At 46.9% G+C, this 69,627-nt stretch overlaps 5 protein-coding genes across 7 annotated transcripts in view; 2 read left to right on the plus strand and 3 right to left on the minus strand.

Moving 5' to 3' along the window:
* Positions 1 to 1,347: 1,347 nt before the first annotated feature.
* Positions 1,348 to 16,927, plus strand: LOC130871391 (paired immunoglobulin-like type 2 receptor alpha). Its single transcript, XM_057764729.1, has 7 exons — positions 1,348 to 1,562; positions 1,872 to 2,273; positions 9,482 to 9,688; positions 13,632 to 13,662; positions 16,091 to 16,137; positions 16,405 to 16,436; positions 16,596 to 16,927. Exons 1-7 carry the CDS (start codon positions 1,475 to 1,477, stop codon positions 16,719 to 16,721), a joined length of 933 nt encoding a protein of 310 aa, XP_057620712.1. The 5' UTR covers positions 1,348 to 1,474; the 3' UTR covers positions 16,722 to 16,927.
* A 498-nt stretch (positions 16,928 to 17,425) lies between these two features.
* Zcwpw1 (zinc finger CW-type and PWWP domain containing 1) lies at positions 17,426 to 48,821 on the minus strand. 3 transcript variants are annotated; one of them, XM_057764491.1, is made up of 17 exons: positions 48,701 to 48,821; positions 41,549 to 41,605; positions 40,357 to 40,580; positions 39,777 to 39,855; positions 38,564 to 38,654; positions 38,023 to 38,180; positions 37,388 to 37,507; positions 26,733 to 26,849; positions 25,989 to 26,109; positions 25,297 to 25,372; positions 24,821 to 24,925; positions 23,062 to 23,145; positions 22,513 to 22,579; positions 22,146 to 22,237; positions 20,976 to 21,036; positions 19,914 to 20,048; positions 17,426 to 17,795 (listed from the first exon to the last, which is right to left on the minus strand). In XM_057764491.1, exons 2-17 carry the CDS (start codon positions 41,574 to 41,576, stop codon positions 17,482 to 17,484), a joined length of 1,872 nt encoding a protein of 623 aa, XP_057620474.1. In that variant the 5' UTR covers positions 41,577 to 41,605; positions 48,701 to 48,821; the 3' UTR covers positions 17,426 to 17,481. The 3 variants fall into 3 exon arrangements, with proteins under 3 accessions (XP_057620474.1, XP_057620476.1, XP_057620475.1); XM_057764493.1 differs by lacking the exon at positions 24,821 to 24,925; XM_057764492.1 differs by lacking the exon at positions 23,062 to 23,145.
* Positions 48,822 to 50,073: 1,252 nt separating this feature from the next.
* On the plus strand, positions 50,074 to 56,049 carry Mepce (methylphosphate capping enzyme). The gene is made up of 4 exons (XM_057765755.1): positions 50,074 to 52,060; positions 53,178 to 53,396; positions 53,877 to 54,003; positions 54,095 to 56,049. Exons 1-4 carry the CDS (start codon positions 50,474 to 50,476, stop codon positions 54,145 to 54,147), a joined length of 1,986 nt encoding a protein of 661 aa, XP_057621738.1. The 5' UTR covers positions 50,074 to 50,473; the 3' UTR covers positions 54,148 to 56,049.
* A 400-nt stretch (positions 56,050 to 56,449) lies between these two features.
* On the minus strand, positions 56,450 to 57,845 carry Ppp1r35 (protein phosphatase 1 regulatory subunit 35). Its single transcript, XM_057765365.1, has 4 exons — positions 57,474 to 57,845; positions 57,138 to 57,393; positions 56,919 to 57,055; positions 56,450 to 56,840 (listed from the first exon to the last, which is right to left on the minus strand). The coding sequence occupies exons 1-4, from the start codon at positions 57,699 to 57,701 to the stop codon at positions 56,667 to 56,669; spliced, it is 795 nt and encodes a 264-aa protein (XP_057621348.1). The 5' UTR covers positions 57,702 to 57,845; the 3' UTR covers positions 56,450 to 56,666.
* Positions 57,846 to 69,328: 11,483 nt separating this feature from the next.
* Positions 69,329 to 69,627, minus strand: part of Spacdr (sperm acrosome developmental regulator) — a 6,725-nt gene continuing 6,426 nt past the window's right edge. Inside the window, exon 3 of the mRNA XM_057765043.1 lies at positions 69,329 to 69,571. Coding sequence (XP_057621026.1) covers positions 69,329 to 69,571 — 243 coding nt within the window. The remainder of the gene's footprint in view (positions 69,572 to 69,627) is intronic.

Below are 69,627 nucleotides of genomic sequence, written 5' to 3' on the forward strand. Positions count from 1 at the left end.
CCCGACTGATGGACTGTTTGGGCCTAAATCATCCCAAAGGTTGTGTGCTCGGTGTCTCCAGTGATGGATGGATACAGAAGTGCGTCCACGTGCAGCTGGCAGTGAGGCCGAGAGAGTTGGTGCCTGTATCAGAGGACCATGGGGACTGTGAGGAAGGCAGAGAAAGCAGACATGTCAGAGGCGGCTGCATAGCCACCTGAGGGAGCATGGAGTAGGCAATCAATGTCAGGAATCTAAGAGAACGGGAAGTCACCTCAGCACATGTCACACCGGGAGAATGATGCCACTTCCTCTGGTCCAATCACATCTTCCTGCCCTTCAGGAAACTGATGACACCTTGTCATGAGAAAGGGTGGGATGACCTCCCACACAACCAGCCCTGAGGAAACCACAGCCTCTGCCCCCACCTCTCACACATACACCCCAGCCACGGTCCAACTGTGTCGACTCTCAGAGATGTCCCAGGAAATATATCAATAATGACACACTGCTGCTCTGAACCTTCTTTCCCACTTCATGCAAAGAAGGTTCTAGAACAGCCATAGCTAGAGGGAATCACTCAAATGTTTTGTGGGAACAGCCCTGTGGGAGCCCAGCAGCAGATCTGTGGCCTTGACAGGAGTTCAGAGGCTGCACTGAGCAGGCAGCCGGAAGTCAGTGTGGAATGGAGGAAAACAAGAACTTTCTCTGATCCTTGGTTTCCTCTTCTGAGTGTGTGTTAAGGGTGGTGGGAGGCAGAAAGGCTCATTCAGAAGCTGGAGTAGTGTGGCAGTCACTGTCGAGGCGAGGGAGAAGATCGCCCAGGAAGCCCAGGGAAGAAACAGACTCGGCAGCAGCAAGCAGTCAGGGTTAGAGCGTCCATGGGGCATTGCATTTCCTGGGGCGCTGTGAAGAGTCCCTGAAAGGGAACAAGAGGGCAAAGAGTAGATGAAGGTGGGGTCACCATACTGGGGTTGGCACTGAATGTGTTTCCTCATCACCTCCTTTCTCACTGTGTCTGAAGTGAGCAGAAACTGACCACTTATTACCACGATCACTAGAGAGAGAAACACAGACAGCACGAGGGGAGACATAGTGAGAAACAGACTGAGGGGAGGGCAGGAGTGGAGGAAATGGGAGCTGAGGAAACAGTGATTGCAGGCTGCATAGGGAATGGGAAAGACTGGATGAGACAGGAGGTCAAGGTGGAAGAGAGGAGAGCCCGGCATGCAGAGGTCAAGGCAAAAATTAGGAGCTGGGTTCAAGGGCACAGTCATCTTCTCAGTGACCACAAGGGCGGATCTTCTGCAATAAGGGAAAGAAGAAGCCGGAATGATAAAGGAAGTTGCTGGCCACGAGGAGGTGGAGATGAGGAGGTTCTGCCCCCACTCAGTCCTCCACATACGGCTCAGGGGATGGGGATCTTTTCTGCTCTGATTTTCTCCTGACTCCTGACCACCCCAGGGACCCTCCAGAGGATCTGTTCTCCCTCCTGATGGCTCTGCTGGTCTCACTTCCTGGACGGATTCCGGACATGGCTTGGGTCCTGCTTCTGCTGCTGCCAACAGCCTGCCTGCAAGCTGGTGAGTGGTGGGAACCTCACTACTGGGGACTTAACCACAGGAGGGGTGAGTAGGGCTGGGAAGAGTGGGCTGGCATGTGGGAGGTGACTGCTCTACGAGCCAGCCTGTCCTCTGTGCCCCAAGAGAAAGCTCATCCTCAGATTTGGTTCAGCCCAACCTTTCCCCGTCTGTCCTGTCCCACATGGGACAGTGGGACATAGGGACAGTCCTACCCTGTGTCCCTCACCTGCCTGTGGATGTTGGCTCGGGAAGCTCTGGGTTGTCCATTCCATCCCTGAAGTGGCTTCAGATTCTCCTCATCCTTCTCAGGGAACCCAGCAGGATCCAACAGAGAATATCTGTATAGAGTCAATCAACCAACACACGTCACTGGTGTTCTGGGCGGCTCCATCGAGATCCCCTTCTCCTTCTACTTCCCCTGGAAATTGGCACCGGATCCACAGATGTGGATTCTCTGGAGATGGAAGAACTTCCATGGAGAATTTATCTACAACTCTTCCTCGGGTTTCAAACATAAGCATTTCAAGAACCGGTTCATCCTGAACTGGACACAGCCTCAGACATCCGGAGTCCTCACAATCCTGGGCTTGAAGAAGAAGGACCAGACAGTGTACTTCTGCCGAGTTCATCTGAAAACGACAAATCGTATAGAGGATTTTCAGTCAATTGATGGGACCGACCTCACCATCACTCAAGGAAAGCACATTCCAGGTCAGGCTTTGGTGGCCCTGGCTTCCTTGTACCATAGATGTCATTAGCGATCTTATATGTCTGATCCTTCCCACAGATTCCTCTCGTGTGTTTTGTCCCCTCCCCAGAGCTCTGCCATCTTTCTCTTCCCTCTTCCCCACAACCATCCACAAGCCTTAGCTGCTCTCTCTGAGCTGCCCCCTTCCTGTGCCCTCAGATCCCACCCCACTCCCGGGCCTCAGCTCTTCCCAGATGCCCAGTCTCCTGCTCCTTTCTCCCAACTGCACTACTGCCCTGCCCACCCCTGCCCTTGTTGCCAGAAATCCATGTGTGTGCGGCCTCTCCAGGATGGAGCAGCCTTCACTTGGTGGTGTGTCAGGGTCTCCATTAGTTCCCAGTTTACACCATGTCTTGTGTCTTCCACAGAGGGTGCCTTCGGGTCCCCGAGTATGACACTCCTCCTCCAGGTAATTTTACTTCACCTCTCTCTAAGACACAGCCCTCACCTCTCCTGCCCCAGTTTCAATTTCCCTCCCTCAGTTCCCTCTTCTCACTCACGTTCTCACCGTGATCAGGTCTTCTGGTGGCTTCACCTCCTCCGTGGCAGCTGTGACTTCAGCTCCCACACAGAGTGCACTCAGGCCCAGCCTAGTCACTGTGTGGGCATTGCCCCAGCCACCTGTCACCACTGCTGGGCACTCTCATGGTCATTATACAGAGAGAGACATGGAGACCAGCAGAATTCAACCCCTGCCCCAGGTCATGCTGGTGACCAACAGACCCCACAAGGACCTTTTACCTCCAAGCATCTCTCAACTATAGACACATGGCCTCTGCTGGAGCTCACTCTATTGTTTGCCTCCTTCTATCTTGATGTTGTGGAGCATGGAAATATGGCGTAAGTGTACATGTGTGGTGTTTGTGCGCGCGTGTGTGTGTGTATACGTATACCCCATTTTGTGCTTGTAAAGTCCAGAATGAGGCACTGGGAATCCTCCTCTAGTAAGACCGACTTTATTCCGTTGAGGTACGGTCTCTCACTGAACCTGGAGCTCATGGTTCTGGGCTAGGCTGAAGGGCTACAAAACTGCATTGATCCTCTTCTCCCCATCTCCCATGGTGTTGCGGTTACAGAGCCTCATATGGCCTGAATTACAAATAAGATGTATGATATCTGAGGAAGGAACAACTAAGGTTAATCTCTGACACACACACACAAACACACACACACATGCACCATTATATGTGTGTTAAAATTTAATAAAAAGCCGGGCGGTGGTGGCGCACACCTTTAATCCCAGCACTCGGGAGGCAGAGGCAGGCGGATCTCTGGGAGTTCGAGGCCAGCCTGGTCTACAAGAGCTAGTTCCAGGACAGGCACCAAAGCTACAGAGAAACCCTGTCTTGAAAAACAAAACAAAAAAAATTTTAATAAAAAATAAATATCTAAAAAATAAAATATAAAATTAACAGCCAAATGATAATTATCTCTGATTGCATTGCCAGTTCTCAGGGTACAGTGATAAATGGGGTTGTTCCTTCCAGGTTAGACCCACCTGCCTCTCCCTTGGCCAACCATTCCTCATCTTAACCCCTGTGCTGGCTCAGGACAAAGTCCACAGCCAGAGCTGGTCAGGCCGCCTTACGTCTGTGTTTCCTGTGCCTCCTTCATGTTTCCCTAAACGGCCTTTTCTGCGATCTCTGTTCTTCTCAGCCTCCTCCCTCTTCCTCCTTTTCTAATTTCTCCTGGCCCTCGACATAATCTATCAGTGCTTGGTAGAAATCTCAATTTAAGGCAGCCATGCCTGTCTCTGCTTCAGTCAGACACACCATGGTTTCTTCTTTAGCATGGTTTCTTCAGATGGTCCCTGAGGCCACTTGCATGCTAAACCAGGGCTCTGCCATTGAGTTACACTTCATGGCCACCATGGGTTCTTCATCAGTATTTTTAAAACTAATTCATTAACTGAATATTTCTGCCCATTGTTTTTAAAATGTTAAAATTAATGATTAAAAAGACATTTTTTCTTTCCATTTGTTAAGACAGAGTCTCATATAGCCCAGGCTGGCCTCAAACTAGCTATATAGCTAAGGATGACCTTGAACTCCTGGCCCTCCAGCCTCCACTTCCCAAGTACTGGGATCACTAGGGTGTGTCACTACTCCTGTGTGCAGTGCCTGAGATGGGATTCAGGGCTTCGCACACGCTAGGCAAGCCCTCTACCAACTGAGCTACATCCACAGACCCCAAAAGAAATGCCTTTATCCAACCAAAATTTCCTCATTTAGTGCAAAGAAATCACAATCAGAGAAATAATTGCAACAAGTATTGAGAAAGAACCCTGTGGTTGGTTTATTATCTTTTCACATAATTTCATTTTTATAGTCAAATTCAATGATGCTTTCTTTTGCAATTTTTCTCTTTCATGACTAAGCAAAAAGACTCCTGGTGATCTCTCTCTCTCTCTCTCTCTCTCTCTCTCTCTCTCTCTCTCTGTGTGTGTGTGTGTGTGAAAATAGATACGATACATCTGAGCCACAGTTTTCTTGCCTCCCTTTACTCCTTCCATCCCCCACACCTTCCCTCTCCCCCACATTTACCCCCTCTCTGTTTCATCTTCAGAAAAGAGCAGACCTCCAAGAGACAGGAGGCAAACAGGGCAAAACAAGACACAACAAGACAAGGAAAAGCCCTCCTATTGTGATAGGCTGGACAAGACAACCCAATAGGAGGAAAAGAGTCCTAAGAGCAGGCAAAAGAGTCAGAGACACACCCACTCCCACTGTTAGGAGTCCCCAAAAACTCCAAACAGCCATAACGTATACTCAGAGGACCTGGTGCAAACGCAGACCTGGTTTTTAGATTCTCTTGTAGAACAGCATGCGTTTCTGACCTGTCTATCCCATCCTGTTCTGCTGTATCTTCATTTTTAGTTGTACTTCCTGTTTGTGTGTTCACAGGCACGTGGGTGTCTCAGTGGCAGGGTCAGAGGACTTGTGGGAGTCAGTTCTCTCCTTCCAACTTGTTTTGAGGCAGGGTCTAAGAGATCAGGAGTCTAAGGTCATTAGCTACACAGCAAGTTCAAGGTCAGTCTGGCTACGTGGACTCCATCTTTAAATATATGTTAAAAGCAGTGGCTTTGTGATTGTGAGGACCAAAGTTCAAATTCCATCACCCAGGGAGGAAGCTGGGTGTCCCTGCATATGCTGTGACACCAAGGAGATGGAGGCAGGAGGATTGCAGAGTTTGTCGGCTTTCAGTCTATCAGATACTTGAGCCCCCATTTCACAGAGAGATGCTGCCCCTGAGGAATAGATGGAGAATGTTGTAAGAGGACATAGAAGCCTCTTCTGCCCCCACATGCATATTCAGGTGCACAGCTCTATCCTCCGTGTGTGTGTGTGTGTGTGTGTGTGTGTGTGTGTGCATCCATGTGCATGCATGTGAGTAGGTGAGTGTATGTACACTCACACAGACACATGCTATATACATATGTAAAAATGGCAAAGATTTTTATTAGTATTTGATTAAATGTTTCATACAATTTACAATGTATTTTCAAATCTACATTGAAAGCAAGCAGCGTCTTCAGCAATAGGTTCTTACCATCTAGCTGGGGTGAGCAACCAAGAGCAATGCCAATAGTCTGTGTAGGATCGGGCGATTCTGAACCTCGCTCACCGATAATGCATAGGGGGCAAGCTGTGCCTGGAACTGAGAATTTGTTCAATAACTCACGTCTAAGGAGCAGCCTTGTCCACACTGGCAGGCTACTTCTGTTCTAACAAGGACTGTTACTAGAAAATGACCGTTTAGATCTGTGTGACTTAGAGATTGCTCTTTGTAAGGGATGACATGAGCATCTGAGGACGTTCCTACCAGAAAGCAGAGCTGTCATTGCTCACCCAATCTCAGCCTTAGCATTTGTTCCCTTCTTCCTGTGTGAGCTTCTAGGATCTGTTCCCCATCCCGCGTCCCCCAAAGGAGACGGAATACACATGTCTGTCTGTCCATCCCACCATCCTAGAAGGACCTACTTGTTACTTGAGTGTAGGGTTTGAGCCTGGGCCCTGGCAGCTCTAACAAGCCAGGCTTGGCCCCCTGTCCTCAACAGGACAATTAGAGAGACAGGTCACAGTGAAAAGCAGAGGGAAAAAGCGTTCTCAGCTTATAGGAGCCTTAAAGTTCTTGCCTGTAAGACTTCCCCATTCAGGGTTCAATTAAAGATGCCTGGATGAGCTAAGGGGGAGCTAAACATCTGAGGGGAAAGAAGTCTACTCCCAACAGCTTCCATCTATCCGTGATTCTTTATTCTCTCTTCAGTCCATCATTTCTCATTGTTCCTCTTGTTCTCCATGTTCCTTGTTCTACACTGTTCTCAGTTCTACCCCTTACAAATGTTCCCAGTCATATATACCCTTAAAACCAGCAATTTCCGAGCCATGGCAGGTTCCAGGGCCAGAATTCTTTTGCCCCATAGAAAGTCAGATAAGGGTTTTCACACATATGCAAACACAGATCCATCAATGAACTCCTTAATGTAGAAAGTTAGTTAAGAAAGAAATTATGCCAGCACCATTTGTTAAAGATGCTTTCTTTCTTCCACTATATAATTTTAGCTCCTTTGTCTAAAATCAGGTGTTCATAGGTTTGTGGATTAATACCTGGGTCTTCGATTCGATTCCATTGGTCATCGTCTCTGTTTTTATGCCAACACCAAGCTGTTTTCATTACTGTAGCTCTGTAATAGAGTTTGAAGTCAGGGATGGTAATGCCTTCGGAAGTACTTTTATTGTATAGGATTGTTTTGGCTATCCTGGGTTTTTTTGTTTTTCCATATAAAGTTGATTATTGTTCTCTCAAGGTCTGTGAAGAATTTTGTTGGGATTTTGATGGGGATTGCATTGAATCTATAGATTGCTTTTGGTAGAATTGCCATTTTTACTATGTTGATCCTCCCAATACAAGAGCATGGGAGAGCCTTCCATTTTCTGGTATGCTCTTCAATTTCTTTCTTCAGAGACTTAAAGTTCTTGTCAAATACATCTTTCACTTCCTTGGTTAGAGTTACCTCAAGATATTTTATGCTATTTGTGGCTATCTTGAAAGGTGATGTTTCTCTGATTTCCCTCTCTGCTTCCTTATCCTTTGTGTATAGGAGGGCAACTGATTTTTTGGAGTTGATCTTGTATCCTACCACTTCACTGAAGGTGTTTATCAGCTGTAGGAGTTCTTTGGTAGAGTTTTGGGGTCACTTATGTACACTATCATATCATCTGCAAATAACGAAAGTTTGACTTCTTCCTTTCCAATTCGAATCCCCTTGATCCCTTTATGTTGTCTTATTGCTATTGCTAGAACTTCAAGCACTATATTGAAGAAGTATGGAGAGAGTGGACAGCTTTGTCTTGTTCCTGATTTTAGTGGGATGGCTTTGAGTTTCTTTCCATTTAATTTGATGTTAGCTGGCAACTTGCTGTAAATAGCTTTTATTATATTTAGGTATGACGCTTGTATTCCTAATCTCTCCAACACCTTTATCATAAAGGGGTATTGAAATTTGTCAAATGCTCTTTCAGCATCTAATGAAATGATCATATGGTTTTTTTCTTTCAGTTTATTTATATGATGGATTACGTTGACAGATTTCCGTGTGTTGAACCAGCCCTGCATCTCTGGGATGAGGCCTTCTTGATCATAATGGATAATTTTTTTTGATGTGTTCTTGGATTTGGTTTGTCAGTATTTTATTGAGAATTTTTGTGTCAATCTTCATGAGTGAGATTGATCTGTAATTCTCTTTCTTGGTTGAAAACGGAAAAATTAAAGTATCAGAGGATTTTAGAGGGGAAGGTTAGTGCCCTACACTACATTTTAGAGCTAAAAGGTTTATTTCAGTAAAATTATGAACAGGGCAGGAATTGTTTAAATCAGCACGCCACTACTTTTCGCCCAGCAGGCATAGAGGCTTCCAAAGAACCTAAGTAAACAGTCAGGGAGTAACTGATGGCTCTTGATCAGATAGCACACACACCAGATGTAGCAGTTTCTATGATCTAGGTCTGGAGTTAGACTCACAGAAGAAGACAACCAGGCCTCTAAATTATCGCTTCTGGGCTATGCTGTTATCAGTCGTTCTGATCCTGGTGTTGTGGGTCTTTCTCTGGGTTGCAGTTAATTATTTCTTCTGCTGCCCTTGAGAGTCCTGAACTAAAGTCATCAGTGAACCGAGGTGAAGGTGAGCATAGGAGTTAAGAATCTTTTATGTGGGGTAAAACCAGAGCAGCAGCTTGGGCAGGTGATGCTCTATGCCTGGACCCTAAGCCCTGACCAAATGCCTGCTGATAAAGATAATTGCAGGAAGGCAGATCTCTGCGCTTACCTAGGAGAGAGGAACAAGGTCTGGCAGTGGGAAACTATTCTGAACTAGGGAATTAATTCCCAAATATGTAACAGAAGGGAAGCCAGCTACAGTGAAAAAATCTACAGCAAAGGACAGTCACTTTATTCACAAAGCAAGAACGCCAAAAGCCTTGCCTTTGGGTTTAGCCTAAGGGCTAAGGGGGATCCCTTGGTTCTGATAAGTTGTCCTGAAAAGATGACTGGGCAATTATTGTATAATGTCGCGGCTTCTAGCACTCAGCTTGACCAGATTGGGAGGAGAAACAAAGAGGCCCAGTGACAACCACCAACTCCATATTTGGGATTTGACACATCGTCACCCTTGGTTCTGATAAGTCGCTCCTGAAAAGATGACTGGGCAATTCTGTACGATGTCATAGCTTCCAGCTCTCAGTTTAACCAGACTGGGAGGAGAAACAAGGAGGTCCAGTGACAACCCCCCAACTCTGTATTTGGGATTTGACCCGTCCTGACCTGAGGCTTAGGCCTAAATAGAAGACAAGACATAAGCACAGCTAAGCAGTCCCAGTTCCGATGTGGCCCCGCCCAGAGGGAGCCATCATCCTCTGTCTCCAGTCTCTCCTGCAAGGTGATCTGAGGAGTTGTCAGAACTGTGTGAACTCTCTTTCTGGGAGATCAGTTCTTTACTGGCTGGCTCCAAGCTTTGCATTTTCCTTCTTCCAGCCCAACTTGAGACTCCTTGGGTGTCTCCAGTTCCTTGGAATCCATTGTTTCAGTATCGACAGCAAAGAGTGCTGCAGAGGCATCTCTAGAATCTTCACTCCTACTGGGGAAGTTCATGCTGACTTCCTTTATCTCTTCCCAGCCCCCAGGACCATGGCTCCAAGTCCCACCCCTGCCACTTCTGCACGTACCAAAAATACCCTCACGGCCACAGAAGGTCAGATGAGCAGAGAAAATCAGACCCTGCCTCTGGGAACCAGAGTTGGGGTGGTGGTGGCTGCCGCTGTACTCCTGGCTGGGGTTTTGGGATTGATGGTGTTCCTCAGGTGGAAGAGGAGGAAAGGTAAGTGTCCAGACTGCATCCCCATCACACTTCCCGAGTGTTTCCACAGGACAATCTGCACCAGAGTCATTGAAGGGGATTGTTGACAGCTCAGATCCTGGGGCCCAGGTGATGGCTCAGTCAGTAAAGTGCTTGCCACACAAGCTTGTGGATCCATCACCACAATCCTTGTAGTCCCAGTGCTGAGGAGGGAGAACAAGATCATCCCCAAGGCTGATGACTAGTCACACTAGCCTGATTGTTGAGCCTCAGGTCCCAGTGAGAGACCCTGTCTTTAAAAACAGTAAGGTGGAGGCGGCGGTGGTGGCGCATGCCTTTAATCCCAGCACTCAGGAGGCAAGAGGCAGGCGGATCTCTGTGAGTTTGAGGCCAGCCTGGTCTACAAAGGGAGTTCCAGGACAGGCTCCAAAGCTACAGAGAAACCCTGTCTCGAAAAAACCAAAATAAATAAATAAATAAATAAATAAATAAATAAATAAATAAATAAATAAAAATGGTAAGGTGGACAGCTTTTGAGGAGCTAAGGGTGGCTTCCGGCCTCCCCAGGGCAGATCCCTGATGGCCTGTTCTTGAGTCCAGAGTCAGGCTCTGAGGCTTCTGCTTAGAGTAGCTGGGGTCTTCTTGTTGCTGTTGTTTTAGTTTGGTTGACTGCAGGCCTGCACTGCTAACCCCACTGGGAATCTACTTTAAACCGGTTCCCCAAGTGAGTCCTCTGAGGGTTCAGTCTGTGAACCTCACAGTCCATTCACATCTCAGTTCTTCTCCATCAACTCGGTCATATCGTCATCAGAGGAGAAAGGGCCTGCCCAGGAGGAAGCCAGGGGAGGGGAAAGCAGAAGGGACTGGAAGTCGCCTCAGCTCAGCTGTATTGATTGCTCCACTTCCCAAAGTCTGGCTTGAAACTGGAGGATCCTAAGTAGATGAACATCCAGTTTCCCAGTAACTGTGGGTGATGGGGGAGGCGTCCCAAGGGCTGAGTGTTCATTTTAGAATGAGCTGTGGTGTTGACAGACATGGCCAGAGGAGAGACAGGTGGTGAGAGAAGCTCCCAAAGGAAGAAAAATTACATACAATGTCAAAGAATAAATAATGACAGCCAGAGACGAAGATGGCTCAGAAGGTCAAGACACTGAAAATACTCAGAGCCCACACAATCAAAGGAAAGAACTGACTTCTGCATGTTGTTCTCAGACACACGCACACCATGGCCTGTGCACACTCACACACATGGTGAATAAATAAATATAACACAATTAAAAATAAAAACAATGACAGCCACTGTGGTCCACACCTCAGTCTGTGCACCGGGGTGGGGACAGGAGGATCTTGACTCCATGAAAATTTATCTCAATCTCTCTCCCTTCCACAGAAGAGCCAGAAATGTGCTGGGAGTCATGTAGGACACCCTCTGGCCTTCCAGGAAAGGGAAACCATGTCGGGAACTCTTGAGTAGTGTGGTGCTGTCGGAGGACACAGGAGATGACAGGGGGAACCTTGTAAGTCAGGTCCCCAAGCCTCTGGTACCAGAGGCAAAATGAAGAGGCCACCTCAGAGCCCAGCTATGATGACATCAGCTTGTGTGAAAGATCTCAGATGGGGTTCAAGAGGGTCACTGAGACACGTCACTGGTAAGGAAGGTGTTTACTAAGAGTTATCAATGCCAGGGACAGTCAGAAAGGTAGACAGCAGCATGGCAGGGGCTCTAAGAGATGCCAGGCCCCACCAACATGGCAGGGGCTCTAAATAGAAAAGGGAGGCTCTTACTTTATCCTTCTGAGGATGGGGGTGGTTTTACTGCACAAGCCTGAATCAGGAAGGAGGGAGGAAAGGGAGCAGGATGCGTGGCCACTAATGCCCTCTGACGTAAGTCACTCCCCTGGGGCTGGAGGGAAGAATGTCAGCTGGAGAGTCACAGTGTCTCAGGAGTGAGTCTGTGAGAGGTGAAGGGCGGTGCTGCGGCCTGAACAGCGACTGGACTCTAACCTTACAGTCATAGGGTGTAGAGGACAGACTGGAGGTGCCAGGCTGTGTCAGTAGTTAACTGACAGCCACTGGGGCTGCACATAGTGACCCACGGCCAGGACAGGAAAATTTCAGGGCAAAAGCTCTCAGACTCTGAGACTAGTCCGAAGTGGTAGTGCGTGTCTGTAAGTCCAGTGCGTGGAAGGTTCAGGCAGGAGGATCAGCATTCAAAGTCCTCCTGGGGTGCAGAAGATCTCAAACAAACAAAAACTCAGTGGTTAGACTAACACAGGGACCAGAGAATAGGAACAAGTCTCTTTTGCTGAAAAACACTTTGATGAAACCACCACGCCATATGGGGACTGAAGGAGGAAGTCTTTCTGAGGGGGTGCAATGGCGGTCACTTTCCTCTGCTGTGATAAACCGTCATGATCAAAAGTACCTTGTGGAAGGAAAAGGTCAGTCTCGCTTGCAGCTCCAAAGCAAGGTGAATAATGGTGGGGCAGTGAAGCAAGACACTGAGAGGTCACATCTCAACCACGTGCAGAAAACACGGAGAGAAAAAGAGAAAAAGGAAGTGAGGTGGAGCAATATGTTCTCAAAATACACCCCAGTGACACACAGCTCTTCCAGAAGGCTGCACCTCCTAAATGTTCCATAACCTCCCCAATATGACCAAGGGTGCAAACAGGTGAGCCTGGGGTTCAGATTCTTCAGTCAAACCTGCACAGGGGTAGACTGAGCAGCTGAGTCTGGGATGGATTTGAAGTGCCCGTGTGGATCTGACAAAGCTCTCCTAAAATATAAATAAATAATAAAATTCTATTTATAAGTCAAAAGAGAAGACACAGAGAGATGGTTCAGGAGTTAAGAATATGTGTTGCTCTTGCAGAGACCCAAGTTCAGTTCCAGCTCCCATGTGGAGCAGATCACTAGCTTCTGTATATCCAGGGCTCTCTTCTGGCCTTCTCAGGCTTGGGAACACAGATGGCACACACAACCTCACACAGAAACACACAGTCACACATACACACAAATAAAAATCTTTAGAACTACAATGTAAAACACTTGGGGGAAAAAGACTAAGGAGCTGAATGACTTCTTCGAAACACAGTGGGTGACATTGTCAAAGGAAAGAGGATGCAGGTGAAGAGAAAACATCTCATTCATAAAATGGAAAAAAACAGTCAAGAAATCTATATCAGGGGTGGACGGATGGCTCAGCAGTTAAGAGCAGTGGCTGCTCTTGCAGAGAACCTGAGTTCTGCTCCCAGCACCCACATCAGGCAGTTTACAACCATCTGCACCTCCAGCTCCAGGCCTACAGGAAGCTCTCTCCTGAATCCACAGGCATCTGCTCTCATGTGCATTACCCCAAAACATGCACACATCATTTTAAAATTCTAAAACCAAACCAAACAAAAAAATGCTAAAAGCTACAGTAGCTAAATAAATAATTTTTTAAACAGCTATGGTTGCCCTCACAGGGTAAAAGGTGTCCAACCTGGGAACCACATGGTGAAGGGAACAGACTCCTGCAAGATGTCCTCTGACCCCCATACAAACTGTGGTACACCCCCTATCATATAATAAATAAGCGGCAATAAAAAGTTATAGTAATTAAAAGAGCAGAACAAGACAAACAGACAGGTAGAGTAAAATACAATCCAGAAGGAGGCAGTTCCTAAGGGCACAAAAAGGAAGGCAGGAGAACACAGAGTAGACAAGCAGGGGCAGAGGCAGGGGGAACTCAAGGTTGGTGAAGGAACAAAGGAGACAGGGGTGGGGCCTGGACCTGGCAGGGATTTGGGGGAGGGATTGTTGTGTGGGACAGCAGCCCAGCAGAGGTAGTCCAAGCTCTTCCCTCACTGTCTGGGGCGGTCTCTTTGCTCCCCTGTCCTCTGAAGGAGCTGAACATAGAGGACAGCTGACGGGCAGAAGGACGATCAGCACGGATGTCACACTGACACTGTTTCTTCCCCCACAGGGCAGAGGACTAAAGCCGAAACCCCAGCCAGGTGAGCGCCATCCTGTCCTCTGCAAGAGCAGCCAGTGCTCTTGCCCACTGAGCCATCTCTCCAGCCCCTTCAAATGGCATTAGAAGAGCAATGGAGAACCGCACACAGGGCTCTGCACATCTCCCCACCCCTGACTCATCCTGTCTGCTTCCTCCATGTCCTCCATGACGCCATGCTCTTCAAGGACACCAGCTTCACACACTGACAAGGGGTGCAGCAGAGTCTCAGGGAGTCTCCTTCCACAACAGCCCCCACCCCCAGGCCTCATGGGGTCTTTCTCCTTCTCTCCTTCCATTTCCTAGGCTTCCCTCTCTGTGGCTCTGGCTCCTCTCAGCCTTGAACATCTGCCTGGATTCCACCAGCTCTCCCATCTTTTCCTTTCTTCCCTCTGTCTTTCTCTGTGGTCAGTGAGCCCCGCTCCCCAGGAATCCTTTGTTCTAGGTCTTCCACATCTGTTGCCCTTTTCTCTTCACCTCCCAACCTCTCTGTCCTTCTCTCCTGTCTTTTCTTTTCCTTACTGCACATGGCCTGCTCTGAGCCTTCTAAATTTTTTCTGAGAAAAGGTCTCAGATTGGCCTGGCTGGCCTTGAACTGACTATGAAGCCAAGGGCGACCTTGAACTTCTGATCTTTTCACCTCCACCTCCCAACTGTTGGAATGACAGGCATCACACCACACGGTTTATGAGGGGCTGGGGATGGAACCCAGGACCTTGTCAATTAACTCAAGCACTCTGAGAACAACACTGCATCCCCAGCTCCTCCCTCTGTCCTCTCCCTGTGGCTTCTTTGGCCAGATGCCCTTCCTCCAGTCCGATCTCAGGTCCCTTCTTCCAACCTTAGCCTAAGCACCTACCCAGAAGATCTGAAATTTTTTGCCTTCTAGTTTTAATCAAGGTGATGAGAGAGGATAGCATTGGTTCTTCCTATTTCTAGTCTCTGTTCCTGCCCAGTGTAAGGCGGTTTCCTAGAGTGACTCACCTTCAGCTAGTGTTGAGAAACCTCAGCCAGGCCCCCTTACCAATGGCCTCTCATTCCTCTTCCAGAGAAGGCCGAACACAAATATGCCCATCGTGAGTCATTGAGGATGGCAGAGGCCACTCAAAGGGAACCAGCTTCTAGTGTGTGTGTGCATGTGTGCTCGAGTGTGTGTGTGCATGCATGTGCACAGGCACTCATGCACATATACATGTGTGTGTTCTCAGGTGTCATCTACTTTAAATAGTTTTTATTGCATTTTACTTATTTGTGTGCATGTGTATATATGTATGTGTGGGTATGAGCTTGTCACAGCACACATGTGGAAAACAGAGGACAACTTCTGAGAGCTGTCTTTTTCCTTCCACCTTGTGGATCCCTGGGATGAAATCAAGTTGTCAGTCTTAATGCCATGGCCTTATCCACTAAGTCATTTCACCTGATCCCACTTGAGTTTTGGTTTTTGTTTTGTTTTTTTGAGACAGGTTCTCACACTGGTCTGGAACTCAACAATTACACCTGGTTGGTTGATCAGTGAACGTCAGGAGTCCCCCTGTCTCTACCTCCTGAACACTGAGAATACAAGCATGCACCACATCCCCAGTCCTGTGTGTGTTATTACATGTTCTTGTTTTGTATATACATGTGCAGTACACATGTGCCCTGTGTGTAGAAGGCAGAGCTCAATGGTGCTCTTTCTCAGTTTCTCTCCATTCTATTTTGTATTCCTGCATGTATGTTGTGTTTGTGTGTGCACTTGTGCATGTATGTAGAGGCCAGAGGTCTATATCGTGACTCTCAGTTTTTCCCACCTTTATTTAATATTAATTTTGAGACCTTTATAGTAAGGTCTCTCACTAACTGAAGCTCATCAGTTTGGCTGGGCTGCACAGACAACAGCTTCAGGGATCCACCCATCTCCATCCCCACCTTCCAGGCACATTGTACCCAGAATATTTTGTTGTTGGTTTGTTTTTTTGAGACAGGGTTTCTCTCTGTAAACATCACTGGCTGTCCTGGAACAAACCTTGTAGACCGGGTTGGCCTCAAACTCACAGAGTGCTGGGTTTAAAGGCTGCCTGACTGACTGTGCTCAGCATTTTTTACATGGGTCCTTGGAGATCTAAATTTGGGTCTTCATGTTTGGGAAGCAGGCCCTTTGCCAACCGAACCATCTCTCCAGCCTTCTACTTCATCTTCTGAGACAGGGTCTTTCACTGAATCTAGAGCTCATCTGTTAATCCAGGATGGCCAGTGAACTCCAGGGACTTCTCCGCCTGTCTCTGCTTCTCCACCATCCAGCTTTATTTGTTTGCTGGGGTCTGAAGTCAGGATGTCATGTTTCTGTGACAAGCACTTTACTAACTGGGCCATCTCTCCAGCCCTGCACCTAATGTCTTAATTCTTTCTTGTCCAGCCTCTAATCTGTTGCCCATCTTGTTCTCATGCAGGGAACTCATTGAAAACACTGAGAAATGTGAGAACGTTGAGCCCGAAGGTAAAATCTGCCAGCTTCCTACTCCACACTTTGCTCTGCCTTCTTCTCCCAAGACCCCACTCTTACACAAGCATTCCCTCAGTATTTTCGCCTGCCCCTCCCTCACCCTGCCCCTCCCTCACCCTGCCCCTCCCTCACCCTGCCCCTCCCTCACCCTGTCCCTCCCATGTAACCAAGGTCTTCACCTCACGCTTGGAACTCCCAGCCATCTGTCTCCCTTCCTGTCACACACCTCGACTTCAGAACTCTGTGTTCCTTTTTCTCTAGGACGACATATGGACCCCAAAGAGAACCCCAAGGTAAGCGATTCAGACTCAGGTCTGAAGGAGTTAAGGTGGTGTTGATGGAGGCAGAAGGTTGGAGGTCAGAGGTGTGGGAGGACACTCAGGCTGCAGCTGCTGCTTTATGGAACCTCAGTTGCACTGCTGCTATCTAATGCCCTGTCCCCACCCCTGCAGGACAACAACATCGTGTATGCCTCCATTACCCTCTCAAGCCCAACCTCCCCAAGAACACCAGCCCGCCCGCCTGTCCATGAGAACCCCCAGGAAGAGACTGTATACTCCATCGTAAAGACCAAATGAGCGGGTCTGGGTGACCATCTCAGAGTCACCTTTGTTTCTAGTAGGAAGACTCCCAGCTTCCACTGATACCCACAGTGTCAGACGCTCACAGGTCAGAGATACCCATGGCCAGGACAGAAATTTACACATCATGAACTCAGAGAAACTGAGAAACTCCCAGTCCCCTTTTCTAACCTGTTAGGCCCTTTTCATACAAATAAAAAGATCTACAGAATTTGCCTAAATGAATCTAATTAAGGGTCATTAGTGTGACCCGTAACTTCTGGCCCTCTGAGAACCCCTCCTCTATCACTTTTTTCTAGTGGCCCAAGGCAGGGGATGCTCCAAATGCTGGCAGCTGTCCACACAATGTGCACCCACATCTGCAAGTGTAATAACCAGCACACACTGTGACTGGCCCCATGCACCACTGCACAGGACATCAGCAATAGCCCTAGAGAGATGGTGTGAGACAGGGAACTGAACACCAGATGGTTACGGTGCTTTCCAAAGGTCAAGTTGCACCCAGAAAGGAGAGCCAGGACTCACAGACATGCTGTCCTAGAGGTTCCCCAGGTCTAGGTCTCACTGCTGTTCCCAGCCTCTTGTCCCCTCCAGAGCAGGCAGTCTGCCATAGAGACAGGAAAGGAAGCACACCTCAGCAGTAGCCCAGAGACCTGCTTTATTGACACGGGCTGCACAGCTCTGACTAGAACCACTTGGCAGGTCAACAACTCTGACATTTAATGGGTACTCAAGAATGTAGAAGGACCAGAGCACGCTACTCCTCAAAAAGGGCCGCCAGGAACTCCTCAGAGCCGTCCCTCCGCTGCGAGTCTCCTCTCTCCTCTGGCTCTCCAGTGTCTTCCATGAGCTGCTCCAAGTCCAGGTCACTGGAACCATCATCTTCAGGGGGAAAACTTGCTGCCTCCTGTGTCAGGGGCTCCTGAGGTCCAGGACCTTCCTTTCTCAAAGGACAAACCCCATGCTGAGCTAGTGGGGTAGGGCTCTCTGATACAATTTTAATTTCTTTCTCCACAGGTAAGTTGATTGCTGAGGCCTTGCTTTCAGGAGCCTTAAATTTCTTTTTAGGGCCTAAAGAAAACAAAGTCCCTTTATGTTAACCTATCCTGATGTCTTACAACTAGACTTCATAATTCTTATGCTTAAAGCATCTGAAAGGATAATTGCCATCAGAATGTGGAATACAGACTTTCGGGTCACACATGGGCTCTAGCCTCGTGTCAGCTGTGTATTCAACATGGGTCCTGAACAAATCTGAAATCTCTGAGGGCTTTGTATCTGAAATGTCAAGGGGCTGGAAAGATAGCTCAGGAGTTAAATGAACTTGCTGCTCTTGAAGAAGACTGGGTTTCAATCCCAAGACTCATATAGTGGCTCACAACCACCTGTAACTCCAGTTCCAGAGGATATGACACCCTCTTCTGGCCTCTGTGAGCACCAAGCACACATGTGGTGCACAGGTATATATGCAAGCAAAACATCCATACACATAAAATTAAAAAAAAATAAATGTCAGAAATCTAAGGCCCATTCCATGAGATGGAACCCATACCTGGCACTGTTAAAGGGTCCAAGAACCTGTGTATAGACAGATCTTAGGCCCTAAGGGAAAATCCAGTACCATTATTCTACTTAATGGACATGGAATTGCCACACACCTCTACCCAAGGCTCAAGGATGTTTGAGAAAGAAGGGAAAATACAGGGGTTGGGGATTTAGCTCAGTGGTAGAGCGCTTGCCTAGCAAGCGCAAGGCCCTGGGTTCGGTCCTCAGCTTCAGAAAAAAAAAAAAAAAAAAAAAAAAGAAGGGAAAATACAAAAGGTTATTTTTGAACACAACAGGGCAGTTGCACATATGAACTCAGTGATTGTGACAGCAGGCATAAGATCTGTGCAGACTTAAGCCAGATACAAATCCAATATGGAAAGGGCCTGAACTCTCACTACTGGCTGAAAAGCTACTGGCATTTTTAAAATAAGATTTATTTTTATTTTATGTGTATGGGTGTTTTGCCAGTGCCCAGGGGGGTCAGAAGAGGGTATGAGATCCCCAGGAACTAGAGTCATGGATGGTTGTGAGCCATCATCGTGTTTGAGTGTCAGGAACTGGGTCCTCTGGAAGACCAGCCAGTGCTTGATTGAGCTTGATATCTGATGAGAGAGGGAAAGTCAGTTGTCTTTAGTGGTATGACTGACCCCTGATAAGTCAACCACACTCCAAGCCAGGCCCCATGCCCAAGACTAGCTAACTGGAACTGATGGGATGAGGGGAAGAAGAAAACACATGTTTGTGAGGTTAGAAAGAGAAGGAGGAAGAGTGTAGATACAGGAGAAGCCAAAGGGCAAACACGACCAAAGTACACTGTATGAAATTCTCAAGCTGGGCAGTGCTAACATTCCTTTTAATCCCAGCACTCAGGAGGCAAAGGCAAGGCCCAGGTATCTCTGTGAGTTCAAGGTCAGCCTGGTCTACACAGTGAGTTCCTGGTCAGATAGGACTATATAGTGAGACCCTGTCTCAAAAAACAAAAAAGAAAGAAAGAAAGAAAGGAAGGAAGGAAGGAAGGAAGGAAGGAAGGAAGGAAGGAAGGAAGGAAGGAAGGAAGGAAGGAAGGAAGAAAGAAAGAAAGAAAGAAAGAAAGAAAGAAAGAAAGAAAGAAAGAAAGAAAGAAAGAAAGAAAGAAAAGAAACCTACATGGTAGAAAGATAGAACTGACTCCCAAAAGGAGAGATCTGCACCATGGCGTGCACACATGCATACATACAAACGGTTCAGTGTAAAATGCCAAACATCTAGTCATGGAATCACTGAAAGGTGTAGCAGAACATCATGGCCTGGAACTCAGAGAGTTGCCTGCCTCTGCCTCTTGAGTGCTGGGATTAAAGGCCTTCCATACTATAACCGACCACAATTAAGTTTATAAAGAATGTTCTAGGTTCAATCTTTCATTCAGAATTTCATTTACCCCCCTTCTCCTCTTTCTTCTTTCGGTATTTTTGAGAAAGAGTCCCACTCTGTAGCCCAAGCTAGTCTCAAACTCATATATAACACAGGCCAGTCTCAGCGTCACAATCCTCCTACTGCAACACAAACACATGAAGAGTAGTAGAACTGCTCAGAAATAACCCAGGGAGGAGGGATACAGACAAGGACTTTAGTCCCCATGGCCTTCAAGTCTCTGAGCCATACCTGGATGGTCCAGGTCTGAATTCCCCTGTTCTTCTTTCTCTCCCAATATGGGTCCAGGAGGGACTGTGGACTCATTGCCTGAAGACTTCTTCACAGTCTTCTCTTTTGGAGTCCCATCTCGTCCTCCTGCTAGGCCTGTATAAGCCCCAGGCCCAAGCATAAAGAAAATGTGTTGATATCTTAGCAAGGCAGATGGTGGCCATGCATTTAGCTTCTGCCTTGTTCACATCTCTGGCCCACTCTCAGTCTAGCAGGCTTCCTCTGTGGCTTCCGGTTCTACCCATCTTGACATTGCTGCCCCAGGGTTTTCTCCCCACTATTGTTCTCCTCAGAACCACCCTTCTCCAAGAAATCAACCTTGGTGACCAACACGGCTGCTGGAAAACACTTGCTCTTGACTTCTGCCCTCCCTACCTGTGGGACTTGTAGTGATATTTCATATGTACTTTAATAAATAAAGGTTGCCTAAAGATCAGAGAGTAAAACAGCCACCCTGGTCAGCCTTAAAGACCAGGCAATGGTGACACACACCTTTACTCCCAGTAGCCACCCTAGTTTGCCACAGAAACCAGGCAGTAGTGGTTCATGATTTTAATCCCAGAACTAGAGAGGAATATAAGATGGGAGGAGACGGGCTGGAGAGATGGCTCAGAGGTTAAGAGCATTGCCTGCTCTTCCAAAGGTCCTGAGTTCAATTCCCAGCAACCACATGGTGGCTCACAACAATCTGTAATGGGATCTGGTGCTCTCTTCTGGCCAGCAGGCATACAGACAGAATATTGTATACATAATAAATAAATATTTATAAAATATTTATTATAAATATTTTATATAATAAATATTTATTATAAAATAAAAAAAAAGATGGGAGGAGACAACTCTCAGTCAGACTCATTCTGAGGATTCCTGGAGGCAAGATCGCCATTTCAGACTGAGGTAGAGGTAAGAACAAGCTGCTATCTGTTTTGCTTTTCTGACCTTCAGGTTGAACCCTAATATCTGCCTCTGGGTTTTTATTAATCGTGCTACAGGGACTTGCCCCTTTTTGGCTGTCTTCCTTACCTCTTGACTTGGTTTTTTTGGTCTGTATTGTAGCTGGCTTGGGTCTAGGCAAAGTTGGGTTCTTCAATAGGGAAAGAACAGAAAAAGATAAATTGAAACACAAAACTCTTTCTAAAAACCGAGGAGGCATTTAGTCATGTGATTCCCATGCCAACACGAAGAACTGAGTTCAATCCAGAACACACATTAAAAAGCTGTGTATTGAGTGCGAGGCCAGCCTGATCTACAGAGTGAGTTCCAGGACCCAGGACTATTTTTTGTCTCAAAAAAAAAAAAAAAAAAAAAAAAGATGTGTGTGATGGGGCACATTTGTAATCCCAGCACCAAGGATATGAAAACAGGTGTATACTTGGGGCTTGTAAAACAACCTACTAAATGGACAAGCTCCAGACCTATGTCAAATACCAAGGTGGATGGCACCTGAAGATGACACTTGAGATTGACCTGTGGCCTCCACATGCATTTGAACATACATGTGTGTGTGCACCTACATGCACATGCACCTGCACACACATTCTCTTTTGTGTAGAGGAGGGCTAGATCATAATAGTGGGCTTCAGAAAATCAGATGAGGTTTGATTGCAGCCTGGTGCAATTTAAATCTATAGCAGGACAGAGAAATTATGTGGTCACCTTCCTATTCTCAATGCAAAGACTGAATGCATAAGAAGAAGGAAATAAAGCTGGGGCAGGGAGAGATAAACTAAAGACTATGAGATGGCAAGCCTGACAACTTGCATTCAACTGGAGGGACTCACAAGGTAGAAAAAAAAAGAACCAACTCCCTCAAATTGTTCTCGGGAATGCATTCACACACCCAAGAAAAAATTTTTTTACCAAAAAAAAAAAAAAAAAAAAGGTAAATGCGTGTTTCAAAGTGAGGCTAAGAAAATGGGTGACATTCCACACAGAAGAAAGGAGTGGGAAAGGCAACTAGAGGTTTCCTGAAATTACATGAAGGACCAAAGAAACACAGCACAAACTGTGTGATCAAGGAGTCCCACAATGAGGAAGGAAAGTTTCCCTTCATGGAGATCCTCAGGGTGAGGCCAGGGTCAGTGCCCAAGGCTGGATTCAAAGGGACCACAAATCTATGCCAACCACATCCCTTCAGGAACCCCAGGAGAAATGTCACAATAATGTCCTCTGAACCAGTATCTAAAGCTTTACTTTCTTCTCTTCTTTCTCCTCCTTCTTCTCCTCTGAGTCCTTCTCTTTCTCCAGACAAGACTCGGGGCTGTTGGACTCAAGGAGCGCCATATCTAGAAGAGGGAAAGGATAGACTATGTGTCCAAAATGCACTAGGTGAGGTGGAGGTGATTTCAGAAAATCCATCTTCCGACTCTGCCTCTGAATCCTCGGGATGGTCCCCATGTCACCACAGTTCCACTCAACACTACTTACACACCCTGTCTCACCCATCCGTCCAGATACAGTCACAAGACCTCCCACTAGAGAATCTGGAATGGCGCGGAAAATGCAGGCTTGGACCTGTGGGGAAAAGGGAGCTCTCCACCCTCCCACCCTACACTCCTACCTTTCCCTTCCCCAGTGCTGTCAGATCCATTGTATCGACTCAGGAAACCAAACAAGTTAACCCGCTCCTGGAAAACCAAGAGACAACAGTGTCACCCACCACCCTCCCAGACACAACAGTTGCCCTGTCAACTGGATTTTGTCCAGTTATGACAAAATCTGCATTCATTTTCCAATCCACTTTCACTTGAAATATTACATTAGCTTTATCTGAACTTTTAATGGAGATTAATTATAACCTCTTTTCTAGTTTATTCATGATGGAGAAAGTAACTAGGAAAGAGAAATGCACGTTATTCTCTACCCCACCCCTGCCCCTTCCAGAGGAATTTGAGAGAAAAACTGTTTGGGCTGAGAGAAGACACCCCTGTCTAAGATGGGGAAAGGAGTGGCTGGGCTAGGGATCAGGGAAACCTGGCAGGAAAGAAAGGGTGAGCTCTAAGACAAGAGCTGCAATGGGAAGGCCACCAGTTCCGTCGTGCAGCAACAGGAGGTGTGGGCTCCCTTTGGATCCAATGGGACCCAGCATGTGGGCTGAGCACTCGCCCACCTGAATATTGATCTGTTCTGCCTTGTGAGCCATCGTTATGGCTGCCTCCAGTTTCTGGCTGTAATCCTTGTTCCTGCATTTTTTCTAAAATAGGTTAGAATTCATAATAAATATACATCTTAAAAATAGTCAACATAGAAATTCTCAAATAACTAGTAATTCTTGAAATTCTTCAACTTAGGGCTGGAGAGATGGCTCAGCAGTTAAATATTGCTCTTCCAGAGGACCAAAGTTAAGTTATCAGCATCCATATCAGGCAACTAACAACCATCTAAACTCCAGCCTCGGGGGATCAGAAGCTTTGGACATGCATGCATGTGCACATACCACAATTAAAAATAAAAATAAATATTTTTTAAAAATAATCAATAATAATATTAGAAGAGTGACCACAGCATATCACTACCCACCAGACATTATCTCTTTTTTTTTTTTTTTTTTTTTTTCGAGACAGGATCACACACTGTAGCTCAGTCTGGCCTGGCACTCACTATAGTCTATTGGCCTCAAACTCACAGCAACTCCTTAGCCTCCGCTTCCTGCATGCTGAATTATAAATGTGAATCACCACACCTTAGACATTATCTTAGCTACGGGTGCTTAGCTGTCAGTTCTGGGTACTGACAGGACACTCTGTTCTTAATCTTTTGGGGCTCAGAAATAATACTCTCCTTCCCAGGAAACCTCTGACATTTCGGTGCCCTCTCCACAGTGCCTCACACAGGAATTTGAAGGAAAAGAAGACCCACATTCAGGTGACTTTGCTTTTCAGCTTCTCACAAGTTCCTCTGAACCCACAGTTTAATGCTCGTAGTTCAGTTGAATAGGAGGCACATAACAAACATCTCTTCTCCAAGCTCCACAATTCCAAAGGTCATCTTGTTGAGTTAATTAAACTCAAAATGATTACAGGGATTATACATGCTTCTCAGTTAGGGAAAACTAAAGACAAGGTTTGGAGACAATTATTTGGTTGTCACAACTAGAAGAGGGCAAGACATAGGGTAGAGGATGCTGCAGTGTCCAAGGATCTTGCTAATACCTGCATGCAGAACAGATGTAGCTAACACCTGCAAGCAGAATAGATGCAGCTAACACCTGCAAGCAGAACAGGTGCAGCTAATACCTGCATGCAGAACAGGTGCAGCTAACACCTGCAAGCAGAATAGATGCAGCTAACACCTGCAAGCAGAACAGGTGCAGTTAACACTTGTATACAGAATAGGTACAAGCGGGCTGGAGAGATGGCTCAGAGGTTAAGAGAGAGCACTGACTGTTCATCCAGAGGTCCTGAGTTCAATTCCCAGCAACCACATGGTGGCTCACAACCATCCATAATGAGAGCTGGTTCCCTGTTCTGGCCTGTAAGCATACATGCAGGCAGAACATTGTATATGAAATAAATTCTTTAAAAAAAAAAAAGAATAGGTACAAGCTAACACCTGCAGACAGAAGATTATCTGGACCAAGATGCCCACAGTGCTAGGACTGTGAAACTCTGGGTTAACCTGGGCCTAACAGCTGCAATTCCCAAACTGACTCAGAACATGGTATGGTGGGCTTACCCATAATCCCAGGATTTAGGAGTCTGGGGATAGGAGGATCAGAAGTTCGAGGTCATTCTCGACTACATAGTGAATTCCAGGCCAGCCTGGGATATGAGACCTTCTCCAAAAAAAAAAAACAGCAAAAACTCAAAAAGAAAAAAAAACAAAACACCTGTTCCCTGTATCACAACAGATGCCCAAAGTTTGCTCACCACTTTGGATAGCTCCAGGGACAGTTCCTGGAAGCTCTTCAGCATGCTGACTGAAATCCATGCACGAGAAACTGTTTCTCCAAAATATGTCACATGGTACTTGGACTGTAACAAAAGATAAGACTTGAATTCCTGCCCACCTCTCTGCTTTTCCCTTGTCGGAATGGTAGAGAAATATGGAGGTGGGAAGTCACAGGGAAGATGCTGGAGCTCATATCCTCCCTGAGCACTGGCTCACCTACCCTGTTCACTCCACTGTTCCTCTACTCTGACCTCAGGGATCCCAGGAAACACAAAACAAAGATGCCCTCCTAGGCAGCAAATGGATCTCAATACAAGTTCATTTCTCTATGTGTCTATCTTCCTCCATATCTGTCACTCTTAATTGTCTGCTTCCACGTGTCTACTAGACAAATCTAACTCTAAATATGTTAGGGTGGCTATGCCGCTGCTCGGACCAAAACCAGGAAACTCACCGGCAGGGAATCAAGATGAGATGTAAAAAGAAAATACTCCCCCAGGTCAGGATCAGGTTCTATCATGCCTGGCCACCTGGGGACGAGGAATGGAATGGAGAGAAAGGGGTTACGATCAGAACACAACCTCACCATCATGCACACATGGAAAAGAGCAAGATGCTTTTGTAAAAGACCCAAAAGCTCCATTAGTCCCTACTGGTGCTCACTACCAAATGAATGACATGACTTCCACCAGTCTACAAGGGAGCTCAGTCATCCTAGCAAGCCTGTGGACAGAACCAGAAATAGGCTAACCTTCTCTCTACTTTGCATGTCTCTCACATCTCAACATTTTTAAATATCTTGAAGCAGGGCAGATGGCTCACAATCCAAGCACTAGGGAAGCTTAGGCAAGATTTCAAGCTCAAGGCCAGCATTGTTTCAAAAACAAAGCAAAACAGAAACAAGAAATTGCTTTAGGTCCTCCCTTTTTTTCACTCATGGCAGCATCATCTGACCCATTTTTCCAGAGATCCCACTTCCACCCAGGAACATAGTCTTCCAAAGCCTTCCAGCCCGGTCCTCTGTCTTTCTCCCTCACTGATGCTCTTTCTGATGAAGGTACCACATCTATGACAAGATCGCCATATCCTTTCATGACTCTACCACTCCCAAGTTCAGGAAAGATGTTCGCTGTTATGGTGCCCTACCAGGGGTAACCATGTTGCTTGGCCCAGATGATGGATCCTGGAATGTAGGAGGCATAAGCCACATCGTTCTCACTCCCTGTCCAGGTCTCCTCGGGAATATCACAGCAATTATAATTCAGGTCTGCCAAAAGAGGAGACTGTAGAAATGAGAGGCTCAAAGGGTATAACTAGGATGGATTCCATAGAGAGGGCAAAGGGAAGTGGTACGGGCTGCAGCTGGGAGAGACTAGAAACCCTGTAGAGGAAATGCAGCTAGAGCCAAGAGGAGTGCTGCCTCCCAAAACAGATTCCTGCTCACATCCCAGAGTGACTCTGCCCCCTCTGTGGAGCAGTTTCTCTAAGAGGCTTTCTCATCTGTAAAATAAGTACACTTGACAAGATGGTCATAATCTGTCCAAACCATTTCAAACATTCTAGAATGAATGCTAAAATCATTGGGTCTCTCTTACTTGCTTCTTCCCACATGTATCCCTCTCTACCCACAATCCAACACCAACATTCCAGGAGGCACTGGTACAATCAGGCAAGGCTGACATACATGGAATTCACTCAGTGTACACATTAAGATTTCCAGGCTACCTATGCCTTCCTCCCACAGAACAGGAAGATCCTCCCTCCCAGTCCCCACAAGGATCCCTCAATGCCAGCTACATCTAAGTTGTACCTAAATGAAAGGAGACATGCTGGGGAAGAAAGGGAGAAGCAATAAAAACTGGGGGGGGGGGACATTTCCCTTCCCTGTACCTGGATTCTGGTCACAAGACCAATTATCTGGGAGCACTGAGGGATCAATGTCTCCACGTAGCTGCCTCCATTTCTCACACTTTGGAAAGGAACACTGGACCCAGATGAGACACTGGCCTGTGACAGGAGAGACACTAAAGTAAGACAAAAAAAAGTTCTTCCTTCTTCAATCCAACTAAATTCAATATAACTTTCTCTGTGGCCCCTGAATCGTGTCTCAGCCATAATAACTAGTCGAGTCTGAGTCAAAGCAGCAGAGTGAGAGCTCAGGGAAGACAGCCTAACTTGGTGGCAGAGCTGGCCTTAGAATTCAAGCCTTACACTGTAATCTCTCCCTACCAGGCACAAGTGATGCTCTTCCTGTCCCGACACCAAAGAGAAAGGCTGCTGTAGCCCAGCAGTTCAGAGCATGGACTGGTTTCCCAGTGTTTCGTTCCCAGCACCCACATGGGACAGCTCACAAATGCCTCAACTTCCCCTTCTGGAGATCTGACACTCCCTTCAGGCCTCCATAGGCATTTGCTCATGGGCACAACCTCATACTCTGACACTTACATACACAATATTAAAACTTAAAAAAAAAATTTAAGGTTGCCTTAGGGCTGGAAGTTTACCTCGGTGTTCTGTAGAATACTTTCTTAACTTTTGCAAAGCCCCAGGAATCCATCCTTGTTATCACAAGGATACAGAAAGCTTGGGGCTAGGAAACTGCTTCCTTGAAAGTAGGAGAACTGAGTTAAATCAACACACTCACACTACCCATGTAAAAATGCTGAGCACAGTGATGGGTGCTTGTAACCATGGCAGTGGGGAGACAGAGACTGGCGAATCCCTAGGGCTCACTAGCTAACTAGCCTAGGCTATTTGGTAAATTCCAGACCAGTGAGAGACCCCGGGTCTAACTCTGACATCACACTAACATTCCCTAAATACTGATCAGCACCTCTTCCGTGCACAGTATCTGTAATTGTTTTTTTTTTTTTTTTTTTTCAAGACAGGGTTTCTCTGTAGCTACGGAGCCTGTCCTGGAACTAGCTCTGTAGACCAGGCTGGCCTCGAACTCACAAAGATCCGCCTGCCTCTGCCTCCCGAGTGCTGGGATTAAAGGCGTGCGCCACCACCGCCCGGCCAGTATCTGTAATTGTAATTCTTACCCAAATCTCAACTATTTATCTTTCTGTTATCAAATTACAAGTTTGTAAGGCTGAACAGATATCATCAATGATGAGGGCTGGAGAGATGGCTCAGCAGGTAAAGAACATTGACTGCTCTTCCAGAGGACTCAGGTTCAATTCCCAGCACTCACATGGCAGCTCACAACTGTCTGTAAATCAGTTTTATGGGATCTTACACCTTTACACCAACGCACATAAAATAAAGTTAAATGATAAAAAAAATCCTTAAAAATATAAATTAAAAAAAGATATCTCAATCATTAAGATCAGAGCACATACTACCCTTACAGAGGACCCCAGTTCAGTTCCCAGCATCCACCTAGTGCATCTCACAACTGCATGTAACTCCAGCCCTAAGGGATTGTCTTAGTCAGGGTTACTATTGCTGTGTTGAAACACCATGACCAAAACAACATGGGGAAGAAAGAGCTTATCTAGCTTAAGCTTCCATATCACAGCTTATCATTAAAGGAAGTCATTAGAAGAACTCAAACAGGTTGGAACCTGGAGGCAGGAGCTAATGCAGAAACCATGGAGGGGTGCTGCTTACTGTCTTGCTTATTATGGCTTGCTCAGCCTGCTTTCTTATAGAACCCAAGACCACAAGCCCAGGGGTGGCACCATTGACAATGAGTCGTCATCGTCGTCCCCCCCCCCCCCCCGCATCAATCACTAATTGAGAAAATGCCTTATAGGCAGGCTTGCCTGCAGCACATCTTATAGAAGCATTATCTCAAATTAGGTTCCCTCCTCTCTGGTAATTCTACCTGTGTCAAGTTGACATAAAAACAGACAGCACAGAATTCTACTTCCTCATTGGCCTCAAAAGGCACTGCACTCATGTGCACAAATCCACATACAGAGACACATACATAAACATAATTAAAAATAAAATAAATCTTTAAAAAATGACCAAGTTCTGCTCCTGGGACTTGAGAGGGAGGAGAAGAGGAGTGGGGGAGGGGGAGAGGGGCGGGAGGAGGATGGGGAGGGAAATGGGAGGCGGGGAGGAGGCGGAAAATTTGTTTTTCAATAAAAAAAAAAATGACCAAGTTGCATCCTTTAGGACCAATGCCCTAAGTTCATTCTCCTCCACAAGACACAAGTCTGAGTCCAGCACCCTTCTCTTAACCATTTACTCTGCCCCTCACAAAGGCCATGGCTTCCTTTTATTCATTACTTTTCAAACCTCCACTTATATCTACTCAAGGTTTCCAATATGTTCTATGAAACTTCACAAACTTGAGAAACAGTTATTCACACATCATCAAGCCAGTGTGTGTGTGTGCATGCACGCACGCGCGCGTGTGTGTGTGTGCACGAGCATGTGTAGAAAGAGAGGTCAGAAGTTGATGATCAGCATCTTCCCCTATTGTACCCCATCTTATTATTTTGGGGGGTATGTGATTTGAGGTTTATGAGTGTATGTGTGTGCATGCATGTACACAGATGCACATGAAGCAAAGAAGTTTTACTTGGTTATTATTTGGGCAGGGTGGGTGAGGCAAGGTTTCACTGTGTAGCTGGCTGGCCTCAAGCTCACAGTGCCTCTGCCTCCTAAGTGCCCCAGTTAAAAGCATATACCACCACGCCTCGTAATGTTTTATTTTTACTTTTAATTGTGTTAACGTAGGAATGTGTGTGTATGTGGAGTGTGGTGCTCATGGAGAAAGACATGGCCATTGGATCCTCTGGAGATGAAGTTAGAGTCAGTTGTAAGACACCTCCTGGGTGCTCTGAACTGAACTCAAGTCCTCTACAAGAGCAGTAAACCCTCTTAACCACTAAGACAACTCTCTGGCCCCCTTCACCTTATTTATAAGACAGGATCTCTCTGAACCTGGAGTTTCCTGATTCTGACACGGATCTTCCTGCCTCTGCTCCCTACGCATTAGGCTTTACAGGCACACATCACTGAACCTTGCTTTTTCACGTGGGTTTTAATAAAGGCTCAAACTCAGATCCTCACGCTTGATCATCAAGCACTTTACTGACCGAGCCATCTCCATGGTACTCTATCTTCATCCTGATACCTGGACACTAATGACACTGCCCCACTCAACCACAGCATCAGATGGCTAAGTGGAGTCTGTTCCTTCTCACACTCCCCACATCTCTCCAGGTAGAAGGTAGGGAGATCATCTTTACTCCCACCAGCACTACGCCTCTCTCCCGCAGAAACCCTCTGTCTCTGAGGTGCCCTCCACTAGGCACTATCTCGCCCTACTGTCTCCTTGCAAAGATGTTGGCATCCTGCTCAGTCTTTACCTCCCCACTTCAAGCCTTCAGTTCTGATGACAACAGCGTCACAGGACTGCCTCACAAGCACCCCACTGGTTTCTTGGCCCTGTTCCATACACCTCCTCAGTAGCCTACTCCCTCTTCTGCATGACCCAGCCAGTCATGTCAGACAGCACACACAGACTCTGAGTCATATGTCCAGATGTCTTGACTGCCCTGTCCGCTCCACCTCGCTTGCTGAAAGAGTCCTGCAGCTCTTGCTTCATCGCAGTCTCCAGCCCACCAGGCTGTCCCATCCACTCCAAAACCAGGAGGCCCAGTTTGATCTCCAGCATCATGCATGCACACCCACACGAGCACACACATGCACACATACATATAAACAAAAAAGATTTAATATCATCAAACAATATTTCACCTGTAAGTTTGCTGTGTTAAATTTTTACCTACTGCCAATTTTTACCTTAAAACATCTTCAAACGCAGGGATATACCTCACCCATGTCTAATCATATCCCACAAAATTATTGCTTAGACTTACATTTGGGTTCTTTCAAAACATCATTATACTATGTATGAATCATTTCTTAAGTATTTTATCCAAAAACAACATACTGGAGGCTGGAGAAATGGCTCAGTGGTTATGAGCACTTGTTTGTCCAGAGGGTTTGGGTTCAATTCCCAGCACCAACATGATGGCTCACAATTATCTATAACTACAGTTCAAGAAGAGCTGACCTCTTCTGGTCTTTTCCGGCACCAGGAATGGTCACAGTGCACAGACACACATGTAGGTAAAGTACCCACACACATAAAATAAAATTTAAAACTAGACAAAAAATTCTAGTTGGGCATGGTATGTTCATTAGAAATGACAGTTGCTGGGGCTGCAGTGAAGCTCAGTCAGTTGAGTGTTTGCCTAAAACAAAACAAAGCAAAACCAAACAAACAAACAAAAATCACCAATGGTCAGGTATTTACAGAGGTGACCTGGCAAGACTAGAAAAGAGAGCCTCAATCTTAAAGAAAACTGTCTACACTCCAGTGGAAAGCCACACACCCAAGAGAGCACGGGCAGTTTTCTGCACTTGATAAGTTTCAAAAGCCCAAGAGAGAACAAAAGGTTGTGAGGGTAGGAAAGTGGGGGTGGATCAGGAGGTGTTGAGAGAAGAGTGAATATGATAAAAAAAAAATACATTATAAAATTCTCAAAGAACTAATAAATTGAGAGGGGGAACCTGTTTGCTGCTCACCACCGCATGGCGGTGGAGACTGTGTAACCAGCACCCATTCAGAGTGCTCTGGTTGACTGCTCCCTGTCCCCTGGGACACCTCATCTCCTGTGTCCTCTCATCTTCCTGGCAGCCTCCTTCTCAGTTTCCTTCACTCACTTCTTTTTGTTCTCCATCCAGTCTCAAAAAGTCAGGGTTCCAAAGCTCAGCCAAAGGTTTTCTCTCCTCACACCACACTTTCCCTTAACCCGAGCTCATGCACCCCACAGTTCTGAAATCCATTTTGCATACCTGACAATATACAACCATATACTTTTGGCTTCTGTTATGAATTAAGTGCCACTTTGCTCTTTGGCACCTGTGTTATGTCTTGTATACACCTGTATAGTATGATCATATGATAAAACTATACTGTACTGATTAATTTTTGTGGTGCTGAGGACAAAACCCAGCACCGTGTACATGCTGAGTACAAGTTCCCCCACTGAGCTTCTCTCACAGACCTAACTCTATTTAGATGTCTTATACGGGTCTCAAATTTTTGCACCCAAACCAGAATGTTTAATATTCTCCCACAGGGGGCTGGAGAGATGGCTCAGTAGTTAAGAGCACTGGCTGCTCTTCCAGAGGTCCTGAGTTCAATTCCCAGCAACCACATGGTGGCTCGCAACCATCTGTAATGAGATCTGGTACCCTCCTCTGGCGTGTGGGCATACATGGAGGCAGAATGTCATATACATAATAAATAAATAAATCTTTAAAAAAATTATTCCACGGTATCTTCTGCTCTGTTCCCATTTCCTCTGTCATAACTGATCGTGCCAGAGACAATCTTTTTTGATATTTTTCTCTCTCATACTCTGCCAATTATTAATCATTACCTAGTTCTTATGATCTTATCTCTAAAATATTATAAAACCATACATTTCTAGCTCTGTTTTCATTGTCCTAATCCAAGTGCCACTATACATTCTGACACTGGCATCCATTTATTAATGGGTTTGTCCTCCTTCATACTTGATCATTTTCAAACATTAATTTGAAGATGTCATTCACCTGGATACAGCACACCAATGGCTTCTCACTGCCCTTGGGATAAAATTCTTACTACATACTATTTTCCTTTCAAAGATTTTATTTTTATCCTTATATATCTGTGTACATGTATGCATTTGTGTGTTTGCACATGAGAGTAGATGCCCATGAAGGGCAGAAGAAGGCATCAGATCCCCTACAGCTAGAATTATAAGTGGTTGTGAGCGACCTGACCTGGGTGCTGAGAATCACACTCAGGTCCTCTGCAAGTGCTGAACCATCTCTCTTGTCTATGGTACTTTCTTTTATTGAGTTACTGCCTATCTCTATTGTGGAATATTGTTTTAACTAGGTAAAGATGTGTTACATTTGTTTATGTCGCATTTGTTTAACAATGTAAGGATGTGTTTTTAATTATAAAGATGCATTTGTTTCACTTTGCCCGCCTAAGGCACCTGATTGGTCTAATAAAAAGCTGAATGGCCAATAGCTAGGCAGGAGAAAGGATAGGCAGGGCTGTGGAGCAGAGAGAATAAATAGGAGAAATCTAGGCTCTAGAGAGGAGTAGAGAATGAGGGAATCGCCAGCTGCCAGCCAAGCAGACACAAGCAGTGAGAGTAAGATATATATACAGAAGGAAATAAAGGTAAAAAGCCCTAAGGCAAAATGCAAATAAACAGGTTAATTTAAGTTAAAAAGAGATAGCCAGAAAGGAGCCTAAGCTAGACAAAACATTCAAAACTAATAATAAGCCTCCATGATTTAGGAGCTGGTTGATGACTCAAAAGAAAAAGTGTGGTACAATTTTATTTTTATTTATTGAGTTATTGCCTATCTCTTTCCATTTTACCAAAGCTACTCCCCATACCTCCTACCCCTGATCTCATAACTCCAATCAGAACATATCAAATCCTATCTTACCTAAAACTCTCTCCTACCTCCACTAGACAGTTTTCAGGTTTTAACTCAAACACAGTTTCCTGGAGAATGCTTTCCCTGGCTGGCCTGATCTTACTTAGGGCTCCACTGTTTCCTTTCATGACATGATGTTCTTTTTCTTCACCACAAGTATTACAGATTGTATTTACGATAGTCGGTCTCTTTCTACATCCTAGACCAGGAGAGCTCCCCTCTCCTCAGCAACTGTAAGAAACAGAACAAACTTCTTAGTTCTCCTTTTGAGAAATAATCTATTCAGACCTTTCCTTTAGGTGATTTAAGTCCTACACAAGCTGACTGCCTGAAAAGATCACACTTCCAGCTAGCTCCTCCTTTACCATGCAATTGCATCAAGTCCAGGTTTACTACCGAGCTGGTGCTTGCATAGTCTTTCTAGAGTGTCTCTCTGAGTATATGCTAGCCAATTTATGCTTTTATGATTAAAAAAATATGTAAATACAGGGATGGGGGGAATGATTCAGTCAGTAAAATACTTTTCTTTGCAAGTTCAATCTCCAGAATCCATGTAAAAAGAAAAGGAGCACAGGGCTGGTGAGACAACTCAATGCATAAGCAAACCTGCCTCCAAGCCTGATGATCTAAGTTTGATCGCTGAGATCCATTCCACATGGTAGAAAGAGAGACCAACTCTTGCAAGTTGTCTGTGACCTCCACACATGTCAAGAGCATGTATACACAGACACACACACACAAACTGTAACCTAAAGTTTCATTAAATTCTGGGCACAGGGGCAACTATTTGTAATCAACACTGAGGAGACAGGGGCAGATGGATTCCTAGGGCTCATTGGCCTGCCAACTTAAGCCTACTTTGGGAGCTCCAGGCTAATGAGAGCCCATGTCTCAAAAAATGACAGGTAACTTCTGAGGAACAACAGCTAAGGTTGCCTCTGGCCTACATGCACATATGAATTAGCATGTTCCTGTACACACATGAATAAATACAACATGAATATACATATGTACACACATATTAAAATTTAAACTATGGCTGGGCAGTGGTGATGCATGCCTTTAATCCCAGCTCTCGGGAGGCAAAAGCAGGGGGATCTCTGTGATTTCAAGGCCAGCCTGGTCTACAGAACTAGTTCCAGGACAGTTAGGAATGTTACACAGTGAAATCTGGTCTCGAAAAAAATAGAAAACAAAAATTTATTTATTTTATTTATTTATTTTGGTTTTTCGAGACAAGATTTCTCTGTAGCTTTGGGGCCTGTCCTGGAACTAGCTCTTGGAGACCAGCCTGGCCTTGAACTCACAGATATCCACCTGCCTCTGCCTCCCAAGTGCTGGGATTAAAGGCATGCGCTACCACTGCCCAGTGAAAACAAAAATTAAAAACATATATACACATATATATACATTATCAGACACTAGATTAATTTTTATTCCACTGGTCCTTATACTTACCATTCTAAGTTGCTGTTTACTTTGGGGGACATAATCTCAAAATGTATCTTTGGCTGATCTGGAGTTCACTATATAGACCAGGCTGACTTCCAACTCACAGAGATCTGCCTGTCTCCACCTGAGTGCTGAGATTAAAGACATGGACCACCACACGCAGCTCACTTTTATTTTAATGTATGTGAGCCTGTTTTCTTCCAGATTATTTATTTTTAAACTTACTGATACATTATGTGATCTATTTCTTATGACCTAATTTCTCAAGGTCATCATTATTTGAAACATCTATTATTTTTCTGACACACTAAATTGTAGTTTCTATGACAGAAGGAGTATCAGATTGGTTAATCTTTTTTTTTCTTTATTGGGGGGTGTTTGCTTTGTTTTTTGTTTTTATTTTTATTTTGAGATAAGGTTTCTCTGTGTAGCCTTGGCTGTACTGGAACTCACTTTGTAGACCAGGTTGACCTGAAATTCACAGAGATCCACCTGCCTCTGCCTTCTGAATGCTGAGATTAAAGGTATGTGCCACCACACCCAGCCCAGTTCATCATTTCTTTTTCTTTGATATTTTGTTTTATCTTTGTGTATAAATGTGAGTACAAGCATGCTATGGCACATATGTAAATGCAGGCCATGTGCATGCCACAGCAAGTATGCAGAGGTCAGAAGACAACTTCACCTTCTTTGAGACAGTCTCTCATTCTTTTTTCTTTCAGTATATGCCAGGCTAAGTGGCTAGTAAGCTTGCAGAGATCATCTGTCTCTACCTCCTATCTCCCTGTAGGTACACTTCATTTACATGTGTGTGCTATTGCGTCCAGTTCTATGCAAGCTCCAGGGATGTGAACTTAAACCTTCATACTTGTTTGGAAAACATCATATAAGTCAATAATAACTGCCATAAAAAGAGTAAGTTGGTAAAGTAATTCAGTGGCAGACTGCATGGTTAGCATATACACAGCCTTGGGTTCAATCTCAAACCAATAAAAGAGAAGAAATGAGTTCCTATCTATTCCATCCTTACCTTTGTTCCATCAAAGACTAACAACTTCAGCCTTCCAGATGAATACATCTCTGGCTCTTCCCAGGCCTATCTCTTCATCCCTCTGCCTATAATAAATTTTCTTTGGCATATAAATATGTCTGAGTGTCTGCCCTCCCCTGGGGGCAGTGCTCTTATTTGCCTATGTTATTATCGTTGTGTTGTTTTTCTACTTTTTATTGTGGTGTTGGTGGAAACATACCCAGGCCTTTGTACAAACTAGGAAACTATTCTACCACTGAGCTGTCTCCCTAGACCTCTCTCTTATAAACCTGGCATGGCATCCTCAACTACATGGTAAGTTCAAGGCTAACCTGGACTACGTGGAACAGTCTCAAAAAAAGGAAGGTATAAAAAGAAAAACCATACCAAAGCTCTCACTTCACTCCTTTTTATCGACCTTTTTCCCGCCTCTTAACTTTTCAAGTCTAAACTAATGGTGGTGGTGGTGGTGTTTCTGTGTGTATATATGTATACGTGTGTACACAAGCATGTGGAGGCTACAGGTCAACACTGGCTATCTTCTTTTAAGATTTATTTATTATGTATACAGTCATCTGCCTGCATGTATGCCTACAGGCCAGAAGACAGTACCACATCTTATTATAGGTGTTTGTGAGCTACCATGTGGTTGCTAGGAATTGAACTCAGGACCTCTGGAAGAGCAACTAGTGCTCTTAACCTCTGAGCCATCTCTCCAGCCCCTTGGCTGTCTTTTTTTTTTTTTTTTAATTGCTTCTCCACCTTTAAAAGAAGTTTTAAAGCTGGGCATTGGGGGCACACACCTTTAATCCCAACATTCATTTAGAAGGCAGGTGGATTTCTGTAAGTTTGAAGCCAGCCCAGTCTACAGAGTGAGTTCCAAGACAGTCAGAGCTACACAGAAAAACCCTGACTCAAAAAAATAAATAAATAAATATTTTGAGATTTTTTTTTTCTGTTACTGTACCTGGTATGCACTGATTAGTTCTGACTGTCTGGTCAGCGAACCCCAGGGACTCTCCTATCTCACCTCTCTGGGACTAGAACTACATAAGTGTGCCATTACGTGGGTGCTAGGGAATCTGTCACAGATCCTCAGGCTTGCAAGGCAAATACTTGAACAACTTAGCCACCTTCATGCCAATTTCTAAACAACGACAGCTTGCCAGTCACCTTGACTAACCCATACTGCAGACGGAACTGAGACCCTGATAGCTTACTAACTGGGATGTACTTGAACACGTTCAAATCCTCATCCTCTGGCTTCTCTGTGGTTGCATTTGACAAGATGGGGTGTTCTCTCTCTCATGAAATTCTCTCACCGCCTGGCATTGTTACACAACCTTCTAACTGTTCTATTTACTCTTACGGTCACACATTAGTTTTCTTCCTGGACACCACCTGAAACACCAGGAAGAGTGTGAACTGTGTGGATAAGCAAGCAAAGAGATAAGATCTTCCTATTTCTTCCTCTTTCCTTATCTTCTCAGACTGGGAAGATAATTACAGTCCTCGAGGTTTCCTTTCAGACCCTAGTTATCTCCTCCATCTTGAGCTTTCCACACTCAGCTGAGCTCACCAAAACCACCTTCCTCTTCTTTCTGGCCCCGGATCTGAGAATGGTCCTGAGACATTGTCTTCTGCTTGTCTTTCAGACTGCACTCACGTCCATCTTGGATTGTCTCCATTTTGTCATCTTCTGGAAAAAGAAAACATTGTGAGGTAGGGAGATAAGCAGATCTCTGTTAGCAATAAAACACAGTGAAAGAATCACCAGAAAGCTCCAAGCCAGAGGCAGAAGAATCGTACCCTGCCCACTCTCCCATCCTCTGATTTCTTGATAAGTACTTGTACCAGGTTTCAATGACAACTTACCTGGGCTAACAAGATGGCTACCCCAGAAGCTGCAGTGGAAAGAGAGAACCCAAAATTTGTTCTCTGACCTCCACATATACACCATAGTTGCTCTCCATTAATAATAAATAACATATTTTAAAATGTAAAGGATATCTGGGAGCTAGAGAGAGGACCCGAGTTTGGCTCCTAGGGCCCACTCTGGGCAACTTACAACCACCTATAACTCCAGCTGCAGGGGATCCAACATCCTCTTCTGGCTTTTCTATGTTCCCATATATACATGGTACACATTCACACAGACATACATACATACACATAAACAGAAAATCTTTTTAAAGGTCATATAATGATACTTGCCAGCTTTCTTCTTTCTTTTGCTTAAAGAAAGTCTATTAAATTTCTTCTTAGAGGGTTCAGTAACCAGTTGGCCTGGCTTAGATGTCTTTATCTCAGAGTTCACTTCCTCTTCTAGAGAAGATGCCATCTTTGGAGTACCAGGCATTATTACCTTCTCCCTGAAGTGATATTGTTTAAATAAAAGTTTTCAAAGAGATAGTTGTCACTCAAATCCTTTGAAAGAGATTCCAGGGGCTAATAGTAAAACAGGAATTCTCGATTGGATTGGGAGATGCAGCTCAGAGGTAGAGCATATACTTAGCATGCACTAGGAACACGGTTCAATTCCCAAAGGACACATACAAATCCCAGGTCTCCTTTGATCTCCTGAGGTCATTTTATCCAACTCCTTGCCCATTTCCTAACTCTAACAGGCATCTTTCCTGAGCTAAGAGAAATCAATGTGAGTATAACAGATGACCAAATAGACAGGAAGATGGGTCACCATTTGCTAGTCTCATGTCCACCCTGTGTTCAACTTGTCCCTCTGGGATAAACTTACCCATCACCATTTTCATTCTTAGTGGCAGAAGGAGCAACTTCTGATTCTTTGTCTGACTTGGTAGGTGTCATAGGTTGGACACAGGAAGTCTCTGCAAAATTAAGTCCAGACCCCAGCCCTTCCAAAACAAAGTATTACAAGCAGAGAAGAGACAAAGGAAACAAGGGCTCTAGCATTTCACAATCACAGCATTCCATTCAAATATCTTACCTTTGTGCTTCGAAGAGTCTACCTTTGGTATTTTGTCATATGATAGAACTTGAAATCACTAAACTCAAGAAAAACTAAGATCTGTATATTTATGCAAGCCTTTTCATATTGACCAGCCTCATTCCATGACAGCCAAGTGATTTTATTGTGTACATGTACCATATTTTACCTATTTCTCCTCAAACTTCTACACCTATAAAAAGTTTACATGAGACCATTCTCCTTAATCACTTTACCTTGTAGAAAAGGCCCCTGAGCCTATCTATATACCAGCCCTTTTTGTCCTAAAAAAAAAAATCAAACCATGGCCAGGCGGTGGTGGCTCACGCCTTTAATCCCAGCACTCGGGAGGCAGAGGCAGGTGGATCTCTGTGAGTTCGAGGCCAGCCTGGTCTACAAGAGCTAGTTCCAGGACAGGAACCAAAAGCTACAGAGAAACCCTGTCTCGAAAAATCCAAAAAAAAAAAAAAAATCAAACCAAGTGCTGGGGAGATCACTCAGTCGATAAGGTGTTTGCCTCACAAGTATGAAGACCTGAGTTCAATCCTCATAACCCATGTAGAATCAAAACAAAATAAATCCAGTGTGGGGGCATGCACTTGTAATCCCAGCACTAAGGCGCCTGGGAAAGCAGATTCCTGAGCCTCCCAGCTGCTAGACTAGAGGAAGTGGCTGGGCCCCAGGCTAGTGAGCGACAGTCTCAAAAAACTAGGTAGATAGAGCCTGAGGAATGACAACTAAGACTGACTTCCAGCCTCAGTACACATCAGACACATGCATCTGTACATGTACACATGTTCACTTACATACATTAGCACAGACACACATGAACCTGTGCATACACTTAAAACAAATTCTAGGACAGGTTCCAAAGCTACACAGAGAAACCCTGTCTCAAAAAAATAAAATATTTTCTCAAATGGGGAGAGAAAGAAGCTGTCAAACTTATAGTACCCCTTAGATGACAGTCACTCTCCCCTTTTCTCTTCACACCACACCATACCCAAGTACTCCTGCAGAGACTTCTGTAGTACTATCTGGAAAATCTCCTCAAATTCTGCATTGGTAAGAGTTGGTTTTTCCTGCAGAGACAAGGGTAAGGAAGGAAAACTGCTTGTCTAGCACACAAGGGGTCTTGGGTTCATTCCTCAGTAACACCCCCAAACACACACACAAACAAATCCCTGATGTGGGAAATTCTTCTGTATATGTGTTGCTTTTATTGGTTAATGAATAAAGAAACTGCTTTGGCCTGTGATAGGGCAGAGTAAGCTAGGCAGAAAAACTAAACTGAATGCTGGGAGACAGAAGGTATAGTAGTGAGAAGCCATGTAGCCTCAGACATGCTGGTGCACAGATTGATAGAAATTGGTTAATTTAAGATATAAGAGCTAGCTAGAAATATGCTTAAACTATTGGTCGAACAGTATTGCAAATAATATAGTTTCTGAGTGATTATTTTGTGGTCTGGGCAGCTGGGAATGAACAAGTGGCCTCCTACCCCCCAACAGAGAAAGATTCTGTTTATCTAGCTTATCTGGTACAAAACAGGAAGGACTGTCCTATCAGAGTGTGATGCACACCTTTCCTTTCTTCTCAGCCGACTTGTTCTCTTGGCCCCCGCCTGGACCATGCTCTGTGGCTTTCTTCTGTTCCTTCTTTGAGCTGGCTTTTGGCCTGCTTGGCTTGGCCTCTGCCTCTTGAGAACTGTTCCCCAGGGTGTCCTTCTTCCATGAATTAAGCTGTTTCACACTATGTGATGTTTTTGTAGGTGGAGCAAAGGTTTTCTTTGTTCCCTTTTCATATTCTGAGGAAATATGATCAAATGAAGTTTAGGAAATAAGTGTCTAACCGAGATTGCCAAACAACTGCCTATAAAGTAATCAGGTCAGCATTAGAAGAAAGCAAATTTTAACAAATCCAGATTTCTCAGTCCCTCCCTGCATATTCATTTGCTAGCCCTGAGACTATTTTAAAAACAGTTTAGAGTGAGACCCAGACATTTGACAAGATTAGTTGGTTCTAAAACACACCAGGTTTTGTACCATCAATTCAAAATGATTAATACAACCATGTAGGAAGGTGAATTATTCAAGTGTAAATTTTTTTTAAATAGTCCCATTTTTAACTCCATGAAAATAAGCTTTTTAAAAAAAACTATTGAGCATTTAGAAATGACTCAAGGTTTAATATTTTTTTTAAAAAATTTATTTTTTAATTTTAACTGATCAGAATACATATAGGAATATCTTTGAACTCAACAAACACAATAGAATTCCCAAGGCCTAGTCTGATGCCATCTCCTCTATGAAAATTATACTAATCCCACCAGGTATAAGTGATAACCTATTTCTTCTGAGCATCTATAACACTGTGTACTTCTATAGTGGCATTCAGCATATTTAACTTCATATTATGAATACTTAGATGCATTTTTCTCCCTGTGAATTCATACATTCCTGATCATGGCTGTGTTAAAGGTTTTTCTATTTGTGTAAATGTGTGTGAACTTTGTACACGCAGGTGCCCATGACGGCCAAAGGCATCCAATCCCCTGGAGCTGTAACCGCCTAATGTGGGTGCTGGGAAGCACTCCTGAGTCCTCTGGAGCAGCAGGTGCTCTTAGCCACTAAGCGTTTCTAAGAACTGTTTCTAAGTAATGTGAACAAAGTGAACAGAAAACATGGGACCAGAATTCCCCTTTGAAGGAAAGGATGGATAGAAGGGAAAAGGGAGAGAAATGTATTAAGTGAATGTCTCTCAAGCTTGGCTCACCTTTGTCATTCTGTAATGCTGCCATCATTCAGTTCAGAAACTACACTATCCTTGCCTCTGTTAGAAGAAAAGAAATGGTTATACTTCGGTTAGACATGTTTAAACTTTCTTTTTACCCTGTCTTCTTGGATTTAAATTTCTTTGTCCGGGATCCAGGACAATGCTTCTGCCTTCTTCACCCCGTTCCTACCCCTGCATCAGTACTGATTACGTGCCTGGGCAGAGAGTTGCTGCTTCGGAGATAAGCAATAATGTTTGGTTTTGTTTTCCTAGTACTGGATATTAAACCTCAGCCTTTCTACATGCTAGCCAGGCAAGCACTTTACCACTGAGCTATATCCCCAGCCCTTTTTTATTTGAAATAGGGTTTCCATAAGTTGCCAAGACTTGTCTAATTCTTTTGTAAGCTTTGAACTCACTCTGTAACCCAGAAAAGCTTTGAATTTATAATCCTCCTGCCTCAGGCCTCAAAATAGCTGGAAGCAGAGATGGTACTGGAGTAGCGGTAAAGGGCAAGCAGGGCTGGGAGTGAAAAGATGCTCTTTTCATTTCAAAGTTCCCCCACATACTTAGGACACAAATTATTCAGAGGTCCCTATGCACAGGGACATTTGTTTTTCTCTTATTTCAATGATCAGACCAAAAAAAAAAAATTCTCAAAATACTGGATTCTACTATTGTAGCTCAGAAACATTTGGTAACCAACAAGGGTCCCCATAGAACCTAAGTCAGCATCTTCTATCTTGGTCTTTTACTTTAAAATCTAGTAACAAGAATATCTTTGATCAACACAGCTCATCCTCAGGAATGCACTCTCAACTGTTCTACTAAATCAATGTTTTGTCTTACTAGTGACTGACACATATTAGCATAGATGTTTTTCTTTACCATTAATGCATCATCGCATTTAATTCTCACAGCCAATCTGTGAGATGGATTCCAAGGTATAAAGTACTTTCCATTAGATCACCAGATGACTTCAGAAGATACTGGCCACATTAAGCTAAGTGCAAACCATTTTTAAATTATCCTTTGGCATTTCCCCACCCTGTTTCATGTATGTGTATGTGCACACGTGCACATATATGAGTAATTCAGGCATGCTGTTCTGAAGTGAATACTTTTCTTCTATAGGAAGGAGCGTATTTTCAGTTTCCATCTTAATTCATCATCACTAGCTCCCACATACATTTGCTCCATCAAAAAAAGATAAGTGGTGCTAGGTGGTGGTGGCACACGCCTTTAATCCCAGCACTTGGGGGAGGCAGAGGCAGACGGATCTCTGTGAGTTCGAGGCCAGCCTGGTCTACAAGAGCTAGTTCCAGGACAGGCTCCAAAACCACAGAGAAATCCTGTCTCAAAAAAACCAAAAAAAATAAAATAAAAATGCATGCTTACATGACAGGCTATGTATTCAAAACTAGCTCCAGTAAATACAAAGAACTGATCAAAATGTCTCTGAGGAGCAGTCTAGGTAGGTGTAAGGTGCATGTATGAAGCTAGCCACTGTGCTCTCTCTCTCACACACACACACACACACACACAACTGTTTAAATACATAAAAGAATGCTCTCCACAAACTGCACACTTTAGAATATTTAGCTTCAAAATCTTATTTAACACTTGGGAGGCAGAGGCAGACAGATCTCTGTGAGTTGGAGGCTAGCCTAGTCTACAAAGTAAGTTTCGGGATCACCAGGACTACACAGTGAAACCCTGTATCAAAACAAAACAAAAAATAACTTATTTAAAACTATACAGATCTCCCAGGCTAATATGTTTCTGGAGTTCCAACTAACTAGGAAGAATTACAGATCACAGGGCTGGAGAGATGGCTCAGAGGTTAAGCGATCTGGTGCCCTCTTCTGGCCTGCTGGGATACATGCAGGAAGAACACAGTATGCAAAATAAATACATACATACATACATGGTAAATCTTTTTTTTTAATTAACAATCCAGGGCAACAATCTTCAGTAGTCCTCCTGTCTCCAGTGTAATTCAGCAAAATATTCACATGGTAAGAAGTTCAAAGTCTCAAACTGCAATTTATCGTTTTGTCCTACATGGTCTACTGGGCCAGGGAGTTTTTCTAAACCTCAGATCTCACAACTGACAACAAAATTTAAGTCACTGGATCAGTCATTGTCTGAATGCCAGGGACCAATCCTCCATTCCATCAAGCTAGCTCTGGGCTTCCCAATTCTTAAAATTATCTTACTGGAGTGATTAGGGCTTTGGATTTTTAAGAGATCTGGTGCCCTCTTCTGGCCTGCAAGGATACATGCAGGAAGAACACTGTATTCATAATAAATAAATTTTTAAAAAGAGTGCTTGTGGCTCTTCTACATCAGGCAGCTCACAACTGCCTGTCACTCCAGCTCCAGGGGACTGGGCCCTCTTCTGGCTTCTGCGGTCACTACACTCACATGCACATGTACATAAATAAAAATACAAATTATGAATTACAGCAGGGCTTAGTGGCCTTTAATCCCAGCACTCAGGAAGCAGAGGTAGGCGGATCACTGAATTTCAGGCCAGTCTGGTCTACAGGAGCAAATTCCAGGATAGCCAGGGCTACACAGAGAAGCCCTGTCTCAAAACTACAAAAAGAAAAAAAAAAAAAAAAAAAACCTTACAGATGTGCCAGGTATGATGGCACACATTTAACCCCAGCACTTGGGAGGCAGAAATAGGCAGATCTCTGTGACTAGAAGAGCCTGGTGTGAGTTCCAAGCTAGTCAGAGCTACAAAGTATGACCTTGTCTATCACACACACACACACACAAACACATCAAGGGAGGGAGGGAGGGAGGGAGGGAGGGAGGGAGGGAGGGAGGGAGGGAGGGAGGGAGGGAGGGAGGGAGGGAGGGGAAGGAAGGAGAGATAGTTCATCAGTTAGGAACATTTGTTGCTCCTGCAGAGGACTGAGACTCAATTCCCAGCACCCACATAGTATTTCACAACCATCTGTAACTCTAATTCAGGGGATCAGATGCCCTTTTCTGATCTTGGCAGGTTACCAAGCACAAAAATGGTGTAATACATAACATTCAGATGAAATGCTCACAAGTAAAATGAATCAATCTAATTAATTTTTTGTAAAGGGAAAAGTTATGGACTACTACTACATAAATAAGACATCACAACTCTATAAGCAGTGATGTATAGTAAGTAAATAGTTCACCTTAATCTAAAGTTGGAGTGTGAAGAACATTACTTTCAAAATTCCTAACCCAATCAATAGAGAAGAGAAAGTAAAGAAGTTACTTTCTAATAAGTCAAGCTGCTGCTCCTTGTCTGAGATGAATTTGCTTCTTCTACAATAGCAAATACTAAAATGCTGACTTGGAGAGAGAAAAACCTAGTTTAAAAAATATGCAAAATACCAGGTTGCACTTGTTAGAGTGTTAAGGCAGAAGCAAATGACATGAAGTCTCTTTTTGTTTTCCACGTTATATTTTTGAGCAGAGTCTCTCAGTGAACCTGGAGCTTGCCATTTCAGATAGACTGGCTGGTCAACAAGTCCCCAGTATCCATCCATTTCCACCTCACAGGGCTGAAGCCACAGACCCACAGCACCACGTCCAGTTTTTTGTGTGGGTGTCAGTGATCCTCTACTTGTGCGGTAGGTATTTACTTGCTGAGTTATCTCCCAGTCTCCATTTGAGTTTTTTTTTAAGATTTATTTATTTATTATATATACAATATTCTGCCTGCAAAAAACAAAAACAAAACAAAAAAACAAAAACAAAAAAAATAAATAAATAAACAGCCGGGCGGTGGTGGCGCACGCCTTTAATCCCAGCACTTGGGAGGCAGAGGCAGGCAGATCTCTGTGAGTTCGAGACCAGCCTAGTCTACAAGAGCTAGTTCCAGGACAGGCTCCAAAAACCACAGAGAAACTCTGTCTCGAAAAAAGCAAAAAAAAAAAAAAAAAGATTTATTTATTATATATACAATATTCTGCCTGTATGTATCCCTGTGGGCCAGAAGAGGGCACCAGGCCTCATTACAGATGGTTGTGAGCCACCATGTGGTTGCTGGGAATTGAACTCAGGACCTCTTATCCTCTGAGCCATCTCACCAGCCCTCCATTTGAGGTCTTAATTTCTCTTTTCTCTCATATGAAATGGATATGAGGAGGAAAACAGAAAAAAAGAAGCAATCTCACCTGGAAAGATAGCCCTGACGTTAAGGGAAAGTGCTTGTTGCTCTTCCAGAGAACTCAAGTTCAGTTCTCAACATCCATGGGTGTGGCTCACAACTGTCTATAACCCCAGCTCCCAGGGATCTGACACCCTCTTCCAGTCTCTAAAGGCATTCACTTAGATGTGGTTTGCACACATACTTAAAAAAATGATTATAATAAAAACTTCTTGGACTGCTCCACAGATTTTTAAGAGTATAAGAGACCAAATCTGGTATGCTGGGAATGATGGCAGAAATGTCTAATCAGGATGAGAAATTCAAGGCCAGCATGGGCTACACGAGACCATAAGATCTGAAGGCAGCACTAGTTGCTGAGGAAAGAAACATATTCAATGATGAAGCTACTGGTAAGATGGGAATAAAAGAGGATAGTTGTGTGAATATGATCGAATTATATACATGTGCAAATTTATCACAATGAAACCATTACCATATATAACATATGCTCGTAAACTTAAAATATGTTTATAAATAAAAGTTTTAAACAAGCCTGGTATAGCGAACTAATTTAATTTAGCTCTGCCAATATTTGTCAAAAAAACATTAATTATTCACCTTATAATGCTCCCCCTCCTGAATATGCTATTATTCCCTCTTTATATTGATTCTCTGTTCCTTAAAGAAAAGCAGCTCCTTCGGCACTGTCTATTACCATAGACTCCAAGATTTTCTAAAAATCAAAAAGATTCTATTTAATACCAGCATTCATGAGGTTGAAGCAGGATTTAAAGTTCAAATTTGAGGGCTATAAAGCAAGACCCTGTGATTTAAAAGGACTATTTTTAACCTCCTGTAAGCTAGGACAGTGAGTCATGTCTGAATTCCAGCTATAGGGGCACTGAGGCAGGGGAGTGAGCTCCAGTTTGAGACCTACAGAAAATCCTTGCCAAATAAAGAAAAAGGAAAAACCTCCTGTATTGAAGTTTTTCATTTAAGACAGTCAGGGGCTCATGGCTGTAATCCCAGCACTTGAAAGACTGATGAATTCCATTGCTGGAACTTTGAGTCCAGTCTGAGCTACAGATGACTTCCAGAACAGCCAGGGATACAAACAAGACCCTGTCTCTGAGAACAGACAGACAGACAGACAGACAGACAGACAGACAGACGAGATGGCTTAGAGGGCAGGGATGCTTGCCGCCAAGCCTAAGGAGCTGAGATTGGTTCCAGAGCCCACATGGGCAGGGTGGGAGAAACAGGTTGCCCTCTGGTCTCCACATGCTGTATGATATGTGCACATGCAAACACACAAGCACACCTCACACAACAAATAAATAAATAAGGGTAATAAAACCTTTTAAAATAAAATTCATTTAAAATTTTCATTTCCTTTAAGATGGAGTTAATGGTCTTTTGACATTAATGTCTAACAGCCTATGAGCACCTACTTATTCTCATGATTTGATTAACTATTATTTTTGAAGTTCCCTTTGTGAGCATGCACACATGCATGCTCTGCAAACTTTTTTTGGTTTTGTTTTTTGTTTTTTCGAGACAGGGTTTCTCTGTAGCCTTGGAGCCTGTCCTGTAACTAGCTCTTGTAGACCAGGCTGGCCTCGAACTCACAGAGATCCGCCTGCCTCTGCCTCCTGAGTGCAGGAATGAAAGGCATGTGCCACCACCACCCGGCTTCTGCAAACCTTTTAAACATTTAACAAGTAAAGAAAGACTAGAAGTCCATCTACCCTGACCAAATTGGCTTTCAGAGGTCATTACCCAAGCTAAACTTTCCACAGAAAATTTCAAATAAAACCCATGAGTGTATTATTATTAGTTCAGGGTGGGGGCTGGAGGAGTAGAAAGAAGCCGGACGGTGATGGCACGTGCCTTTCCTGCACTCAGGAGGCAGAGGCAGGGGGATCTCTGTGGATAGCCTGGTCTACAAGGCCAGTTAAAGGGCAGCCAGAGCTACACAGAGAAACCCTGTCTCAGGGAGAGGAAAGAAAAGCGGAGAAAGAAAGTCCAAAGATGTGGTCACTTGTGGGAAAAGCAGTATTCTTCGGGGAGAGCGGGGGGGGGGGGGGGGGGGGGGAGCTCGAGACAAGGTTTCTCTGTGTAGCCGTGACACAGAGAACTCACTCTGTAGATAGACCTGCCTGGCTTCGAACTCACGGGGATCGTCTCCCGAGTGCCGGGATTAAAGATGCGCACCACCACCGCCCTGCGCAAGTTTCTTTCATCACAGCTGATGTCATTTCTACTCTTGACATCACTCTCTGGATTGCTGCCACTCGTGTCCCGCCCCGCCTTGTCCCAGACCTGAGGCTGGCCCTCGGGGATGTTCTCACTTCAAGCAGCCTGAGTCCTATTCCTTGGCAGACCGCGCGCCGTTTGGCTTCCAATCTATCAGGATGCGGTGCCATAAACACCCAGCCCCACGGAGAAACCCCAAAATAAGAACCTTCACTGGTCCTCTACCTATCCTTCACCAGTTCTCTTTGGGACAGACATTAAAAATCGGTGCTTTCAGCCCAGCGGTGGCAGCGCACTCGGGAGGCAGAGGCAGGTGTGATCTCAGTGAGTTGGAGGCCAGGCGGTCTATAAGAGCGAGTTCCAGGACAGGTTCCAAAGTTACAGAGAAACCCTGTCTCGAGAAAAAAAAAAAAAAAAAAAAAAAAAAAAGGCGGGGGAACTAAAATATGGGAGGTCTCACCCAGTCAAAGCACCCTCGTCTCCCCATCTCCCCACAGAGCGTCAGCAGCGGTTCGCCATTCCCTCATCCTGACCAAGAATCCCACCCTAAGAGCCTCTTGCCCTCAGCTCACGCTCGGCCTCACTGTCCCTCAAGTCCTCGTTTCCCGCCACGACACGGGGCTGCCTTTGTGGCGAGTGGTTTGAAGATCAGCGACTCTGAGGAGACAGGGTCGGCCGTAGCTCTGAAGAGACAATTCCTCCTCGGCTAACCTAACACCTTCCTCTGCGGCTGGATAAAAGCCAACTACCTTCTGAGGCGACGAGGACCTAAAGAGGAGGCGCAGCCTACACTGTCGCTGCCATTCCGCACACCTTCTCCACCGCGACCTACTTTTCCCGCCACCTAGAGAAGGCGCGAGGACACGGACCAACTCCGCCGCCAAGCGGCGCGCGCTCGAAGACGATGCGCATGCGCAGCTGGAAGCCTCTTTGCGTCTGCGCAGCTGGGATATACCGCCATTTCCCATACTAAAGCCTCGTGAAACTACAAATCCCAGAATCCTCCTCGCAGGTGCCTTTTTTTTCCATTAGGCAACGGAGCGCCTGGGGCACTTCGTTCCCGAATCTGTCTCAAATCTCCTTCCTCCTGTTTTCATGCAATAACCCTTATCTTTTCGGTTCCTTCACGCTTTTGCATTTTGTTTGAGACCATCTTGAGCTCTACTCTTGCCTGTCCAGTGGCAGAGGAACTGGCGGCCATCACTGTGGGGACTCGGCATCGGATCAGTGCTTCCCATTGGCCGGCACAGGGGGCCCTAAGCGAGTGCTTAGCCTTTCCCGCCCACACTCGCGCGTGTGTTAAGTGCTGCAGGAGGTGCACTAGCGGGTGGGGACGGATGCGCAGGCGCCCGAGTCCAGACGTAGGTGCGGGGCGGGAGGAAGGCGTGGTTCTCTAGGTGTTCGCTGTTGCATCGGGTTGTGACGTCAACTGGGCCTTTTCCGGAGAGGGGGAACCTGGAACGTCGGATGTTTTAGTGCTTTTTATTATTGTTTTCAATTCAAAGGCTATTTTAAATTATGTATTGCATTTTATTGATAACAGTTCTTGAGGGAGTGTACTTGATTCCTTCGCCTCCCTCTAGCTCCCACAAGTCCTAACTAGACGGGTGGAAGAGGGACGGAGACCTGTCCATGAATAATTCACGACCCCGCCCCTCGCGCTGGAGAGACACACCCCCTCGGGAGCGTGCTGACGCACGCTGCGTGGACCTAACCTGAGGAAGAGACGTCACGCTCCCCGCCCCTAGGGCTGAAGGGGCGGAGCATCGCCTCCAGCACGTGTCGCCTCTTCTCCCCGCGCAAGCCCCAGAGGCTTGTGCGCAGGCGCGCCCTGGGAGGGGCGGGGATGGGGGAGGAAGGAGGCGGGGCGGGGAGGTTGTTGGGTTTAGAGCCGGGCGGAGACCGCGGAGCCCCATTCCTCGGGAACCAGGGTCGGGTGTCAAGGAGACCTTTTCACGGCGGCTCCCGTTCCCCGCCTCCGGTGGGTGGGAGCGCACGGCAGAGACAAAGGCTAGCAGTAGGGCTTGGACGTGGCGGCGAAGGGAAGTCGGGTGTCCGTGTCGGGCAGTGGGCGTCTCGGGCTGGGGGAGGGGGAGGCGGCCGGGGGGGGGGCTGTGTTTAAACTCTCGGAGCCGTTAAGTTGGTTCGCAGTCCCCCGTGCGCGCGCACCCGGGTGGTGGCGGCGTGCGCATGCGTGGGTCCTGGGCGAGCGGACCGCGCGCCCGTGTTGCGCGCTCGCGGCGGAGTGGTAGTGGCGGCGGCGAGGGTGGCGGCGCACGCGCAGTTGGCGCCTCGGCTTGTCCGGGTCTCGCGGGCATCTTGTTTTGGTCTCGCGGGCGAGTGGGGCGCGCTTGGTGTGTCGCGGGAGGGAGGTGGAGGCGCTTGGGCGCGAGGCAGAGCTGCGCGCGCACTCGGGGAAGGGGCGGGAGGGAGGCGGGCTTCGGAAGGGTTTGCAGGGGGCTTCCCCGTGATCTCGTCTCAGTCCCCTCGCCTGGGAAGGGGGAATTAAACAGGGGGAGGAGATGATCGAGATGGCGGCGGAGAAGGAGCCCTTTCTGGTGCCGGCCCCGCCGCCGCCGCTCAAAGAGGAGTCGGGCGGAGGGGGCGGCCCCGAGGTGCGATCGCACCGAGAGGCTGCCTCCGGGGAGCCCCGCGACGGGACGGAACGCGGTCCGGGCCCACGCGCGCACTCGGCCGGGGCCGCAGCCAGCGGAGGGGGCGGCCCCCAGGCACAGGCACATGGGGAGCCCCACGGGCGAGCTACCGCTCCTGCGGACGTGGAGGAGGAGCGACGGGGAGGGGGCGGGACGGACCTGGGTCCCCCGGCCCCTCCTCGACCTCGCAATGGCTACCAGCCCCACCGACCCCCCGGGGGTGGCGGGGGCAAGAGAAGAAATAGCTGTAACGTGGGGGGAGGGAGCGGTGGAGGCTTCAAACATCCGGCCTTCAAGAGGCGCCGGCGGGTGAATTCGGACTGCGACTCGGTGTTACCCTCCAATTTTCTTCTGGGGGGCAATATATTTGATCCACTGAACCTGAATAGCCTCCTGGATGAGGAAGTAAGTAGAGCGCTCAATGCGGAGACCCCAAAGTCATCCCCACTTCCGGCCAAGGGACGAGACCCTGTGGAGATCCTCATCCCCAAAGATATCACTGACCCGCTCAGTCTCAACACTTGCACTGATGAGGCCCATGTAGTTCTGGCCTCGCCACTCAAGATCGGTCGCAAGCGCCATAGACACCGGGGACCGCACCACCAGCAGCAGCAGGCGTCTGGAGGGAACGATAGCCACGCCGTGCTGCCTGCTGACCCTCTCACCCCCTCACTCCAAGGGGAGGGTGCCACGCAGCAGCAGCACCGAGGCCAGAACCGCGATGCCCCTCAACCCTATGAACTCAACACAGCCATCAACTGCAGGGACGAAGTTGTGTCTCCCCTTCCATCTGCCCTGCAGGGCTCCTCAGGCTCCCTTTCTGCCCCTCCAGCTGCCTCAGTTACCTCTGCACCCTCATCTTCCTCCTCCCGACACCGCAAACGCCGCAGGACTTCCAGCAAGTCGGAGGCAGGGGCTAGGGGTGGAAGCCAGGGTTCCAAGGAAAAGGGCAGAGGGAGTGGGGGAGGCCGCCATCACCACCCACCACCTGCAACTGGCTTCAAAAAGCAACAGCAAAAGTTCCAGTATGGGAATTACAGCAAATACTATGGCTATCGCAATCCTTCCTGTGAGGACGTGCGCCTTAGGGTGTTGAAGCCAGAGTGGTTTCAAGGCCGGGACGTCCTAGATTTGGGCTGCAATGTTGGCCATCTGACCCTAAGTATTGCCTGCAAGTGGGGCCCAGCCCGCATGGTTGGGCTGGACATTGATCCACGGCTTATCCACTCTGCCCGCCAAAATATCCGACACTACCTGTCCGAGGAGCTTCGTCTCCAAGCCCAGACTTCTGAGGGTGACCCAGGGACAGAAGGGAAGGAAGGGACTGCCACCGTCCGAAAAAGGAGCTGCTTCCCAGCCTCACTGACAGCCAGCCGGGGTCCCATCGCTGCACCCCAAGTGCCCTTGGATGGAGCAGACACATCTGTCTTCCCCAACAATGTTGTCTTCGTCACGGTAAGAGAGTCCAAAGGCTCTTGGAATAGGGTCCAAGTGTGAAGATGAGATTAAATAGGAATGTGTTGGGGGGAAGGTCATGACCTAGAGGTCTATTCCTGCATCTGTTCCTACAAGAACCATCTCCTGGAGAGAACATTCTGGATTGGCCATAGAGAGAATCTACTGGGGGTGTTGTCTCTCCTCCTATAACCTGGAAAAGTGGGATCTCTACCCTCAGGCTCTAACATCTGGTATTTTCTCCTGAATCCAAGGATCTCAGCCCCAATATGGGGACTGACATGCCCTGCTTACGGTGGGGACTATAATCCAGACAGTCCACCTTCCCTTGAGAGTAACCTCTACTGCTCTGTCCAGGTAGAACTTTGTCCTCACATCTGAGGGAGCATGAGATTGGGTGTCTTTGGGGGAGACTGGTGGCACTCCAATACATGTAGTTTGGGGCCTTTGGTAGAGGCCTCATTTGCATCAGCTGCTTTTTGTTTCCCTAGATACAGCACACACTGCTTAAGTTACTGGTCAGGAACCAGCAGGCTTGGCTTTCGATCTTTTCCATGCTGACTCTGAATAACAGGAGAGGAGAGTTCCCAGCCTGATAGAGCATGTGTCGCTTTCTCCATTGAGCAGTTGTTAGATCCCATCCAGAGGAATATGTGTGCATGGCTTAGCCTGAAAAAAATGCCTTCCTGGGAAGTAGTGATGAGTTTACCTTCCAGAGGTTTCCTAAGTCTTTCACTTCATTGGAGAAAGGATAGGTTTGAAACATTAGAGCCTACTGAAGAGCCTATATGGAGCCGCCCTGTCTTTAGAACCACCGCCTGTGTATATGAAGTCCCCTGGGCTGGGGTCTCGGGAGCATTCCAGTATTCCCCAGTTACCCTCAGATGAGTAGTTAGATTTAATCTGCCCAGGCTCCCTTTTAGGTGTGTTTGGTTTGGCACCAGAAAAGGGAGGAGAACGTGAGACTGACAGAAGGCGCTGGCAGGACGAGCCTCAGAGAAGAGGCCCAGAGCCCACGTGAGGTCGTGTGTCGGACTTTGTCTCAGAGTCTGCAGGTGGTTGTGGGCCAGTGGTGCTTCGTCCCCCCTTCTGACCTCTGCCCTCCTCTGACCCTTAGGGTAACTATGTCCTGGACCGAGATGAGCTGGTGGACGCCCAAAGACCTGAGTATGATGTGGTGCTCTGCCTCAGCCTCACCAAGTGGGTGCACCTGAACTGGGGGGACGAGGGGCTAAAGCGCATGTTCCGCCGGATCTACCGGCATCTGCGCCCTGGGGGCATTCTGGTCCTGGAGCCCCAACCATGGTCGTCCTACTGCAGGAGAAAGTCTCTCACGGTGAGTTGGGTTTCTGTGGAGATGGGATAGTCAATGTTTTTATTTTCCTGAGGGTTAAACCCAGACCTTGCACATGGCAGGGAAAGTGGTCTCTCTACCAATGAGCTACAGCCCCAGCCCATTTGTTTTGGGGGTTCGATTTGTTTTGTTTTTCTAGACAGGGTTTTTCTGTGTAGCCTTGACTGTCCTGGAATTTGCTCTGTAGACCAGGCCGGGATCAGAAGCATGGTGCCAGCAACCACCTGGTCAGACCTTTTTTTATTTTGATCCTAGCTAAGCTGCTGGCCTGAACTGGCTCTGTATTGCAGGCTGGTATTGAACTCTTCATCCTCCTGCTTCAGCCTCCTAAGTACCTGAGGTGGCTGGTGTGGACCACCCTACTCAGCTCAGACTTGCTGCGCAAAGACAAAAGGATGTCATTCTTGGCCAGGGAAAGAGATGGTGAGCTAAATTTGACCCTCCACTTCCCTGTTTCCCCAGGAAACAATCTATAAGAACTACTTTCGAATCCAGCTGAAGCCAGAACAGTTCAGTTCCTACCTGACGTCCCCAGAGGTGGGCTTCTCAAGCTATGAGCTTGTGGCCACACCAAGTAACACCTCCAGAGGTAAGAATGGCTCGCTTATTCGCTGGGGGGAGGTGCTAGCCCTGTGGAGACTCTGAAGGTCCTACCCACCTGCCTTGTGTGTTTTTTCCAGGCTTCCAGCGTCCTGTGTACTTGTTCCACAAGGCCCGGTCCCCCAGCCACTAAGTGGCCTTCCGAACAGAAGGTGTGAGGAGGCTGCCCTTGCTGCTCCTGAAGACCTGGGGGAAGTGGAAATTATCCCAAGGTCTTTCCTGTCTAACTCCAAAAAGTTTCTTTTTTTGGATCTGTAAAGAGAGCTTTTCTTAAGTTGCTTCCCCAAGTCTTCTCCCTGACACCTCTGGCACTTGAGTAAGCCCAGCTGTGCTGGAATTACATCAGCTTCCTCTCCCAGCCTGCTGGGCTGGATGGCATGGACTGTTTGCTGACTCTGTCCCTCCTAGGGCATGGGAAGGGGGAATGTCAAATTATCTAGCCCTTCCTCCTGTTCTCCAAAGGAGATTCCTGCTTCTCAGCCTTTGTTCCTAGCTGCACTTAAGTGGACCATGGATGGACTAAGGGTGTTAGAGGGGAAGTTTGGTAAGGAGACACACAGGTACTGTGAAATCCTTCCTTCTGCTGTCCCCCGGTGGGAGAGGGAGCTGGGTTTGGAATGTGAGAACAGCACAATAAACTTGATAGCTAGGGCAGTGGCCCCTGCACCTGTGTCTGGTGCTTTCTGATGGGATGGTACCTCTTAGTAGGAATCTCGTGGGGTGAATTTTGCTGGTTGTGGTACAGGCAGGCTGCTCTTGAGGTTTGAGGCCAGCCTGAGTGGGCTACATAATGGAGCGATATCCTATAGGGGTGGAAGACTGTTAGTCCCTGTTGTAGTTAGGGTTGATACTGCTGTGGTAAACACTATGGCCAAGGAAACTTGGGGAAGAGTTTATTCAGTTTCTATGTCCGCATCTCAGTTCATCGTTAAGGGAAGGGCAGGGACCTGGAGGCAGCTGATATAGAAGCAATGGAAGGATGCTGCTTACGGACTTGTTCCTCAAAACTTGCTTAGCCTTTCTTATAGACCCCAGGACCACCAGCCCAGGGATTGTTCCACCCACAATGGGCCAGGCCTTATTCCATCAATCACTATGTCCTACATACTTGCCTAGAGCCTGGTCTTACAGAGCCATTTTCTCAGTTGAGCCTCCCTCCTAATAACACCAGCTTGTGTCAAGCTGACATAAAACTAGCCAGTACCCTTACTGCTGAAGAAAGGGGGAGGGATAGAGCAAATTTTGGTGTGTAGCTTATCGAGTCCAACTTAGTTTCCTTCTAAAGAAACCGCAGACAAGTGTATGTGTACAGGAGTGTGATGCAGAAGGCTGAGGGCTTGGCAGCAGGGGTAAAATAGAGCTCGAGATGGGTACTAGTCCAGAGGCACAAACCTGCTTCAGGACCGCTGGTGGAATGAGATGTTTGAGTGGTTTGCAAAGTGAAGGTCTCCACTGCTTTGTCAAGGGTTCCTGTAACTTCAGACATTGAACACTCAGGACTGTTCTGTTGGACAACATGGGTAATACACAAATGGAGCCTAGACAGTCTCCTGTGGAGCAATTATTTAATGATAACACCCTCATTTGGGTAAATATTTTTGTTTAGAAGTATTTGAATAACCAGATGTGGTGGTGCAGGCCTTTAATCCTCTGCCTGGGAAACAGAGGCAGGCAAATCTGAGTTCAAGGCTAGCCTGGTCTAAACGAGTTCCAAGACAACCAGCGCTAAAGAGACATAGATTTAAAATTGTTCTTATAGTCGGGCAATGATGACTGACACCTTTAATCCCAGCACTCGGGGGGCAGAGGCAGGCAGATCTCTTGAGTTCAAGTCCAGCCTGGTCTACAAGAGCTAGTTCTGGGACAGGCTCCAAAGCTACACAGAGAAACCCTGTCTTGAAAAATCAAAATAGCCGGGCTGTGGTGGCACACGTTTAATCCCAGCACACAGGAGGCAGGGGCAGGTGGATCTCTGAGTTTGAGGCTAGCCTGGTCTATAAGAGCTAGTTCCAGGACAGGCTCCAAAGCTTCAGAGAAACCCTGTCTAGAAAAAAACAGAAAGAAAAAAATAAATGGTCTTATAAATGGAGCAGTGTGTGTAAGGGGGTGCATTTTTGTTGTGGTTTTTGAGACAGTATCCCCTAACTTAAGGTGGGCTGGGAACTCCTGCTCTTGCTGTGTCTACCTCACAAGTGTTCGTCACCACGCCCACCAAAGTGGAAACCCAAATCGCTTTGACTAGTGTTTGTGCACACACTGCACACATACTCTGGGGATTGAAGCCAGGGCTTTGTACATACTTAACCAAATGCTACCACGGAGCTGAACCTACCCAGCCTGAAACCACATTAGAGGAAATAATTTGTGTAGCTCAGACTCCTTGAACACAGGATTCTTCTGCTCGGCCTCCCAAACCCTAGGACTTGGCACCATAATGTAAAGCTAAATCTCAAATTCTAATTATAATCAGAAGACAGGTGACTAAGTCTGACCCCACTTAGTGCTTTCCATTTGCCATCACTGAGGGGGGAGAAAATTCTCACCTAGAGGCAGCTTCCAACTAGGAGCAAAGTTGCTTTTAAAAAAGTAACTTTATTCTATGAGGGAACAACTTTAACAAAACTACAGACTAGCACTACGGAGAGTTGAGGGCTATGCTTCCCAGCGCCTCAGCATCCGGTGCATGAGAAAGGTATCTTCTGAAGGGCGGGGCCGGGCTTGAAGCCTTAGCGGGGGCAATCCGTTCACTGTCAAGTGCGGAGCCTCGTAATACAGAGTCTCTGGGTTGCACAGCATGGTCATGTCTGGCCCCGGCCCGAGCGCCTCCTGTGGGAAGGTAAGGCGCAACGCAAGGTTACACTCGGGATGGAGGAAGAGCCCGGGTCCCTGAATCCCTTCCTTCACCTTGGGCGGCGGGACTCGGGGCTGCGGTGGCAGCATGGCCAGCTTCTCCCTCAGTGCCGCGTTCAGAACCTGCTCCTCCGGCACCTGCAGACTCACCAGGTCTCGGTAGAGCCGCTTAGAGCGCGGCACGTTCAACCCTGCGAGCGCACGAGAGGCGGGGGTGAGCAGCGCCCTTCACCCAGACCACCGCCGCCGGGGCCGGGCGCCTGCCCCCCTCACCCTCCGCCACTGTCTCCTCAACGACGCAGCGGGTCTGGAACGACTTTCGCAGCTGCTCCTCCACCGCCTTCGCGGCATCAAACTGGCCGCCGGCGACGGCGGCGCGCGCGCTCTGCAGCTCCAGACTCAGGGCCAGGCTGCTCTTCGGGGCCGCCACCTCCAGCGGCTGCGGCGCCGCGGGATCGTCGCTTGGGGCACCGGCCGCGAGCAGCGGCTCGGGGCGGACCGGGGAGGGCGGCGCCAGGTGGAATCGAACCTGAGAGCAGAGGGCGGAACGGTGAGCGGAGGAGTCCGGTACGCTTAGCCAGCGGGGGGCCGGGACACACCGCCGCTCACCTGCCGCCCCCTCCGGCCGCCGCCCCGCCGCCCCTTCCGCCGTCCCGGGCTGCCGCCCCGCCGCTCCGGACTTTCGGGCAACGGGCTCGGGCTCAGGCTCAAGTCCAAGCCCGGCTCGGGCTCTGGGGCTCGCGGCTCCGGGGCTCGCGGCTCCGGGGCTGGTCCCGGGGCTTCCACGGCCTCTTCGCCCTCCATAGATTCCAACTCGGACGCCCCGTAGCCCAGCATTTCGCGTTCGCTGCTGGGGTCCCGGTCGCCTCTTTCCTCCGACCCCTCGGGGGGCTGCCACTACCGGAAACCGTTAGCCCTTACCCACCGAAGTAACAACAAGCCCGCCGCGACACCCCATTGGTGCTCCTGAGTGTCAATCCCATCGCTTCAACCTCCAGCTTCCGGGCACACTTCCGCCCTCACACACCAACTTCGCCCTTAAGGCGGGGCATTAGGGCGCCGGTGCGTAGATGCCCTACGGATCCCCAGCAAGTCTACTTTGTACTTTCGGGAACGCGGATGTGGCGTTCTCACCTGTCAGAATCGTCTTCGCGTTTGTTCTGGGATTACAGTGTTAGTCCTCTTTCACCGAAACAAAATGGTCACGGCTCTCGTATCTGGACGTCCTGTGCGGTATCCCCACAGCGTTCCTGACGGCTTCGGTCACTTCTGAACACCGATCGGAGCGGACTTCGTGCAAAGTCCCTGAACTCTTGTATTTGAGTAGGAAATGCTATAGGAATTTAGGAAATAGGACCTTAACTTTAAGTCCACATCCTGGTGGCCGGAAAGATGGCTCCAAGGTTAAAGGCGCTTGCCACCTAGCCTGACAATCTGAGCTCGATTCCAGGCTCACACAGGGTGGAACGAGAGAACTGATTCGCACAAGTTGTCCTCTGATCACACTAGTAAAATCCACATCCTAATCTTCCCACGCACGACAAAAGACCTGAGAAGCAATGACAGCTTGGGAATCAAAAGCAGAAACGGATCAGGAATTCAGGGCTAGCTTTTGCTACATAGGGACCTGGTGGACACTGTGGGCTATGAGAGACCTAGTTAACTAAAACCCAAAATTGTGACCTCTGATTCTATAGCCTTGGGCTATTGATAACTTGTACACACATGTTCACCTCCCCTTACTCACAGCCCCAGACTACTAATATCCTCCAACAGATAAAGGGTTAAAACGTGGTACGTAAATATCATAAAATAGTACCAAGCAATAATAGGAACGAATTATTGGTACAGGGCAGCCGCTGGAGCGGGCGATCCTCTTGCCAATCTGCAAAGGGCACACAGCGTGTAGTTTCTTTTACACAGTTCAGAAACAATAAAAGTCTAGCTGTGGTAATATGAAACTGTAACACCAGCCTGTAGGAGGCAGCACAGGAGGATCGGGAGGTCAACTCCTGAGGTCAAGGTCGTTCTCAGCCCTTAGAGAGTCTGAGGCCAGCCTGAGGTTTAAAAAGAAAAAAAGAGCTAAGGGGAGAGGGGATGTAGGAGAGTAGAAGCCTTTCTGTATTAATTCTTCGCTTGCTCATTTGCTTGAGACACGGTCTCAGTACGCATCTCTGACTGTCCTGGAACTCACCCTGTAGAACATGATTACCTCAAACTCACAGAGATCCTCCTGCCTCTGCTTCCTGGGTGCTGGAATTAAAGGTGTGCACTGCCATGCCTGGAGACAATATGATTTTTTTTTAATCTTCACATTTTATTCTCTTATGAGACAGAGAAAGGAACCGCCAGCTACAACATTGCCTGGTTCTGTGGTTCTTTAACAATAAAACAGCAGAGCGTTCATCTCCGTGGAGGATCTAGATGGTCATAAGTCAAACACCTGCTGAAGGCTGCATCCCTTGAGCAGGGGCAGGAAGCAAGCGTAGAACTCAGAGAATTTGTGTTAAAGGGTTGCTCAAGGATCTACCCAAAAGGCCATCAGTAACGGGCCCCACTGCAGCTCCCTAGAAAAAGCAGGCATGCTGTAATCCAGAGGTGACACCCAGGAGACAGGAACACCAGAGGTGGAGCGCACTGGGAGGTGGCTCATAGATAAAGTGCTTACTGCACAAACATTAGTCTGAGTTCGAAGCCAGGTGGTGGTGGCGCACTCCTTTAATCCCAGCACTCGGGAGGCAGAGACAGGCGGATCTCTGTGAGTTCTAGGATAACTTCTACAGATTGAATTTCAGGATAGCCAAGGTTACACAGAGAAACCCTATCTAGAACCCTCTCCCCCCAAAAAAAGAACCTGAGTTTGGATCCCCAGCATTTATGGAAAAGCCAGGTGCAATGTCTGTAACCCCAGTGATGAAGGGTGAAGACAGGTGAGTCTCAGGGGCTCACCAGACAGACAGCCTACCCAAAACATTGAGTTCCAAGTTCACGTTGAGTCCCTGTCTTAACAAATAAAATGGGCAGTGACGTGATAAAGACATCTGGTGTTCATCTCTACACACACGCACACATATGCATGTGGTACCTGCACCTGAACACACAGGTGCACATGCATTCATATGGCATTGCACCTGAACACACAGGTGCACGCACACACACAGGTGCACACACATGCATGTGGTACCAGCACCTGAACACACAGGTGTAGTGACTTTCAATTGTATTCTAATAAATAAAGACAGCCTGAAGATCTGAGACTTAAACATTCTTACTGGTCAGCCTTACAGACCAGATTATGGTAACATGCACATTTAATCTCAGTAGCCATAATAATACGCACCTTTAATTCCAGTGGTGCACGCCTTTAATCCTAGCCCTAGAGAGGAATATAAGATGGGGAGAAACAGCTCTCAGAAACAGTCTCATTCTGAGATTCCTATAGGCAGGATCACCATTTCAGACTGAGGTCAAGGTAAGAGCCAGTGGCTGACTGTTTTGCTTTTTGGATATTCTGATCCTGAGTTTTTATTAATCATGCTTCACACAGGTGCACACGCATTCATGTGGCACCTGCACCTGAACATACAGGTGCACAAACACATACTTGCTTGTGGCTCCTGCACCAGGACACATAGGTGTACACACATGCTTGTGGCACCTGCACCTAAAAACACAGGTGCACACACATGAGTATACCACACATACTAACTAATGCTGATGCCTGTGACAGCAGGCTGATCGGTGCACATTGCATACAGTTAAATAATTCTGTGACCAAAAGGTTCCCCCTTAATGAACAACACAGCTTGCATCTTAAAGGTAATGAGGTGCTTTATTCTGAAACCAGAAAAGGAGTGACCATGGTCCAGAGTCAGATCCAGGTTACCTCCGAACACCACGTTCCAATGTGGCAACAGTGACATCAAGTTTTTACATCAACAAAGAACAAAGAAAGTCATAAGTCCAGGTATTTCTCAAGTACCTGGGTGGGAACATCAGGCATATGTTGGGACATGTGGCTCACACGCCCAGTCAATATTTACTTGCCCTGCTTCAGGCTTATACAGCATTATCTTAGGCCTCGAAGGGAGCTGCTTCAGGCTTATACAGCATTATCTTAGGCCTCGAAGGGAGCCAACATCTTCAATAAATTATAGTCACAAATTTTTTTTCTCCCATTTTGAGACAAGATGTGTGGCCCAAGCCGGCCTTGAACTCACTGTGTAGCCAACAGTGACTTTGACCTCCTCATCCTCCTGTGTCTCCTCTGAACTGCAGGGATTCTACGTGTGTGCCACGTGTCTGGGTTTCTGTGGTATGGGGGATGAAACCCAGGACCTCAAGCATGCTCGCTGAGCACTTGACCAGCTGAACCGCATCCTTGGCCTTCCACCATGATCCTTTTTTTAAAAGGTTTTATTTATTTATTTTATCTATATGAGTACACCATCTGCATGTACTCCTTTATTCCAGAAGAGGGCATCAGATCCCACGACAGATGGTTGTGAGCCACCATGCAGTTGCTGGGAACTGAACTCAGGACCTCTGGAAGACCAGCCAGTGCTCTTAACCACTGAGCCACCTCTCCAGTCCTCTGGTCCTTCAGACAGCCTAGTGATACAGATTATAACTCCTATACCCATTTTATACATGAGAAAACTGAGGCTCAGAACAGTTAACCAATTCACCACACATCAGGAAGTATTGCTTCTAACCACTTCCGGGGCTTTGGATTTTCCTTTTTGACAGTGTCTGCTGTAGGGCTGATCTTAAACTTTCTAGTATAGCCTTGAACTCCTGATCCTCCTGCCTCTACCTCTAAAACATTCTGAAATTACAGGGGTGTGCTCCCATGCCCAGCTCAGGGGGACATTTTCAACACACAGATGGGAGGATTCTATCCGATGTTAAAAACAATGAGCACGGGACTGATGTGGGCTGTGAATATGTTTTATTGCCATTGGTTAATAAAGAAGCTGCTTTTGCCGGGCTGTGGTGGCACACACCTTTAATCCCAGCACTCAGGAGGCAGAGGCAGGTGAATCTCTGTGAGTTCGAGGTCAGCCTGGTTTACAAGAGCTATTTCCGGGACAGGCCCCAAAGCTACAGAGAAACCCTGCATCAAAAAATAAAAGAAGAAGCTGCTTTCAGCCAGTGGCTTAACAGAGTAAAGCCAGGATGAAAGAGATACAGAGAGAGAGTAGACAGAGTCAGGGAGAAGCCATGTAGCCGCCAATGGAGACAGAAACTTGCTGGTAAGCCATAGCCACATGGTATTACACAGATTAATAGAAATGGGTTAATTTAAGATATAAGAACTAGCTAGCAATACACTTAAGTGATTGGCCAAGCAGTAATTTAATTAATATAGTTTCTGAGTGGTTATTTCTGGACTGGGCATCTGGGAACAAACAAGCAACCTCTGGCAACACAGGACACAGTGATTAGTAGTAAGAACTGTGTTGGTCTGAGGTGAATGAGTTAGTCACTGGGCTGAACATGTCATATGGACATTTTTTTATAAGGCTATGATATCTTGTTTACAAGCTTGTGATTCTTGCTTTAAAATTTGGGGGTGAAACCAGGCATGGTGACACACACCTTTGACCTCAGCACTTGAGAGGCAGAGGCAGGCAGAGCTCTGTGAGTTCGAGACCAGCCTGATCTACAGAGCAAGTTCCAGGATAGCCAGGGCTACAGAGAAACCCTGTCTCAAAAAACAAAGCAACAACAAAAATTGAATGAGACAGGCATGGTCTGGCTTTTGTTGCCGTTGTTTTGCTTTCTGTTTTTTTTTTAAAAAACATTTTTATTATCTTTTAAAATTTTATTACACATAGTTGTGAGCCACCATGTGGTTGCTGGGAATCGAACTCAGGACCTCTGGAAGAGTAGCCAGTGTTCTTAACCTCTGAGCCATTTCTCCAGCCCTTGTTTTCTGTTTTAAACATGGTGTGGGACTCTTGTCCACCTTTCCTTTTTCTTTCTTTCTGTATGTATGTATGTATGTATGTATGTATGTATGTATGTATGTATAAAATATTCTGTCTGTGTGTATGTCTACAGGCCAGAAGAGGGCACCAGACTTCATTATAGATGGTTGTGAGCCACCATGTGGTTGCCGGGAATTGAACTCAGGACCTTTGGAAGAGCAGGCAATGCTCTTAACCACTGAGCCATCTCTCCAGCCCCCTTTCCTTTTTCTTGATTACAGCTCTTACCAGTGACTCCATTTTCTGTCTGGAAAACCTAACTTCAGATATGTTACGTACCCTGAAAAACTAAAGCCCAGTAGGGGGTGACTCTGAGGTGGACCTCTTTCCTCTTTTGTTTGTTTGTTTAAAATTACTTATTTATTTATTATGTACACAATATTCTTTCTGCGTGTATGCCTGAAGGCCAGAAGAGGGCACCAGACCTCATTACAGATGGTTGTGAGCCACCATGTGGTTGCTGGGAATTGAACTCAGGACCTTTGGAAGAGCAGGCAATGCTCTTAACCGCTGAGCCATTTCTCCAGCCCCTTCTTTGTTTGTTTTTTGAGACAAGGTTTTTCTGTGTAGTCCTGGCTGTCCTGGAACTCTCTCTGTAGACCAGGCTGGCCTCGAACTCACAGAGATCCGCCTGCCTCTACCTCCCGAGTGCTAGGATTAAAGGCGTACACCACCACCACCCCTCTGAGTTGGGTTTTCTGATCATTGGATCACATGGTTTAGGAGAGTTCATGAAGAAGAACTAGCACCCTGATCTGAGAAAAGGGCTTTAATTTAAAAAACATTATTTTTATTTAATCTGCGAGATTACCTTGCCAGGATGTACACCAGATGTGTGTCTGGTGCCCCGACAGGACAAAAAATGGTGTCAGACCCCCTGGAACTGGAGTTGCAATTGCTTGTGAGTGGCCAACAAACTGGGAAACGAACTTGCGTCCATGATTAATGCAGACAATGCTCGTAACTGCTGAGCCCAAGATTTTATTTTTTTAATGAGACAGGGCTCTGCTTTGTACCCTAGGCTGGCCTTAAACTTACCAAATAGCCCAGCATGCTCTTGAATTTACAATCTTCTTTCAGCCTCTCAAATGTTGAAATGACAGGTGCTGGTCACCATACTGGGTGGGAGAGGATGTTTTGGACAAAGATACTCTTTGGATTCCCCCCCCACACACACACACACACACAAGGATGACAGACATCTACTGAAAGATTTAAGCCCATAAGTATGTCCAACCTGCAGTCTACATGCCAGATGCATTCCAAGACAGCCAGGAACGTGGCTCAGCACATCTGTAGATGACAACATCACAAAGTCAGAAGGTTAGACATGCCTGGGTAAGCAGAGGAGTGGTCAGTGGACGGTGGGAAATCTTAAGGAAGCAGAGGGGAGTTTTTCAGGTGTAGTGGTGCACGCCAGTAGCCCCAGCAGTGGGAACACTAAAGAGGGCTGGGAGTTTGAATCCAGCCTGGGATACATGGGGAGACCAAGTCTGGAAAGGAATGGGGAGATGTTGGGGAGTAGCTCAGTTGATAGGGTGCTTATGGAGCATGCATGAAGCAGTGGGTTCAGTCCCCAGCACAGCTTTTAAAAGTCGAGGTATAGCCGGGCGGTGGTGGCATACGCCTTTAACCCCAGCACTTGGGAGGCAGAGGCAGGCAGATCTTTGTGAGTTCGAGACCAGCCTAGTCTACAAGAGCTAGTTCCAGGACAGGCTCCAAAACCACAGAGAAACCCTGTCTCGAAAAAGCAAAGTAAATAAATAAATAAATAAATAAATAAATAAATAAATAAAAATAAAAGTCGAGGTATTTCTTACCTGCTGGTAAGCCCAGCACTTGGGAGGTGGAGGCAGGAGGGTAGGGAGTTCAAGGTTATCCTCAGCTACTAGGGAGTATCCAACCTGAGCTATAAGAGACCTGGCTCAAAAATACACACATAAAATTTTAATTGATTTTTAAAAAGAAGGCAGAAGAATGAGGGAGAGGGAGGAGGGACAGAAAAGATAGCTTTCTTTCAATCTCTGTGGTTAGAAGACCCAGGATGTTCTCCCTCCTGTCAGCCCTCCTCTGATAGCTCTAGTTCTCTCTCTAGGACTCTGTGTCTGGAGATCAACTAGGTAGCCTGAGAAGAAGCAAGTTCTACACATGGGACCCATCCACCCCCACCCCCATTGCTCTCACGAGCCTCCCTGCCCCTGCTTGGCCAAGCTCACACAGGACTAGGGAAGGAGCCAGGTGAGATGCCCAGAAGCTCACAAGGCTGCTGGCTGGGCTGGCCATCTTTCATCTGCCTCCCTCTCTTGATGCTGAAGGACAAGTGAGAATGGTGTTCCTTTCCACCAGCCCACAGCTGCTGGCCCAAAGCCAGTTCTTGGGCCCGTCGTTACCTGCAATGTTATTTACCGCTGACTGCCTGGGCCTGCCTGTTTGGCCTTATTGGACCCTCTGTGTAGACTCTGAAACTGTTTCTCTCCCTCTCTCTCTCCCTCCCTCCCTCCCTCTCTCCCTCCCTCTTCCTGGGTTTAAGCCCCTTGCCTCTGGAACTGCTGAAATTACAAGAGCCTACCACCCAGACCCAGATAGCTGTGGCACTCAAGGGATCCCAGAGTTTGGAGATCTGGGATCAGCCACAATGTCTTAGACACAGCTTCACTGGGAACCTCAGGTCTCAAGAGTGGAGAGTCCCGAGACTGAGGGCGTGGCTTAGGCAGGTAGACTCTGACAGGGTCGGAAAGGAGTTCAAAGTCATCCTGTTTTCATAGTGACTTTGAGGTCAGCCTGGGATACTGATAAGTTCAAAGCCAGTCTGAGCAATTTAGTGAGACCCTGTCTCAAAATAAAGTGTAAAAGGAGAACCAGGTATATAATCTCTATGACCCCACCACCAAGAAGGCTGGGGCTAAAGGATTGAGAGTTCCAGACTAACCTGAGCTACAGTGAAAATATGTCTTAAAAAGTATGGGGCTGAGTCGGGTGCTGGTGGTTCACACCTTTAATCCCAGCACTTAGGAGGCAGAGGCAGGAGGATCTCTGTGAGTTTGAGTCCAGTGTGGTCTACAGAGCCAGTGCCAGGACAGGCTCCAAAGCTACAACAGAGAAACCCTGTCCCAAAAAAAGCAATGTATATGTACATATGTATGTATACACACACACACACACATATGGAGCTAAAGGGGTGGCTCAATAGTCACAAGCACAGACTACTCTTCTAGAAAACCTGGGTTTGGTTCCCAGCATTCTGCAGCAGCTCACAATCATCTGGAGCTCTAATCTGGGTACCAAGCATGCACGTGGTGCACAGACAAAAGCAAGCAAAACACCTTTATACATAGTATAACATTTTTTAAAGAAGTATGTGTGTGTTGAGGGTGGCTGGGGAGATGGTTCAGTCAGGGAGTAAAGGGCTAGCTTGCTGTGCAATAATGAGGACCTAAGTTCAATCCCTGGCAGGCACTCGCATAAAGACCTGGGTGTGGACATATATTTGTAATCCTAGTGCTGGGGAAGAAAAAACAGGCAGGACCCTTGAAGGCCACCCAGCCTAGTAAAATGGGCAAGCCCCAGGTCCTAGAGAAAAACCTTGTTTTTAAAAAAACAAAAACAAACAACAACAACAAAAAAAAAAAAACGAGGTGTGCTGGGCGGTGGTGGCGCACGCCTTTCATTCCTGCACTCAGGAGGCAGAGGCAGGCAGATCTCTGTGAGTTTGAGGCCAGCCTGGTCTACAAGAGCTAGTTCCAGGACAGGCTCCAAAGCTACAGAGAAACCCTGCCTCAAAAAACCAAAACCAAAACGAAGAAAAAAAACAAAACCTGGTGGGGCGTGGCTGAGGATGACACCAGAGATGTACTGCCTCTACATGCACACGTATGCTCACATTCCTGAACATTCACATGCACACACATACACATACATGGGGAGGACGGGTAGAGAGCTTGGGAGTGTGGCTCAACTGTTATGAACTGTAATGTAAATATCTGCTATGCAGGAGATCTGACATGTGACCCCTCTGAAAGGGTCATTCGACACCACCCCTCCCCCAAAGGAACCGGGACCCACAGGTTGAGAACAGTTGGGGTGGCTAGCGCCTGAGATTTCTAGTGAGTTGATTCTATCAGACCATTCCTGCCTGCTCCTCTTTATGCTTCCCTTGCTGTACGGTGCCCAAGTGTGTGTGTGTGTGTGTGTGTGTGTGTGTGTGTGTGTGTGTGTGCGCGCGCGCGCAGCTGTGTATTCCTGTGTTTGAAGGTCAGGGGATGATGTATGTCTTCCTTAATTGCTGTCCACATTAGACTTTTTTTTACATTATGTGTTTGTGTGTGTGTGTGTGTGTACTAGCATGCACAAACCTCCGTGTGTGTGAGTGAGCATGCACAAACCATATGCAGATGGAGGTCAGAGGACAGCTTGAATTGTGGGGGTCATTTCTCCTTCCACCATGTGGGTCCCAGGAACCATACTCAGGTTGTCAGGATCAATGGCAGCTGCCTTTACCTGTTGAGCCATCTCCTGGGCTTCCGCCTTATTTTTGGAAATGGTCTCTTGGTGAATCTGAAGCTTGCCCATTCTGCTAGATTGACTGACTGATACGTGCCGCTGTGCCTGGCATTTTACATGGGTGCTGGGGATTCAAACTCAGGTTCTCACTCTAGGTAGTCTGACCTTGATCCTCTGATCTTCCCACCTCTGCCTCCCTGTCTCTGGGATGACAAGAACGTGCTGCCTTGCCTAGTTTGTACAGAGATGGGGATTGAACCCAAGGCCTGTGTGCGCTAGGGAAGCCCTCTACCAACTGAGCTGCAGCCCCACCTGTGACTTTCTGAATCGCTATCCAGCACAGCTACCAGCCTTCCTTGTCTCCTCTCTTCCCTTCTCCCCTCTTCTCTTTTACCCAAGGAACATGCTGGTCTTTAGCCCCAAACCCCTTGAACTCTCAAATCCCTAATGTTTCTATCTGCATGTGAGCAGACAAGCAGAGAGAAAGGTGTGGGGCAGAACTGTGCCACGCCATCTCTTATTTCCTCCTGCATCTCCCTCTCAGTTCCTATGCAGCCCTCACAGGATAGTCCACCTTCTCTGCATCTCCCTCTCAGTTCCCATGCACCCCTCACAGGATAGTCTACCATCTCAGCTAGTGGCTCACAGCTCCTACTTGACCTCCTCAATCCACCCTGACCCCCATCCCTCCCCAACCCTGCTCAGAGCCCACATGGCTTCCAGACAACCCTGGGAAGCATTGTTGTCCAAGGCTCTCAGGAGGGCACAGACAGCAGGACCAAAATTTGTCCCAGCAGATGAATCTCCTATAGCCCCAATCGGGCATCCAACGTCCAAGCCTGGTATGACGTCACGTTCTTGTCACCCCAGCACACAAGAGGTCGGTCTCTCTCTGGCAGAAGGACCAGGCAGTTCAAGGTCATGCGCGTTGAGATGGAGCCCAGCCTGAGAGACAGGATGGCCTATCAGGCAGAAGTGCCCGCCACGAAACTTGACAGCCTGGATCCACGCCTGTGATCTACACAGTGGAAAGAGAGAACCCACCTCTCCTAGTTGACACCCAGTCACTGGCACACCATGGTACACACGATGCCAACAAAATAAGGAAGTACACGTGTAATGAAAATAATTAAAAAGCAGAGTGGGCAGCTGAGGATATGGCTCAGTTGGCAGGATGACTGTCTCCTCCCACATGGCCAGATGGGACAACGTGAGACTTCATCTCAACGACCAAGCTGGAGACTGATCAACAGTTAAGGTGCTTGCTGCTCTTGCAGAGGATTGGAGTTTGACCCCCAAGCACCCCCACTGGGTGGTTCACACCTGCCTGTAACTCCAACTTGAAAGTACCCAACACCCTTTTCTGGTACCCCCACATCCCCACATGGACATCCTTAGCTGGAGGGCCTTGGATGGATTCCTAGACCACCCTATCTTATGGAATTGCGAGGGAGAAAAGCCAGGGTTGCTGCCCTCTGGGCATAGCTGGTGCTCCATAGATGGATGCTGTTGCTATGGTTACTGGCCAGGCGGAGCACTTAAAGGCAATTCAGCTCCTAGGAGAGGTGCGGGGATATAAGAACAGGACCTGTCCATCTCTGACATATGCAAAAAGAGACCTAGGATCTACTCCCAGGCACAACTGTGCCCCCCACTCAGTGGGTGTTTCTCTCTACCGCGCCCCAAACGCCCCTGACAGTCTCTCTTCTTCATGAACACAAATTCCACCCATTCAGAAACATCTGATATTTATTTCTCAGTATTTAGATAATCTTTTCTCTCACAAATCGAATAAACACAGAGAAGGGGAGTATGTTCGACCCCAGGCCTGGTCTTGGGCTTCCCATGAGAGGTGACAGTATGGTCAAACGTCTCCTCACCAGCAATTCTGGCCCGATGGCCTTGAACCCCACCTGCCAACCTTCCTTAAGAGTGAGTCGGGGGCTTTCTAAGGATCTGGGGCTCCCCTGCCTAGAGGGGACTTCGGGCATCCTGTTTGAGGCCCTGCACTGGATCGGAAAGGTGGGATGTGTGGGACGCACGGGAGCGCATGCGGCGCCGCCTGCGCCTCTCCTGCCTGCGGGCCAGCTCTCTCAGTTGTTTGCGAATGACCCAGAGTACCAGGTACACTTCCCGCAGCATCTCAGCTTCCGGCGTCTCCAAGGCCGACCCGCTCTTCATTCGAGAGGAAATTGACGCAGAGCTCATAGAAGACTGCAAAAGAAAGAGACGTGGAGACATCAGAGGGTAGAAGGACCGGCAAATAATAA

This window comes from Chionomys nivalis, chromosome 3 (assembly GCF_950005125.1).
Source record: "Chionomys nivalis chromosome 3, mChiNiv1.1, whole genome shotgun sequence".
NCBI lineage: Eukaryota > Metazoa > Chordata > Mammalia > Rodentia > Cricetidae > Chionomys > Chionomys nivalis.

Excerpts from the sequence above, each read along its gene's own strand:
- Mepce (XM_057765755.1), top strand. The coding sequence starts at position 50,474 with ATGATCGAGATGGCGGCGGAGAAGGAGCCCTTTCTGGTGCCGGCCCCG. Across the intron at positions 52,061-53,177 it reads ACAATGTTGTCTTCGTCACG|GGTAACTATGTCCTGGACCG; the intron begins GTAAGAGAGTCC and ends TCTGACCCTTAG. Across the intron at positions 54,004-54,094 it reads ACCAAGTAACACCTCCAGAG|GCTTCCAGCGTCCTGTGTAC; the intron begins GTAAGAATGGCT and ends TGTTTTTTCCAG.
- Ppp1r35 (XM_057765365.1), bottom strand. The coding sequence starts at position 57,701 with ATGCTGGGCTACGGGGCGTCCGAGTTGGAATCTATGGAGGGCGAAGAG. Across the intron at positions 57,394-57,473 it reads GCGGCCGGAGGGGGCGGCAG|GTTCGATTCCACCTGGCGCC; the intron begins GTGAGCGGCGGT and ends CTCTGCTCTCAG. Across the intron at positions 56,841-56,918 it reads CCCGAGTCCCGCCGCCCAAG|GAGGCGCTCGGGCCGGGGCC; the intron begins GTGAAGGAAGGG and ends ACCTTCCCACAG.
- Zcwpw1 (XM_057764491.1), bottom strand. The coding sequence starts at position 41,576 with ATGATGGCAGCATTACAGAATGACAAAG. Across the intron at positions 40,581-41,548 it reads AGCATTACAGAATGACAAAG|AATATGAAAAGGGAACAAAG; the intron begins GTGAGCCAAGCT and ends ATATTTCCTCAG. Across the intron at positions 38,181-38,563 it reads AAGAATGAAAATGGTGATGG|GGAGAAGGTAATAATGCCTG; the intron begins GTAAGTTTATCC and ends ATATCACTTCAG.
- LOC130871391 (XM_057764729.1), top strand. The coding sequence starts at position 1,475 with ATGGCTCTGCTGGTCTCACTTCCTGGACGGATTCCGGACATGGCTTGG. Across the intron at positions 9,689-13,631 it reads GAAGAGGAGGAAAGGTAAGT|GGCAGAGGACTAAAGCCGAA; the intron begins GTCCAGACTGCA and ends CTTCCCCCACAG. Across the intron at positions 16,437-16,595 it reads ACCCCAAAGAGAACCCCAAG|GACAACAACATCGTGTATGC; the intron begins GTAAGCGATTCA and ends CCACCCCTGCAG.